Source organism: Sturnira hondurensis, unplaced genomic scaffold, assembly GCF_014824575.4.
Source record: "Sturnira hondurensis isolate 20B ecotype Veracruz unplaced genomic scaffold, ASM1482457v3 Scaffold0021555, whole genome shotgun sequence".
Taxonomy (NCBI): Eukaryota; Metazoa; Chordata; class Mammalia; order Chiroptera; family Phyllostomidae; genus Sturnira; species Sturnira hondurensis.
In genome coordinates, this window is record NW_028094186.1 from 5,341,090 (window position 1) to 5,410,960 (window position 69,871).

At 54.5% G+C, this 69,871-nt stretch overlaps 1 protein-coding gene and 1 long non-coding RNA gene across 2 annotated transcripts; one reads left to right on the plus strand and one right to left on the minus strand.

Annotated features, from left to right (window-relative positions):
- Positions 1-305: 305 nt before the first annotated feature.
- LOC118977780 (uncharacterized) lies at positions 306-2,785 on the plus strand. The gene is made up of 2 exons (XR_005064604.1): positions 306-1,332; positions 2,182-2,785. It is a non-coding gene; the product is annotated as an uncharacterized LOC118977780 (long non-coding RNA).
- Positions 2,786-11,507: 8,722 nt separating this feature from the next.
- Positions 11,508-49,325, minus strand: VWA5B1 (von Willebrand factor A domain containing 5B1). Its single transcript, XM_037032912.1, has 21 exons — positions 49,177-49,325; positions 47,215-47,367; positions 45,679-45,949; positions 42,759-42,904; positions 41,906-42,037; positions 41,168-41,292; positions 37,393-37,569; positions 33,266-33,376; positions 31,369-31,571; positions 30,796-30,910; positions 29,246-29,431; positions 25,881-26,064; positions 25,018-25,208; positions 21,255-21,456; positions 20,469-20,783; positions 18,366-18,503; positions 16,779-16,910; positions 14,899-14,973; positions 14,195-14,264; positions 13,551-13,668; positions 11,508-12,103 (listed from the first exon to the last, which is right to left on the minus strand). Exons 1-21 carry the CDS (start codon positions 49,313-49,315, stop codon positions 11,597-11,599), a joined length of 3,690 nt encoding a protein of 1,229 aa, XP_036888807.1. The 5' UTR covers positions 49,316-49,325; the 3' UTR covers positions 11,508-11,596.
- Between the last annotated feature and the right edge of the window lie 20,546 nt (positions 49,326-69,871).

A 69,871-nucleotide genomic window follows, 5' to 3' on the forward strand; every position in this document is an offset into this window, starting at 1 on the left:
GATGCCGGTCCCAGTGGGGAGAGGAGCAGGGAAACACCCCCGGCTGACACCCCTGGAGAGAGGAGACAAAGGCAGGGGTGGGTGACGATTGGGAGAGAGGGGAAGAGGAAGAGGGACAGATAGCTGGGCAAAAACAGGGGGAGAGGGAGGCTGGAGGGACAGTCGGGGGAGGGGTCCTGCCAGGCCGGCTTCTGCCCACTGCCAGGGGGAGGCCCTCCTCGTCCTGGCGGCATCCACACAGCCCCATCGCCAGCAGCGGTCCTAGTTCCCAGAAGGGGACATTTATTCATATAATTTTATTATTGGCACTGTGGGTGCAGTGTCTGCCAACTCCCAGGCCTGGTTGCTATCACCCAGAAAGTTCTGTCTGGACTGGCAATCGCAGCTTAATAAAACCCAGGAACCACGTCCTGCCCCTCCCACCCCACGACAGAGACCGCCTGAAAGCTGGGCTTGCTGGGGCCTCTTGGGTCCTTCTTCTAAGCTTCCTGGGCCAAGTGCATCTCCAGCCATGGGCAGCGGCGGGGCGGCATAGCGATTTTCCAGTTGCACAGACCAGGGCTCCGAGAGGTGAAGTGACTCTCCCAGGTCGTGACAGGTAGACACGGGGTGGAGAGGCCAGCCCAGAAACTCACACCGTTTCCATCACCCGGGGCCAAACCTCTGATTGATGGTGGCTGTAATTTCATCAGGCCTCTGGCCCCAGGGGACGCTGATGTGGTGGCCTCAGAGCTTTCTGGAACGGAACCCTGTTGACCTGCCTGTTCTGGGGCTCCCAGAGCTCGTTTGCCCGCCCTGGCCCAGGCGCGGCCATGCTGGAATCTGCCATCTTGATGCTGGCCAAGGGGAAGTCCGCGTCTCCAGCAGATGCAGCGCAGCCTCCCGGGGGCTGAAGGTGGGGTGGGGGCAGTCCGCATCCATCCTGGAGTGTTCTGGAATCAGGATGTCGAACTCACCAGCCTCAGAGCTGGAGGGAGTCTTGGCAGTTATCTAGTCCATCCCCCCCATTTAACACACGGGGGAGCAGAGGCCCAGAGATGGGGAGGGGCTTGCCTGGGGCCACACAGGCTGCGCTACAGGAACTGACCTGGGCCACCACTGAGTGACTGACGAGATGGACACCTCTCCCCCCAGTCCCTCTTCTTATTTTAGCCTCAGGGAATCTCGGGTTTACTACAGCATGGGGAGGCAGCAAGATTTGTTTCCAGTTGTTCCAGCCTCCCTTCCGACTCTTGCTCCCCTCTCCCCCAGCGCTCTGCTGCCCTGGACCGGCTTCCCCAGCCCAAGCAGTCCTGCTCTGAAGTCCCCCATCTTCAGCTCTCACTCACCCACGTGCGAATTTTCACAGGGCCCTTTCTGAAGACATTACCTTACCGTAGCTCTAACGTGGCATCTTTAGACGCAATGGGGCAGGTTTTGGGGGACCTGAGTGACCCTGGTCCAGGCCCTGTGCCTCCCTGGGCCTCGGTGTCCCTGTGTGGAAGATGGGGGTGGGGTGGGCATTTGGAGGTTTCTAAACACCCTTTCCAGCCCTGGCATCTTGAGTCTGCCCACAGTAGGAGCAGCCGGGACTTGGGTGGCCAGGCCAGGGCCATCTGCTGCTTGCCCTTCTTGGGGAAGGAGTAGGAATGGGCTGTGGGAAAACACAGTGGAGAAAAGGCAACCCCCATGGGCCCCACCAATGAGTGGCGTGTGATGAGCAGGGACAGGCAGGAGGATTTGTCACGGCCCCTTCTCCCGTGTCTTCAGTACCCGGTTGTCTTCCCGGGGAGGGACAGGAAGAGCTGGGCTCTATTTACCTCCTGAGGATGGTGTGTGGTGAGGTGAGGAGGAGACATGGTGGGAATGGGAACAGTGAGCGGGCCGTCCCACAGCCAGGCAGGGAAGTGCTGTCCTTCCTCTAGTGGGGAAGAACATGGAGGGCTCAGGGACAGATGCTCCTCCCCTCCCCTCCCCTGCCCGGGTGGCCTGGCCTGGGTACCTGCACATGGCAGATGTCAAGTGAATTCACAGATAGAGCAAATGAGTGAGTGAGTGAGTGTCGACGTTAAGAGGCCTTGCTCAAGACTCAGGCAGACCCGGGTTGGGGTCCTGCCCCCACCAGTTTCTGGCTGGGTGGTCTCGAGCAGATTACACTCAGTCAATGTCTCTGAACTTCAGTTTCCTCAACTGTAACACTAGTGATACCGCACAGAGTTGTGAGGAGCAAAGGTGGTGAATCAGTGGAAAAACCTCAGCATCACGTCTGACATCTAGGACTCGCCCAGTTATGCCGATTACTCGCACTACAGGTGCAATGACGGGGTTGCCCGCTCACCTGGCACTTCAGCGCACATTTGCTCACGGAGCATCTGGGGTGTTCTGAGCACCGCTGAGGGCCTCGGGACGACTCAGGCCCAGTCTCTGCTCTTGCTTACAGTTTGACAGCCGCACAGCCTTGAACTACCACGGAAAGTGCATGACAGCCATCACCAAGAGCGCTAAGTACTGTGGGAGAGGTCCAGTCCGCCCTGGGCTGCAGGTCACAGGAGGCTTCTTGGAGGACGTGGGCCCCACACTAAGCTTTGAAGGAGTTTGCTCTTGGTAAACATCTATCGTGGGCACATGGCAAAGGCTTGTTGGGGGAACCCTTGGAATCCAGTCTCTGCTCCTCCATCACTTCGACGGGCGGGCTTCTCTAACTGCCCTGGGATAAATGGTATCCTTTCCACCCTGTTACTCCCTCTCCCCTAACATTGCTTTGTTCAGCTGCTCTATCACCTCCTGTCCTAATATATGGTTACTCAATTTTGCGTTCTTGTCTGCGTCTCTGTACTAGAGCAGCGGCCCCACGAGTGTGGTGTTACAGGTTTAACTGTAACATGCTGTGTAGTCTTAACCCCTAATGCCTCCGAATTCGGCCATTTTGGGAGACAGGATCTTTACAGAGGTAATCAAATTAAAATGAGTTGTTTTTTTTTTTTTTTTGCCCTGCCTGGTGTAGCTCAGTGGATTGAGTGCGGGCTGTGAATCAAAGGGTCACCAGTTTGATTCCCAATCAGGGCACATGCCTGGGTTTGCAGGTCAGGTCCTCAGTGGGGGCCACATGAGAGGCAACTACACGCTGATGTTTCTCTCCCTTTCTTTCTCTTCCCCTATCTCTAAAAATAAATTTAAAACATTTTTTAAAAAATGAGGTCTTTTAAAACCTGATCCTATATGACTGGTGTCCTTGTAAAGAGGGGAAACTGGAAGACAGACACAGACGCTGGGAGAAGCCCTTTGAAGACTACAGTTACGCTGCCGTAAGCCGAGGGACCACCAGATGCTAGGGGAGGGGCTGGCACAGAGCCTCCTTTGCAGCCCTCAGAAGGCACTGACCCTGCTGCCACCCTGGCCTTGGACTTCCAGCCTCTGCAACCACGAGACAATGAATCTGTGGTGATGAAGCTCTGGTCTGCGTGCTTTGCCAGGGCAGCCCTAGCAAGCTAAGATAGGCACAGACGGTTTTTTTTTCTTCTGTATTCCCAGGTAGGACATGACCCAGCATTTAGTAGCTAGCACTACTCACAGTTCTTGAATAAATGAATGAACCTCGATCGTGACATGCGGAAAGTGCAGGGAATGAGACCGAGAAGCAAAATGAGCAAGATGGCGAGGGGGCTTGAAGGTCAGGGTGAGAGTGTGGTCTTTCCCTCCACAGACGATGGGCAGCCATGGAAGGTGTTTTCAGAAGTTTTCTCCGGCTTCATTGCACATGCTGGACCCAAAGGGGCCAAGCTGGAGGCAGGGGGAACAGGGTAGGATTGAACTATGGACCGGGCGAGCAATGTAGGGATGAGGGCCACCTCTTGGGTGGCAGCGCAGGCGGAGTGGGGGCCCTGCGGGGGAGGGCAAGGGCGTGGTGCAGACGAGGGGGGCTGGTGTCTTCAGTTTTCTACCGTCTCACCTGCTGCCACTTTTTCTCCTTTTTGGGGGGTGAACATCTTTAATTATATATTTTCCTGTATTTGTTCTGCTTTCCCAAAGATTATTTTGCCCAATCCTTCGATCTTTTGCCCGATCAAACCCCATCTTTCTCTTGCCCAATATGCAAAGCTCGTGGGACTTCAGGGCATCTCCCCAAAGGGGGAGTTGGGAGGGGGCTGTCTCCAAGCTGGTCCCTGTCTGTGGACAGGGTCCTAAAATGGGCGCTAATGGAGCAACCCGAGGGTCGGAGGGAGGAGACAGAGCCCTGCTTGGGCAAACCCCTGGTCCGGTGGAGGAGACAAGACCTGTGCCCTGGGAGACGCAAGGGGGCTCCTGTAAGAAGGTGCTGCTGAGAGGAGGCCTGGGAGCCTCCCTGAAGGAAATGGGTCTGCACGAAGTTCGGAGAAGGAGGGGTACTAATATGATGGCGAGGAGGAGGAGTGGGCAGCAGCAAAGGAAAAGTAGTCACCCTGTTCTTCCTAGTCCCAGGTGAGCTAGCCTGGTGGCTGGACACACAGGTGAATACACAGCCAGCACCGCCTTTCAGTGGGCTAACTAGTCATCATGAATCACCCCCTACTAGCGGAGGAAAAAAGACTGTGGATAAGGAACAGAAATAGCTTCTGCAGCCTCCCTTCATTCCTGCGACCCCTCTTTCCCCAAATGTCTCAACAGGCCTTGGGCCTGGAAGGCAATGCATGCCCACAACGCCCTCTGCTGGACGATATCAGAACAACACCGCAGGCTCCACATGCCCAGGCATTTGTGTCAGGAGCCCTTGGTGTCTTGCTCTGGGGAAGCCCCAGACCCCGGGGCCAGGAATGAAGGATAGACAGGAACTGGGTCCATGCCTGGCAGGCTCCACATCTGCAGCCTGGGACTTACGGCTGGTACAGGGCATAGCTAGTTCTACTTGAGGTGATTGAGGGGGCCATCACACACAGCTCCTAGGCCACAGGTATTTTCGAGGCTCAGGAGCTGCAGTGACACCATCCTGAGTACCCGAGACCCCTGCCCCAGGCTAGGAGAGGATGCCTCCCAGCAGATTACCTAGGTCTCATTAGATCACGGAGGAGTCCCTCCCTGGTACCCCTATCTTCTGCCAACCCCGGCTCTGGGGTAACTGGACTTCGGGCGGGGGGTCTGGACGCTTCCAGGAAGGATTCGCGGCTGGGAGATTCTAGGCACTGCTCAGGCAGGGGTGGGGGCTCCTGCTGCTGGGTGGGCTGGCCGAGCGGGAGAGCAGAGAGCTGGGCTGGGACTCGGCTTCACGTTTCCCTCCCACCTCAGACCAGGGCAAGGGCCGATGGAGCTGACTGAGGGAGCCCCGGTTCCCCAGGGGGCCAGCCGGGCCTTGGAGGGGACTGACAACCACAGGACAGAGGGCCCCGGAGACCTGGAGACCCAGAGACCCAGAGCCCTGGGCTCACTGCATTCTCTCCTTCTAGAGAGTTCCCGTTCCGAGTCCCTGTTTCTCGGGGCACCTTTCTCATACGTACTGTGAGGGACTGGGAGACTCTCACTGCCGTCCCAGCAGGACACACACACACACACACACACACACACACACACACACACGGCTTTTACAGGCTGCCCAACGGCAGCAGAGAACAAAGAAGCCAGTTCCTCACAAAGGGGGAGGGAGTGCCCGGCTCACTGAAGTCAGCGAGGCACCTAGAGCCACATTGGGGGGTGGCGTGGAGAAAGGGCTCGTCTGCCCCAGGAAGACCTACTGCCCAGCGGAGGTCACCCACGAGGCCCTGCCTGTGAACACTCCTTCGCCCTGACTGTTTTAGTCTCAGCCCGTTGGCTCTCCGAATGACTCCTCTCAGGGGTGGTAACACATGGCGGCAACGTTTTCGGCCAGTGGGGAATTCCTGTTTGCATCGACTGTTCTCCCAGAAGGCCGCAGAACCAAGATTGATTTGGACGAAACAAGGTAAACTGCTCAAGGGTTTCCAAATGAGCCTCGTGTTTGATTCCGGCACCAGTGTGTGTGCTGATTTTCACATAAAGATATTTCCTGATACTTGATTGAGGAAAATCGGAAATGTGGAAAGCAGCTTGCAGACATTGTAATGGCTGCCTGAGCCTCGCGGGGTCCCCTCAGCCTCTTCTTCCTCTGTGCACACAGGCTGGGCACCCGCCAGCACCTGGCTTCCTCTCACTGCAGAAGTCAGCACAGCTGGTATGCCTGGGGCACCGCAGAAGTGCCCTGGAATTAGTGGCCCCGGGGTAACCTCACTCAGTGACTGAGTGGAGCTGGTGCCCCTCCCCCTACTCCTTCCCTGTGAGTCCACTCTGCTTCCCAGAGTTCCCAGCGGCATGAAGGTCCAGACCCACGGCATCGACCTGCCCAGTGACACTCCCTTTGTCGGTGTGGATCCCGTCACTGTCCCACTGCCTCACTTGCCCAAGAATGTCTCCTGGGATCACACAACAACACCATGTGCGCCGACTCCTTATCTCAGGCTCTGCTTCCGGGGGAACTACTGTGGCCAGCTTGTCCCAGTGTCCCCAGATTGCTCCAGTTTTAAGACTGGAAAGTCCCACATCCTGGGATCTCCCTACCTGGATCTCAGACAAACTGGGGCAGTTGGTCACTCTGGGGAAACCCAAACCAAGTGGGAGGTGACCACACTGAAGCAAGCAGATCACTGGCCCCCCCGTTTGAAAGTCAAGTATCAGCTTTGAGAACAAAAGGGCAGACACACGTATCATTTTGTGGTATCATCAGGTTCAACAGTTTTTATAAGCTAAAAGCCTGGAAGAGAACAGTAGCCACCACGTGCAAAGAAGCTGCTCTTTTGAGAACGCACACACACAGCCCCAGGGTGTGGTTTGCTACTGGGTGGTGGACCCTCGACGGCTGGTGTCTGGGACTTCCACCCTGTCTACCTCATTGGCTACTGGGCAAAAAGGCAATGTGAATTCCAAGCACAAGAAGTGTCCCAGGCACCACGGGGACATGACGGGCGAGCAGGCGAGGGGACGGGCCAGCACACTGTAGGCACTTGAGGCTCCGAGAGGGACAAGCACCGGCCATGCCACTTGAGCCACAGCCACCTGGGCAAATAGTGAAACTACACTGCGTGTGTCACCACAGTCGGCCACATGGAGACGAGGCGCTTTGCCTCGGGAAGCGGCTACAAGCTCAAGGCCGCAGGCTCTGAGCCCAGGAGGGCTGCAGCGGGGACGGGAGCAACCCCACTTTGTCAGGGAGCTCGGGAGACAGTGCTGCTGCCCAGTGGCCAGGTCGCTGGGCCCTGGGCCAGGGGAGCAGGGGTGGGGGGACGGTCAGGGAGCCCCGTACTAGGCACGGGGGCCTGACCAGGAGATGCTGCCACGCTCCTGACCTCAGGACAGATCTCTGCCCGTCAGGTTATCCAGCTGCAAACCACTGCACGTGCCCCCGCCCGGGCTGGCCATACACTGGCTCTGCGGGGCGTGCCGCAGCCCAGGAACATGCCCACGCTCTGCTCATTGGTTTCTCTAGTCTCTGCTAGATTAGTGGGGGATAAAAAATGTCTGCCCCATGCCACTGCAGTGAACACACCACCCACCCCCGGGGCAGCAACGCCCTTCTCTTCCCTGGCCAGGACGCTGAGGATGTGGAATTTATTTGTGCCTGGGGGCCACTTGGAGATGTTCCGATGTGTCAGAAGTGAGAGGCAGCACTGGGGCCTGGCAATGGCGGGAGCTGGAGTGTCCCACGGGCTCCAGCCAGGCGGGCAGGGGCGCAGACTGGGGAGACCCCTTCTCCCACTTCCTCTCAATGGGAGTCCCTGCTGAGGAAGAGAAGGGGAACAGCAGCCAAGGAGAAAGAAAGAGCCTTCAAGTAAGTGTAGGGACCAACGGGTGGCAAGTTAGGATAGAGGAGAAACTCCCAGAAGGCTTTTCGGCTCCAGGTGAGTAAAGAGGATCCCTCGCTTTCTCAACCACTGGAGGAACAGGTGAGGACCCACCAGCAGCTGGAATGGAATCCCTCCTCCATCGTTGGTCACAGCAGTGGGGGACAGTAGATGTCATTTGTCTTGTCCTAGGGCAGGGGACACCTGAGCACACACAAGTGCCACTGGAAGCCGATGCCACTCTCCCAGGGTCTGGAGTTGGTCTCCTCAGGTGAGGGTCTCAGCGGAAGGACCCTGCCCCTGGGAAGAGGCAGGAGGTCGGACCCTCGAGGCACTTCGTTGCAGGGGGTCCCCGCTCCCCCTGGATGAGCAGCTTCCAGCAGGAGCTGCGGTCGGCAAAGCAGCCCCGTCACTGAGTGTCAGAGTGCTCGGGGGCTGGCCTTCAGGGTGCACGGTGCCTCCACAGTGTGGGCTGAGGCCACACCCGCGGGTGGCAAGACCACAGTTTGGGGACAAGGCCAGTCCAGTCGAGGCACACCGGGGAGCGGGGCGGTGGTCCACCGGGCAGACATTCTTCAAATGCTTCTCACCGAGTTCCAAAAGGGCCCAAAACGCACCCGAGGCTACCCCAGCGTGCCTGGCATACAGTAGGCACTCAGCCAAAGCTTTCTGAGTGTCAGTGCCAGAAGGACCCTCAGGGAGACCTAGACCGGCATTTTCTGGACTGAGTAACCTGGGGAGAGGGACCTTCTAAGTCACATATTAGAGACTGACAAAACCCACTTCTTGGGACCAGGTCATCTGACCTAAAGAGGTGGTTTTCCTAGTGTTTCCCCGACGTGTTTGCTCGAGGGACCATTTCTTATGGATGGCTAATGCACACACCATAGAACAGCATCGGAAATGCCGATCTAGTGTAACCGCATCGTTCTACAAAAGATGAGACGGGGCCCGGAGAGAGGAAGCGGCTTGCCGGAAGTCACACCGCACACTGGTGGTGGCGTCTAGACCAGCACCTGAACCCCCAGCTCACGGACCACTGTTCCTCCCACTGGAGGCCCGCTCTGTCCGACAGCGCCCCTCAGCATTTGTACTCTCCTGACTCTTCACAGCTGGCAGGGCATAAAGGCCCTTTGGCATGACCCAGAAAGCAAGGCCTAGTTTGACAGAGAGTCCACATTAATCCAGGTTAATCCTGATTCTAGGGGCAATGGTTCCCCTACTTGAGAACCATTGGAACCACCGTAGCTTCGGGGGGCGCGCTCATTCCCTAAGGTTCTTATCTTTTCCTGGAAGCCGGTCCCTCTGTCCTCTGCTTGGCCATCCCGAGGGCACATTTCTGAGACTGTTTGCCATGGCAATGTCACCGAAGTTCTCTTCAAACATGTCTCTCATCCAGATGTCCCTCAAAGCCCTTGGGTTATTTGCAATCAAGGAGACTTTGTTCCTCTGCACCTTCAGGTGCCAGGCAGGGGGGGGCGGGGGGTACGAAGGTGGGTGGTTCACCCATCAGAGTTGTCCAGAGCTCTAGCCACTGCTGCTGGGGTGGTGTCTGAGGGTGTACTCCGCAGAAGCGGGGTGGTGGTGGGCCCACAGCCTTGCTGGGCTTCTCAGTGACTCCTTCCAGGTGTCGTGTTCCACACTGGGCAGGTGCCAGGCCACCTTGATCTCCCCACCCCCCGTCGCTGTGACCGGTTCAAGGTCACCCAGACAATTAAAGCAAGCCCATGGTCACTAAGAGGAGAACAGCTCGGAGGCAGAGAATCTGGGAAAGTCAAGGTGGGGGAAGCCCCCGGCTCCTGGGCACCTAGAGAGGGGATGCCACCCACCCAAACTAGTGCTGGGTGTTCTGGCTGTCAGCTGGCCGATCTTTCCACTCATGGTGGGCCAAGAAGGCAATGCCACGCCCCTCCCTCCTTACTCTGGAGCTGGGGCTGCTGGCTGCATAGCTACGGAAGTGTTATTTGGGGGGCGCCGGGGAGCAGGTGTGTAGGGAGATGACAAGGTTGTCCTCACGCCTGGTCAAGGCCTTCAGCAAGGCAGCCTAAAGCTCTTGTCTGTCTTGGTGGTACCGACTTTGAGCCAACACCCCCCAGGCATCTTGTCTGGCCTGGGTGGTGGTAGCTTCAGTTCCTGGTGGGTTCCTGCCCAGAGGCAGCCAAGCTGCTGACAGGATTTTACACTAAGTCTCTCGCCCCTTCCCCTCCCTTGGGGATGGACCTCCAGCTTTTGGTGAGAGCCTCTGAGGGGCTGGTGCAGCTCAGCAGGAGACCAGCCAGGCATCTGCATGGAGGGCGTGCCATGTGGGGCAGGGCACCACATCCTGTGGGGGCTGCCTTTCCTCCAGGCCCGGGGAGTGTTCTGCTGGGCCCCTGCTCTCCCTCCGCTCCCGCTGAAGCCTTTTGTCTCCATGAGGCTGAGACTTGTGCTCGAATCCACAGGTCCTCCCCACAGGGCAGATCTGCGGGGATCTCCCAGGAGGGAGGAGCTTGTGCCAGGGCCGTGGGGCCTGACGGGACCACTTGATGGGGCGAGTTCAAGGCCTTGGAGAGGGGTGTGTGTGAGGGTGTGTGGATTCATCCTGGGGGTCCAAGCGGGTGGGCTTCCTTGCTGAGGTCCAGACCTGCCTCCAGGGGAGTCTGAGGGGCAAAGGTCACTGGGCAGCAGCCAGGAGGGAGTCTGAGGCTGCAACACAGACGTCACCACATGGCGTCTCGAAGTAGGCCCGCGAGGGGGAGGTCCCAGGGCCTCTCAGTCTTGAAGCTTCTTCAAAAAGTCTTTCATTTCGTGGAATAAATCACATCTCCTGGCCGAAGCTGCTGCCCCAGACATACTGCAGCCAAGCACGGTTCCCTGTTGCAAAGAAGACCCCTGTCCTGCACAGTGTGACCTGGCTAGACAGCGCCCCACTGTCCCAGAATGCAGGTGACGCAGGGTGCCTCCCTAGCCCCTCAGCACGTGTGGACAGGGTCTGCATTACGCAGCTCCTGGAGGCGCAAATTATCGAAGGTGCCATCTGTTTTTCCACTGACTTCTGTGACTCCATCTATGCTTTGGGGACTATTTTTGCACAGGCAGCCACTCACTTCTAACACCTCAGCTCGCAGGAGGTCTCCCCATTGTCCTGCTCCCCACCTCCTTAGCTAGGAGGTCGCAAATAATCTGTCAACCAGCCCTAAGACAGACGGAGGGCTTCCAAGCCAAAAGATAAGGCCCTGATTGGCTCCTCTGTAAAGTGTTGGGAAGGATGGTTTTCCAGTTGGTCTGCAGCGGGGTTTAGGGGTCATGGAGACACGAGCCTATCCCACAATGCAGCAGGCAGAGGTGGTCTCCTGCGCCTAGCCGCAAGTTCGTTGGTCTGGTTCCTTGCAGTTTTGAGGCTTGCTCCTCCAGCCTTTCATGTGAGGGGGGCGTTGCCCACATGACCCTCCTGCAGCAGGAGCTCAGGTTTAAGTTGTACTCCCTCTCTGCCCCCCGGGGAGCAGGAAACCCCACAGCAGTGCCCCCTGTCCAGGCAGGAAGGGACCTTTGAACCTTCTAGAGATCTAGCCCAACTCTCCCACCTCACCCACTGATTTTACAGGTGGGGAAACTGAGGCCCAGACAGGGGGCACTGTCCGTTCTCAAGTTGCACAGCTAGTTGGTAGCAAAGTTGGGGCTGAATTCAGGCCTCCCGCCGGCAAGTCCAGGGCTCTTTCTAGCAAACAATGTATTGGCTACAGCTCCCAAGGTTGCCGCCACCAGGCCCCGGTGGTGCCCTGCCCCTCCTCCCCGGCCCCAGCCTCCCCCTGCCCCGACTACACGTAATTCGGGTTGTAGCACAGCATGTTGAACTCCAGGCTCTCGTCCCAGTGCCGCAGCAGCACGAACAGCTGGAGGGCGGCCGCCTTGAGTGTGCCCCGCGTGCGGCCCTCGGGCACCTCCTGCTGCTCCAGCCACGCGCTGGCCTTGGCGGCCACCAGCTCCCACTCCACGAAGTAGGCTGCTGAGCAGTGCTCCAGCCAGGCCAGTGCCACCACCGTGGCCCACAGCTGCCCTGTGTGTTCAACCCTATCCCTGAGCTCCCCGCCTGCCTTGTCCTCTGCCACCGGCTCCACGGAGAAGGTCTCACAAGAGGGGTGCCGAGGCGAGGGGCCGGTGCACAGCTGGGGACTGGGGGTCTTTGTCTCAGGTGGGCGGGCGGTGAGGGACACTCGGTGGCAGGTGAAGGGCGAGGTCCACTTGAGCTTGTCCATAGGGATGTGGATGGCCTCACAGAAGGCCTGGTTGAGCAGGAAGGCTCCGGAAGCCAGCTGCAGGGACACCTGTGGGTGGGAGAGCCCCACAGTGGGCCTCAAATTTTTGAGACTATGGAGCCCAGGCAATGAAGAAGTCTGGGTCCCCATAGCCCACTACTGAGCTCCCCACCTCCCTGGGGGACCTGCAGGGTACCCAGGCTGATGGAGCATCTCCATCCTTTGTCCCACAGGCACTTCAGACTGCCCCCTCGCTCAGCCCAGCTCAGCATCTTCGCTCTAAACCTGCCTCTTGTTCCCGGCGGGTGGGCCCATCTGGGACCGTCCTCTGCCATCAGGTGGGTTCTGGGCAGCTCACCTCCCTCCTGGGCCCTCCACGCCCATCCGTGTCCAAGTCCCAACAGGTCTGCTTTCTGACCACCTCTGAAGTCTACCACCTGCCTCCTCGTGTTGCCCCTGCCTCTGCTTTCCTCCCCTGTCCACACCCTCCCATCTCTCCTGCAGCCTCAGGGGTCTTTGTAAGGCACAGGTCCTGCCACTCTTTGGAGGCCATCGGTTCAGTGGCTTCAATTTTCTCTTGGGATGAGCCCGGACTATGATTCCCAAAGCACTGGTTCATCCTCGATTTTCCTCTCCAAACCCCACTCTCCAGCCGCCACGTGCTCTGTCCCCCCTGGACCATCAGCTAGTACCCATCCAGGAAGCCAAGCATCCTTCCTCCTTGACCACGAGCCTGAGCACCCCCACCGCCTGCAGCGGTCCGTCCCTCCACACCGGAGCTCTCCTATCACTGCACCCAGGAGCAGAATTGCCTGGTTCCCCCGTCCGTGTCCCCACTAGATAATTAGTGCCATGAGCTCAGAGACAATGTTCATCTAGTTCAAGGTCGTCTAGCACTGCGCCAGGCTCAACAAACCCTTGTTGAGTGCACACATGCACAGTGCCCTGTTGCCGGCATTTTGTGAAAGGCCCGGTGTGCTTGGGGGTGCTGGGACAGGCGCCATGCCCCCTCCTGCCGCGGCCCTCCTTCCAGCGCCCTCTGCTCCCCATGCCCTGCTGGCCCAGATGTGGCAGGGCCACACTCCTGCCCCCCCCTGAGTCAGAGACCGTCACTCCAGACCTGGGCTTCTCGCTCTCCCATAGCATGCTGGGGCGTCTGCAAAGCCACTCGCTAAACAGAGTGCGCGCGTGTCCCTGGGGTGTTAATTTTACTCACCTGAGAGTCATTTCAAGGCATATTTTTATGCAGTGAAAAATAGATGCACATAGATGATGGAGTAAAATGTAAAATCCCCATGAATTTTAAAAAGGTAGCAGATTGCAAAAAATTTTCATGATGCCGGTGCTGGCTTCTAGCCACACTTCTGGGCTCTGGGGAAGGGACTCCCACAAACCTCTGGCCTGCTGACCATGTGGGTGGGAAGGTCTAGGTCTTCTTCCCCTTGCCCAGGGGGCGGGGTGGGAGGAGGCTCACAGGATGGCCCCTCTGCGGACCAGCTGGGGTCTGGGCACTCACCAGTGGGGTGTAGTTGAAGCTCTGGCTCCCGGGCAACGACTCTGGAGCCTTGGTCTGTGGCTTGCTCAGGAAGCCCTTGGCTGCTCGCATCAGCAGCCTGGACTTTCTGAGAGTCAACCTGTGTGGGTGGAGCCAGAAAAGCATGGCTACAGCCACCCCAGCGGTGTCCTTGGTCATCCCGCCCGCCCAGTGCTCACACAGCAGCCTCTGGGAATGGGGCCAGAAGGGGTCTGGCAGGGGGCTTCCTCCAATCTCATGTGACAGCTGGGGAAACAGAGGCCCAGCTCAGCAAATTGGTGGTGGCCCGGATGAGTACCAGGCTGGTGTTCATTTTGTGGCCCTCTGTCGAGAGCCTGTGTTCGTTCGGCCTGTGGTCAGAGTGCCTCGTGCTGGCCTCCCCGGGAGTGGCATTTGCAAAGAGACCACACCGGGGGAGATGAGCCGCAAAGGGGGTGGGGGGGGTCTTCTGCAGTGGGATCCTGGAAGACAGAGATATCTCTGGATGGGGGGCCTTCTAGGCTCGATTTGGGTTATTCACTTGTGTCTAAATGTCAGGCTGGGCCTGCCCTTGGCCTTCAAAGCCAGGGAGAGCCCCTGGAGAACGGGTGGGGGTGTAGTGCAACCCCAGTGGAAATCCCGCATACCTGGATCCAAACAGAGTCTCGGGGGTCTTCAAGGAAGAGAGGGTGTTGGTGGCCAGACTGAGCAGGGGACCTGGAGAGCCACGAAATGAGAGTTGTTGCCAGACAGAGAACCCTGGCCACCTGCTCACTGCCCAGCTGGGGAAACAGCGGCGCGGAGAGGGCAGGGCTGGCCTGCACCCCGGGGCCTGAGGCGGACATTGGGCTGCAGGGCTGTTTCTGACCCGCTTGGCACAGGAGGGGTGAGATATACAGGTCCATGTGTGAGAACAACAGGCCTCCAAGTTTCCTTGGCTGGTGGCCTCAGGCATCTTCTGGAAGGTTCCCTGTGGCTGCGGTGGCGGCTTCGTATCACCCCGGCTCGGGCCTGAGTGGGGACGCCGAGTTTCCTTCTGTGCTACATTGCTAAAGGGTTCTAGGCAGAGTGAGGTGGTTGAGTGGTCCTTCAGCTAGAAATTGGGAGGCCTGATTCTAGGCCTGGCTCTGTCACAGACTAGCTGTGTGACCTTGGGCAAGTCACTTCACCTCTCTGAGTCTCAGTTCCCTCGTCTTTAAAGTGGTGATGTCCCTACTGATCTCACACGGAGTTGCTTTGAGGAATCAATGAGCCACCTAGGACCTTGCTGGGCTAAGACACTCTCCCGACCCAGGGGTCAAGCACCACCACCGTCTTCCTCGAGGAGAAGGCTGGCTGACGGTCCACGTACCTTCAGAAGCCACGGACCTCTCACGGCCGGGGGATGCGGTCTCGCTGGAGGGCGCGATGGGGCTTTCCTCTGCTCCTGCAACCGGAACGCGGGTGAGGCCTGGGCTCCCCTGGCTCTCCCTTCCCCACCTCCCATCCCCCCCCCCCCCAGGGGACTGATGGCTGAATTTGCAGAACTGGGGGGCGGGGGTGGGCTGGGAGAGCAAGGTCAGGGGTTCCTTTTGAACTTGGATGGGTCTTTGCCTTCCAAAGATACCACCGGTGCTTCGCCATAAGAGTCAGAACGCCTGGGTTCCACTCCCAGCTCCCCACTGACTAGCTGTGTGACCCTGGTGAACTTACTAACTTCGTTATGTTTTGATTGTGGATGAAGGATAATAGTATCTGTCTTACAATGTTGTTGTAAGGCTTCAATGAGTTGATACAGAGATACCGCTTAGGGCTTGGCTCGTAGTATGTGTTCAATGAAACCCTGAGCTACAGTCCCATAAGGGAAGGAGAAGCAGGTCAGGGGCTGAGAGTAGGAGTTGGGGGTTGGGGAAGAGGTGGGCATGAGGCACCAGGGCTATGCCTCCCTGAGGAGGGGCTTGCGCCAGCTCCCTAGGAGGCGCCAGAACATGGCTCTGACTCTATGCCTCAGTTTTCCCATCTGTAAAATGGGAGTAATAATTGCACATAGTTCAAAATGAGTAATCAGGGTGATTATACTTAGGATTGTTCTTTCAGGAGATGGAGAGTGATAGAGAATATGCTATAAAAGAATAGACCAAATCATGAAAAAAATCTTCGTGCACAAACATGTTTGTCGAAGCCCCTGGGACCCTGTGAGGCTGTCAGCAGCTCCGTGAAGGCCAAGAAGCTCCGTTTGTCATTGGGTGCTCAGGGTAGGGTGGGGCAGCATGGGAGTGAACTAGTGACTGTGTGTTTGAGGCAACCAGGTGGGGCAAATAGCACGGTGGTTAACCTTCTGGGCTCTGGAGCCAGACACCACCTGGGTTCAAATCTTGGCTCTATGATGTACCAGCTGTGTGACCTTGAGTAAGTCACTTCCCCTCTCTGAGCCTCAGTTTTCTCATCTCTTAATGGGGACAATAAAAGAAACCATTTCAGATGATTGTGAGGAGCCATGGATAATTGGGACAGTGGCCAGCACACAGGAAACTCTCAGCAGTGTCAGCCATTGTCACCTTTGGGGAGGGAAAGGACTCAGGACAGATTAACAGCCTAGCAGTCACAGACACTTGGGTCTGAGTCAGAGGGTAATTGAAAGAAAAGAAGGAATTTGTAATTTTGGTGGAATCTGTGGCCATCGAGAACGGAGCTACAGAGAAACAAGTGAGTTCCTCTAGACTGGAGGCGTGGCATGGCACAGGGGTAGGGCAGGGTTCCCAGGTGTGGGGGCTCCGAAGGAGCCAGAGTTGGCAGAACTCGTTGATTCTGAAGAGCTCCTTCACCCCGCCCCCCACACTGCTCTTTCTTCGCCCGTCGACGTCTGTGAGAACTTTGTAGTCCATCAGGTAAAACACATGTTAGGGCCTGGCATTTGGTGTCTGGGGGACTCAGTGCAGGGAATAGGCACTGGGGTTGGCGGCCCATCCGAGGGCAGAGGTGAAGGGATGGTGTGGGCACGTGGGCAGCATGGGGCGGGGGCGTGCTGCTCTCCGGCTCCCGGAGGCTCTCCCAGCAAAGCTGTGTTGAGGGGCGCATGCTCGGGTGTGCTGTGCTCTCTGCTCATCTCAGACCCCAGGAAGCCTGGGGGGTCTGGCCTCGCCCTGGCCCTGCAAGGGCCCAGAGTGTGGACTCAGAGTGAGGCCTTAGACACGAGGAAGCCGGGACGACTCAGGAGCTCAGCCTTCGGAACACGGCCCAGGTGGCCCTTACTTAGGTTCTGAAATCTGCCAAGTCCCGCCACCAGGTCCTCCCTGAGCGTGGTCGGCGACCGTCCGAAGGCCCCAGAGCTGCCCCGTGGCTGCTGGGTCAGGACTCGAGAGCTGACCATCCGTGATGCAGCGCCTTCAGGAGGATAGGAGATGGGGTCAGCTAGGTACAACTGGGCCCACCCTCTGCCTCCTCCTCCAGGCTGGCAGGAATGATTCTGGCTCCGGTCTGTTGTTATTCCAAAGAGAGGAAGGCATTGTACAGGTACGGCCGTGAGCTCTGCAGCCAGAATGACCTGGGTTTGAACCCCAGCCCCACCTTTTAGTAGCTGGGTAGGGTGCTAACCACTCTGAGACTTGGTTTTCCTATCTGGAAAATGGGGATAATAATACCCACTCTGACAGGTCAATAGCACGGCTGAGGTAACACATAGACAACAGCGATGTTTTCTAGGTAGTTCAAAGGCGGCTTTTCCCTTCTGTCCCAGTCCGCTGTCTCAGAGCCCCAGCTCCCACTCTTCCCTGCCACAGCAGGCCCCTGAAATCCCAGGGTGGCCCCAACGGGGCGGGGAGGCGTCAACGGAATGGAGAGAAAGCCACAGCACCCAAGTGTGTTTTGGGAAACCGCATCTTAAGAGAACACTAGTCTGGGCTATGTTTTAAAACATGAAGGGCTCATTTGGGAACCACACTTTGAAGAAGCCTCGTGCCCCCTGATGTGCATAACATCCGGAAGACCCGAGAGGTTCTGCTGTGAGGACGGTTCTGAGCTTTACTTATTTAGTTCAGTGGTTAACTGTGTTTAAAAAAAAGAGTTGTTTTTTTAAAAAAAATTTTAGAGAGGGGCGTGCTTGAGTGTGGTTGGTAAGGTAATAATATGCGTGTGATAATTTATAGTTTTAATTGGAAAGTTTCACCTAAAATGTCCTATGGTGTACTTGAGTGTGATGTTGTTATGTTACAGATTTACATGCTTTAATAGATTTGGTTATGAGCAGGGGCGTTATTTGTGCCAGACCATCTCCAGACACACGCACTGTCTGACTGACTGGCGATGTGGCAGTCTCTGCAGCGGTCGGAGGGAGTGAGGGTGCAGATGCGCCACGGACGCGAGACCCTCTCTGCACCCCTATTTCACGGGGTGCAGCACACGCTGGCACGCTGCGATTCGTGCAAAATCGTGTGTTTTGATTTCTCTACAGGTAGATCGTCATAGAGAGCAGCCTGGAAGGACGGTCACACCAGGAGGGTAGTGAGTACTCATGTCTGGGTCACTGTCACTTCCAGTCACTTTTATCTATGCTGTGTCTTTCTATATTTGGGGATTTTCCACGGTGAGCACCTATCAGCGCCTAGTTGGAAACATTCGGTGAAGTCCTATTTATTTGGTGGGGAGCAGGGAGTGGGACGGTTCCCCAGCCTTCTGCAGGGCAGTGGGAGAGGCTCGTGAGCCCGTGGGGGCTAACCCGTCCACGAGGGGCTTTTTGCTTCCAGGCCGCTCCTTGCACTCCTCCCTGCAGCTCTGTGCTCCGAGATATCCCAGCTGCCTCCCCCAGCCCGCAGGAGCGCCCTGGCCACCCACCCGCCTTACTGGAGCTGGGGTAGGCCACCACGGTGGGCAGGTACCGCCTCTTGCTCATGTCCACGGGCACGAAGGCGGTGTACTTGCTGATGATGTTGCAGGCCTTGCTGGTGTGCATGGCGCTCACCTGGTAGCGGCGGCTGGAGCCTGCAGAGGGAGAAGCTGGAGTCACCGTGTGGACTCAAAGTTCTCTTTGACACAGAAGCTCTGGAAGCTGAAAGGAAGGCTAGACCAGTGGCTCCCCTCTTTAGGTTGAAATAAGTCCTTCAAATCAGGAGGTTGCCAACTTGCCAATTAAGGACATAAAAAAATGCCCAAGATTGTTATTCTCTACTATCGTTTCATAAAGTAAGAACGTTTTAATGCAGAAGAGGTAAGACATCTAAGAATAAAAAAGCATTACCTCCCTTAAGTAACTAGTGTTATTTAAAAACCAAACAAACAAACAAAAAACCCTCTGTGTTGTCTGTGTTTTCTATTTTCTGATGAGACTCTTGCTGCAGGCCCCTTGGCTGAGTGGGTGCCAGTGGTCGGGCCCACTTGCAGAGAAGATCGAAAACCAGAGAGGGACTGTGGCAAGCACAGGGCCACACAGTGAGGGAGAGATGGACCTGAGATCAGGACTTAAGACGGTCTGTCCCCAAGGCCCAAGCTCTTTCCACTCAACAGGGTGGCAGTCGTCATGGCTGGCCACCTCCTGGAGGGCTGTGTCAGGGGCCCAGGACCCAAAGAACAGACACGGTTTGTAATTTATAAGGTGAAGTTCTGCCCCCCCCCCGGGGGAAAAATAACACAGTATACAATGTTAAAATGCAAACCACACCGAGATCAGCCTTGAACATTCCCGGAGGAGACAAAACCAGTTCAGTTATACAAACAAAATTTCATTTAGTTGATTCTGCAAGACTAACTTGACCTGGACCATTTCTGGCTTCTGCCTCTGGAACCTGAATGGTTTCCCAAGGTTAATATAAGGTAACCACGGAAAATGCCAATATTATCGCCGATCACCGCGAAGAATGAATTGTCACTGCCTCCTCACTGTATAAGCTTCTTTCCAGGGAGATTCCCTGAGCCTCATTCTGTGTTTTGGTTTGGAGACTCTCAGTTTGCCAGCTGTCTTTTTGACGTGTACACAATAAACTTCCGCCGACTACTACTTCAGTGATTCATTGGTTTTACTTCTGTTATTTTTGAAATATTTGCAACAAAAGCACAAATAAGGTAGAATGTAAGCCATATTACAGACATAAAGCATAAACTGTAACAAGTAATAGAGATGTCCTCGATTTATACCTGTATCTATCTATTCTTCAAGTGAGCTCCACCAGAGTCCCAGGGGTCACTTTTTAAGAAAAGTTTGCCCCGATTCCTGAACTAAATTAGCTCCCCCACCACCCTTGGTACACAATCTCTTGTATGCTTGTGTTTCTTCTTAATAGCATTTAGGACACACGCAGTCAGTTAATGCGTGTATACTTATTTGATTCCTGTCGGCTTCCCAGCTAGTCTGTGTCAAGCTCTGGATAAGGGCAGGGATGCGGTGGTCCCCAGCTAGTCCCCACTCAATAAGTGGTGTTGATGAGTGAGGAGTGGACCACCTAGGTGGGGCTCAGTGGGAAGGCAGGTGTGGTCCCAGAGGAGAAGGGCAGGTGGAATAGGGCTGTCCCCATCGTTCTGTCTCAGAGGGACAAGAACGATTGTCCCTTGTGCTATAGGGACAAGCCTTGGGAAGTGAGGGGGGTGGGGACCGGTAGCACAGGGGTGGGGAGGGGAAGAGGAGAGGACGAATCACTAGATGGGGGTGGGAGAGCTGGAGGAGCCCGGGGCTGGTTGCCGGAGACTGGCTCCTGGAGGAATGGAGATGGGCGCAGATCTAGGAGAGGGTGGAGCTTCGGGGTTGCGTTGGAGGAAGTTGGAGGAAGGTGCTAGGCGGGAGGGGAAGCACCTGGAGGCAGCGAGGCAGTGGGGAGGCGGAGCCTGGGCTGTGGCTCCACTTGGGGGGAAGGGCGGGGCGGGACGGGGTGGTGGTGGGGAAGGCCAATTCCTGGGGTGGGATTAGTGCGGAGGGGCCTTGGTCGGGCTTGGAGGCCGTAGGTCCCTAGCGCTCACCTTGTTCTATCTCGCTCTCGCGCTCTGCCAGCTGCTCGAAGTCGCGGATGATGGCGCGGGCTGCCAGGTGGTGGAAGGTCTCGCTCCAAAGGTCAGCGTCACCTCCGACATTCCGCTCAGGGCCGGGAGGCCCCAGCTCGAAGCTCACTTCCCATTGCAAGAGTTGGGTGCCGCGCAGGCCCTTGACCACGGCCTTGCCCAGCACGGGGTCTGGAGTGGCTGGCCTGCCAGTACTGGCCTGCTCCTCGAACTCGGCCGGGGGCTCCCAGTCTGAGGATGTCTCTGTCTCCAAGGCGGAGGGGTGATGGGACGGCTCTGTGGGTGAAGGGACAAGTGGGCAGTGCTCTGAGCTGGGGGACAGAGGGCCAACTCCCGGGAACATCATCCCTTCTCAAGGGTAAGACCCCGGTAAGCAAGTGCAGTATAATACCCCCTCCCCACTCCCAGGGAACACGAAACTCCTCCCCTAAAACAGGGGGGGTGGCATGGGCTTGTTCCCCAGAGTGGGCAGATCCACCTGCCAGGGAGAGAGTCAGAATTGGGGGCACTGCTCAGGGAAATGAGCCCCATGGAGGGCATCCGGAAGGACACAGGCAGCCCCAGGGCCAGGCTGATTGGGGAAGAGTGGGGTTGCGAGGTCCTCATTGGGGGAAGGGGCCACAGCGGACTCCTTCCAGCCCCCAAAGGGCACAGGCATCTGTCCTCCAGGCCTGTCATCTGAAGTCAGGCCACAGCCAATGAGTCCTCCCTGACCCCAATCAGATCCCAAACCCTGAGGACACTTACCCAGGTCCCCAGGGCTGTGGCTGTCCGAGGCAGGCTTCATGCTGGACCCGAGATCCAGCTCTCTCAGGGGGCTCCAGGGCTGGGTCTCCGGGCCAGAGGGCAGGAGGGGCTGGCAGGCTTGGGGCAGCAGAGAGGGCCTGCGGGCCCCTGGCCCCCGGAGTCTGGGGCCCTGGCACGGGTCCAGGCCACTGTTCAGGAAGGACTAGGAGGGCAAGAGGAAGAGGAGGCTGGCCCCCTTACCGCCACCCCAGCCACAGCTCTTCCCCTGGGCATCCCAGTTCCTCCTGCGGGACTGTCCTTGTAGTGCCCAAGTCCTTGGGTAGGACAATGGACCTACTCTCCACCAGCCACAAGAAACATCGGCATGAATAATCCCAACCCTGGACTGAGCCCAAACCCCGGAAAACCATGGAGAATCACATACCATGGACAATATTCTAAACTCACTTATTTTTGCCATAAAGTTTAAAACTTTTGGGGGGTGTTTTTAAAATTAACTTTTTCCTTATCTTTTCATATGTCACGCTTAAAAGCTCTTTGGCATTATAAAAATTCCTATATAATGTTTGTGATTTTTTTTTTTGGTTGTTTAAGTCTTTGATTCACATGAAGTGTATTTTCGTGTAAGGAACCAGAAACCAGCCTTTCCCTTGAGTTTTTGAATAATGCAAATCCCAGCACCACTGAGTGAGTGCGATGCCTTCGTGGGCGCTCTGGGTTTGCCGGTTCCCACCTCTGTGCCGACAGAGCCCTCAGACACAGTCAGTTTCATTTCCGGTCTTTCTGTCCTGTTTTGTGGATTTAATCTGTCTATTCTTGTCTGGTACAGAAGACATCCAAAGGCAAGGGATAAACTGGAAAATATATTTGCCACATGCACGACAAAGATCATTTTCAAGAAAATGCTCTCATAAATCACTGGCGGGGGTGGAGATAATAAACCCAATAAAATAATGGGTTGAGGGCATTTACAGGCAGTTTACAGAAAAAGTATCCAATAAACCCATGAAAACACTCTCAGTTTCTCGAATGTTGATCTAAATGCTGGCGATTTCCCCCGCCTGACGTATTATGACAAACACGTAAGCGTTTGATGGCGCCCCGTGTGGTCGGTGGGGAGATGGGGTCTCGGCTGCACTGCGGCAGGCGGAGTGCGCTCCGACGCAGACCAGGGGCAGAACAATGTAGCCCTGTGCCGCCCGCCAGCGTTAAAAAGGCACAAGCTCTTTGACCCGGTGATTCCACATCTCGAATTGAATCCTGAGGAAATACACAGGGATGCAAATACATGCACCCTATATTTCTATTTATTGCAGCATTGTTCATTAAAAAGGGTTTTGTGAATGCATGGAAACTGTTGACATGTCCTTCAGTGAGGACTGGTGAATAAGTTATGGTCTGTCCATGTGCTGGTACACCACTGCAGTGAAAGAGATGGTTGGGGTTTATTTTTGAAACTAATATGGGAAGATATGGCATATTTAAAAAATTACAACTGTTCTGAATTTTTTTACTGTTCTATATTTTTATTGTGACATAGTTATATGACTATTTACTTGTCAAAGCTCATAGAGCTATTCACCATAATGAGTAATTTTACTGCATTTAAAAATGAATTAAGATGTCATTAGAAAAATGATTTGGAGAGAAGTTTGTGTGTGTGGTTATTGAAAGCGTCTCCGTGTGTGTGCGGGTGCGTGTGCACGTGTGTGTGTAGCATGTGCAGTGTTTCTGGAAGGAAACAATCACAACCAAGTGGGTCTGGCCCTGGAAAGAGGTACTTTTCTTTTTATTTCATACTCAGCTGAACTGTTCGAGGGCTTTTATTGCAAACTCTGAGTAAGTATTACTTTTGTGGTTAAAAAGTATTAAATGAATTAAAGATGAATTTTGTGTCTCTGGCAACATGTGCTTTGCCTGGTGGGAGATGGGGGTGCAGAGCCTCTGACTCTGCACAGAGAAAAGTGTTTCTCAGGTTTTTAGGCCAACAGTTAACCGTGGGGTTTTTTCATCTTTATTAGGTATTTATTGGGAAGGGGACTATACCTCCCCATGAGATGGAGGCTCCTTGGGGCGGGGCGGAGGTGCTCATCCTGTCTCTGCTGGGTCTGAGGTCCGGGGATGGTACAAGGGTGTGGAAGGAGAGAGGGACTGGTCACTCACAGGATGGCCTCAGTGGGACCTGCTACGCAGCCATGTTGGCTGGGTCTGGGGTGACAGCCAACCCCCCTCATCAGAGACTGGGATTCCCCCCACCTCTGCCCCACCATCACCAGCCCACTGAGAAACAGAAGCTGCTACTGTTTCCATGGTGACAGATTAGTTTCAGGTTTGGGCCTTCCTGCAGCCGAGGCCTCGGGGAGCGTGTGCCCATTTGCATGCAAGTCCATGTGCATTCGTACAAGTATGTTGGGGAGAATCAGATCAGGGAAGGAGCCAAGTAGGGGATGGGGCAGCGACGAGCAAAGATGAGCCAGAAGGAGGGTAGAGAAAACCCAAGCTGCCCAAAGCTTGCGCCAAGTAGAGCTGCGGGTAAAAGAATGACTACTGTGCGCCAGACGCGGCACCAGGTACCTGACCTCTTGTCACCCCAAGCCTGCAAGAGTCCCCCACTCACAGTGGGCTCCCATTAAATACCTGCTGATGGCTATTAGCTCAAACATCTGCACGAGCTAATCTCCCCGTTTCATTGATAAAGAAACTGGGGCTCAAAGAGGTCAAGTAACAGGGTTGAGGAGCAGAGTCTGCCTGACTCCAAGGTCAGCATCTCCCAACTGCATCCCTTGTTAAGGACAGAGAAGGGCCTTAGGGACCAAGGGGCAGTGTCTGTCTCTGAGGAGCATAAAGGCTTATGTGTCTGTGGAGGTGGGGAGGGACGGAGGTGGTGGGTGGGGGTGGGGGCGGGGTCACAGGCTGCTGCTAGGGAACCACAGACGGACCATGACACAGCTACCTCCAGCCCGTTCTTCAGGAAACGGGCTGAGCTGTGCAGAGAAGTCCAGACACCATTTGGTTTAAGACGGTGTTTCTCAACCTGGTGATTTTGCTCCTGTCCCCGGGCACCGAAGGCAATGTCTGCGGACATATTTAGTTGTCACGACTGGGGGTGGTGGTGTTACTGGGACTCGTTTGACAGAGGCCAGGGATGCTGTCAAAATTTCTATGATGCACAGGATGGCCCCACAGCGAAGAATCATCGCGTCCGCTGTCCTGAGGCTGACACTCTGGTCTAGCTGGACAGGGGTGGACTGCTCCTGCTGTGGCCCTGACCCTGGGATGACCTCTGTCCGAGGCGAAGGCATAACCCTTGGGATTTGTAGAACGTGCCATGTGATGGAGAGGGAAGCAAGGGCTCTGCGGGCAGAGGGTCCTGGGTTGCAGCCTCCTGGCTAGCTGTGTGACCCTGGATGAGTCACTTTACCTCTCTGGCCCTTAATTTCCACATCTGTACAGAGTCAGACTGGCCAGCCCTACACTCCTGCCTTTCCCAGGGGTGCTATAAAAGCAAATTGGAGAGTGGATGGGAATGCTCCTCGCCAGCTGGGAAGTGTTGTGTACAGAGAATAGGCGATATCATTGACCAATGGGTGTCACTACTAGGAAGGTGTCACTGGGGGTCAGGCAGATAAAGGTCCAGAGAAAGAAAGATGACTCACTTCTCAGTGTCAGTTGCGGACAGACTCCATCCTTCTGGCTGAAGCAAGAGACACAGCTCACCCCCACCCAGGACCACCCCCAACTCCAACCTGCCCTGCCTGGGTACCTGCATATCGATCTGCCTCTGCCGGGCATTTGGGCTGGGCGGGTTGGTGAGGTCCTGCAGCTTAGCTTTCCGCAGGGGGTATCTCCTGCCAGCCGTCGTGGGGTCGCTGGCCGTGGCGGCCCTGGGGGAGGGCTTAGGGTTGGTGATCTGGTTGGTGCTGTATGCCCGCCGTCGCTGGGAGAGGTCCAGACCTGGACAGGGCCGGTGACAGGGGAGACACCAGAGTGGGGAAAGAGAGGGGCTTGACTACTTTTCTGTGCCTGGAAACCTCTTGAGTTTCCCATGGCTCTCCTACTGAAATATGGGCCAGCGCCTCCCCTCACCTGGCCTTCGAAACCCTGCCTGACTTGGCCCCCATCCGTCGCCCAGAGGCGCTCCTCTCTGCTCCCTTTTCAAGGTTCCATGTGCTCCAAACACCAAAGAGGATGACCAGTCGTGTGTGCATTTTCTGGTGTCACACCTCCACACCTGTGCTCAGGCAGTTGCTATGGCCTAGAACCTTCTGTGGCCCCATGTCCCTCTGCTTTCTATCAGAACTCAGGCCACCCGTATCTCTCTCACTACACGAGAGCCTTCGCAGAACAGGTGCCATGTTCGAGTCCCCTTTGCTCCCACACTGTGCTCAGGACTTAGCCTGGGTAAGTGATCAGTAAATACCCTCTGGATGGAACCTGACACCATGAAGTGGCTCTGGAAGCAGACAGGCCTGCCCTTGTTACCTGTGCTCCGCCTCTTTCAAGTTCTACCAGCTGAGCCAACGAGATTGTTGGCATCAAGTGTTTAGCATGTGGTCCGTGCTCAGTAAAGGGTAGCCATCACGGTTTCTGGAGAAGGGGGCGGAGCGCAGGGAGCGGCAGACTCACCAGGACAGGCGGCGGAGTCTCCGCTGGGAGGCCGGGCATCCGTGGCCTGCCTCTGGATGAAGGGCGCCCCGAAGCTCCTGGCACAGTCTCCACTCTCCGAGCCGGGCCCCTCGTCCTGCGACTGGTAGAAGACAGAGCTCCCGGACTCCTGAGAGTGCAGCATGCTGTATCGAGTCCTCTCGTCCTGGAGGAAGGGAGAGAAGAGAGGGCTGGGACTGAGGCTAGATGTGAGGACGGCCATCCATAGTGCAACAGGGAGGAGGTGGCGGAGAGTCCACCTTGGGATCTTGCTTGCTTGGGGGATCTCGGCAGACTTCTCTGTTTAAGAGATGGCGAGGGGACGGCGCATCATAATCACATTAGCCAAGATTAAAATGAAGGAGAGAATTCTAGAAGCAGCAAGAGATAAGGAGATAGTCACCTACGAAGGAGTTCCCATCAGACTGTCAGAGGATTTCTCAAAAGAGACCTTACAGGCAAGAAGGGGCTGGAAAGAAGTATTCCAAGTCATGAAATCCAAAGACCTGCAGCCAAGATTGCTTTATCCAGCAAAGCTTTCATTTAGAATGGAAGGGCAGATAAAGTGCTTCTCAGATAAGGTCAAGTTCAAGGAGTTCATCATCACCAAGCCCTTATTATATGAAATGCTAAAGGGACTTATCTAAGAAAAAGAAGATGAAAAATATGAGTAATGAAAGGACAGCAAACTCACAGTTATTAACAACCACACCTAAAACAAAAGCAAACTAAGAGGACAGCTAGATCAGGAGTGGAACCATAGAAATGGAGATCACATGGAGGGTTAGCAACAGGGGAGTGGGAGGAGGAGAAGGGGGGAGAAGGTACAGAGAATAAGTAGCATAGATGGGAGGTAGAAAATAGACAGGGGGCAGGGCAGGAATACTGTGGGAAATACAGATTCTAAAGAACTTGTGACACATGGACATAAACTAAAGGGGGGGAATGGTGGAGAGGGTGTGCAGGATGGAGGGGAATGAAGGGGGGAAATGGGACAACTGTAATGGCATAATCAATAAAATATATTAAAAAGAAAAAAGATGGCGAGTGGAAATGACTTCATTATCACTTATGTTGTTTGTGTTTTTAATTATCTTCTTTATTAAAATTTTAGAAAAAGTAATTCTAAATGCCACTGCTGTCTCCAAACAGGTAACCAAAATGAGCAGAATGAACCACCTATTCCTTCCATTCCAGTTTCCATAATATAAACACACATAAAAAACATAAAAAGGCTCCTAGGGGTCATTTTTATTCTGCAAAAGCTGGACCACATCACTTACATTTAGCAGCATCTTGAATCGTGCACTTAAAACATTTTGGGAGTCCTGCATGTCAACTATTCTTTTTGAAACGTTTGACTGCACAATATTTTACCACCACAATGCTTATTGTTCAGCATTCCCTTTGTGGCCACATATCTATTTCCATTTAATGTTTTATTAGTCAAGAAGTCCATGTGTTGCCCATTGATAAGTAAGAGTTGATAACAGAGGGTACAAAACACGCAGAGAAAATTCTGTCAACTTTCATCCTTCAATAGAAAGTCGGGCCTGATCGGATAACCAAAGTAGGAACCGCCTGATTCGGGAAAGAGGACAACGTGGACCAGGAAAAGAGGAGGAGAAAATTACTTACAAAAGTCAGTCTGGTTGAAATAAATATGTGAGACCATAGTGTCCCAGGACACGCACTTTTGTTGATTTGCTAAATAATAGTTTTGGGGGTCCCTGGGGAGGTGATGAGTTCCTTTGGGCGAGAACAAGAGGTACGTGAAGTGCCAGAGTTTACAGAAGAACTCCAGAAAACTAACTGACCAGCTCAGATGTACAGACTGTCGCCACCCCCACCCCAACAACTAAGTTTGATGAGAAGTTCCAATTCTTGTCACTTGCGATCATGCCTTTCACAGTGTTTTCCTGCTTCAGGGAAGATCAAACATCATTTTGAGAGAGACAGGGCATCGGTATGCAGCCATATATATTTTTTGCCATCATGGAAAATGCTACAATAAATCCTTGGACGTAGCTCCATTGTATCACTCTTATTTTTATGTGGTAGGTCCTTAGAAGGGATTTCTGGGTTGAAAAGTTATCTCTTTCTAATTGCATGAGTTATTTCTAGATTGCTTTCCAGGAGGGCAAGGCACGTTCATACCTACAAGGTATGAGGGTGGCCCTTACCCAAGAGCCCCACTAGTCACGCGAGAAAACAGTGCAGGTCCTGGGGGTGAGGAAATGAGACCGACAGTTCCTTCTGCTGGTAGGGTCCGTGGGTGCCCTTACTGCCTCCCAGAACTCCAAGAAGGGTCTGGACTGTGCAAAGACTTGACCAGCACATTGTTCAACACTTTCTCCCCGTGCCTGAACATGCCACTCCCCACAACACATTTACCGTGACTGACTGTGGCTTTTAAGAGATTTCATAACATTCTAGAATCTGGAAATTTCACAAAGAATTCTAACTGCTCTCAAAAGCTTGGGAACACATTCAACACAGGTCCCACAGTCCTGCACAGCAACGTTTCTTAGAGCTGAGTAAGGGCTGCCTGATTTCGATGGCATGAGCTGTCCCGTTTGCTATACTCCTCACCACTCCTTATTGCCTCTCTATGAACTCAGTGATAACTGCTATCCCTCATGGCATCTACCCCTTCTTTTTTTACAAGCACATGCCACTCATTTCCTATCCGCCCAGTCTCTCTAGGCATTGACTTTGTGACTTGTGCTTAAATACAAAGCAAGTGGATGCACTCTTCCCGGGGCACTGGAGAGACTCGCTAAAAAGGGAAGGTGAATGAAGAGAGAGCTTCTCAGGCACCCTCACACGTTTCAGCATAAATCTCACCCCCTTCTCAGAAGTTCCCCACTTTATTCCACTTCCGCCACCACACAGAAAAAGTCATCTGTGTAAGTAAATAGCGCACCAACTCATCGCGGAAGCTAGACCCTGACTAGTGTCCCCAGAAGGAAGCCTGAGTGTAGTGGTTCTGAACTAAGTTGTTCACCAAAATCACTTCGGGGAGATTATGTGAAATGAAGGTTCCCAGGCCTTATCCTCAGAGATTTTAGATCAGGGGACCTAGGTTGGAGCTAGGACACTGCAATGGAAACGTGTTCCCCACATTCTTCTGCTGCAGAGCATCTGGAGAACCCCACACTGAGATGGTAGCACCTACTCAAGCCGTGTCACCCTGACTGAACGCCCACGGCCTGGCAGCTGTACCACACAGCTGTAACCTGGATCCAGCTCGTTCCTACCTGCCCTGACCAATCTTTTCAGCTAGGACGGTCTTGGGTGCAGGTCTCTGGACCCCCATGGACCCCTGGCATTCCTAAGATACTTACAGATCTGGAGTCGGAGGCGAATAAGGAGGCGTCACACACGATGCCATATCCCACCAGCCGCTCTCCAGGGAAGAGGGTACTGGTGCTGACGGGTGAGATCAGCACTTCAGTGGTCTCTGGGAAGACCCACTCCACAGTCACGTCGCTCAGGACGGGGGCCATGGCCTTCTTCAGGGACTTGACCATCTGTTGTGCAGGGTCAGAACACAGGTTGGAGACATGCCTGAGTAGGGGTCTGTCCAGGTGAGAAGCACAAAGACCAGGCAGGTATGACCATGCAGGGAAGTGAGCAGGGAAGTGACAAGAGGCCTTCGGGTGGCTTACCTACCAGGGAACATGTCACTTCTGAGGCTCCTAGAATGTGAGAGTTGGGACACATTTTTATTGCTCACCTTCTCTAAGCTTAGCATTTTGTAAATGAGGAAATCTGAGACTCAAAGTAGGGTTGTGACGAGTCCAGGGCCACAAACTTGGTGTCAAAACATGGACAAGACAGTGATTTCGAACCAGTCAATTTGCTTTCCTCAGCCTCGTTTTCCCCATTTGTTAAACTGAGTTAGGAATTCTCAACTCTCCATATCGTCTGAGATACTGGATCTGAAGAATCTGTTACGGGATAGGTAGTCAATAAACGACAGCTATAGTTTGGAACCCGAGGCTGATTTCCTCAGATGTACTGCGAGGTTGGAGAAACATGATTTGGGGATTGTCGGAGCCAAAAGAGCTGTGCTCTCAAGTCTCCCTCCAAGAGAGACTGTGAGCTAGGTGACAGTCCCCAGATGCCAAGCCCCAGCTTTGGAGCCAAGACCAAGCCTCTCCCTAGAAGCCTCTGGCAACCACTGAGCGTGGCAGGGATCCTAGTGCCTGGCACTGCAGCCCAACGCAGACTCCGTGATGGGCGGTCTTCGCTCCCCAGTGGGTCGGTGGAGGCCCAGTCAGACCTCTCCCTGCCCGAGGCTGCTTCCTTCCTTCCCTTCCTCTCACAGGTGCTGCCTCTGGGCCACAAACTGTGAATGTTCCTTCCCGCTTCCCCTTCTTTTCTCGTTCACAGATGTTACCCTCTGATAAACTTCGTGCACTTCTTAACTCCAGCTGTCTCTGGTTCCTGAACTGACACAGGGATTTTCTAGGAGTTGGTTTATTTGGGCCAGTTGTGCAGAAAAATGGAGAGGAGATTCAAATCCCCTTGATTTCTGGGCCCTTTAGACACTTCTGAGCCCCCATTTGTCCCCATTAGGAACATGGCCAGAAATGATCCCAAACGCAACCCCACAAAATGCAGTGACTCTCCAGGGGCCCCAGTCCTGCCCAGCTCATGGATGGAGCATGTGGACCAGTGGCTGGAGGCCTGGGGATCTAGAGCCCTGTACCAGCTTCTTGAGCTGCCTGCTCTGTGGCTTCCACCCCTCTGATTCTCAGTGGGGTGCAGTGTGGCCTCGTGGAAAGCTCAGATTTGGGGCAAAATCCCAGCTCCACACCACTGAGTGGTTTACGACCAGCCTGGGCCTCTGAGGTTCCAACACGAGAGCAGTCGGGGTCCTTGCACCTACCTTGGGTTGCAGCCGCTCCCCCTCCCCCAGGAACTCAGCACTGCCCTTGGACACTGTTGCCAGCCCCTTCACCAGCCTATGGCAGACGTTGGGTCCAATTCCAAAGCTATAGCACCTATGGAAAGGGGAGGAGAGAGGCTGCTACTTCCCATCTTCTCTGCCATCTTCGTCCCCTGATGGGGACAGGAATAGAGCATGATCCAGAAGAGCTTTGTCACAGCTGGCCCTAGCTTCAGGCGGAGGGTGGGGGCAGAGGGCCTTCAGAGGGCATTTACGTTCACACATACAGCCCATGACTTTGGTCCCAGCCCAGAGTCAAAGCAGCAGGAAGGGCTTTTTCTGCTTAAGCTGCTCCTAGGAGCTGCATGGGGGTGGGGGGAGGTGTGGGCACCTCATCCCACCTGCACTTTCCAAGGGAAAACCTAACTTTGCAGTCAGCCACCCCCCCTGAAAGCAAAGCACTATGGGGTGCTTTCCTCTCCTTCTGGCATTTTCCAAGTTGCTTGGGGTTCTGGAAACTCCAGCCCAGGGCAGCCCAGGAGAACCAAGCCCCAGGCTTCGGCCTGCTCCAACCTGGTGGAGAAGGCGTGGTTCCGCACCAGCTCCAGCACCTTCCCTGTGTTGCTGACCGCCCCATCTGTGATCACAAAGAGAAGCCGCGGGTGGCCTTGGTGTGCCGGCTGCCGGATGACCCACTTGAGTGGGGAGAGGAGGTTGGTGCCACCCATGTCAGCCCGCATTCTCTGAATGTTATCACAGGCCATGGCCAAGGTCTCCTGCAGGAAGGGCACATGGACAGGGCAGAGAATTCCCAGGGTCACCTTGTGACGCAGAGACCCTAGGTGTCGTGGAGAATGAGTCCTTTAGTTTCCCTAGATCAGCGATTTTCAACCGTTTTCACCCCATGGCACATATAAAGTAATTGCTAAAGTTCTGTGGCACACCACAAATTATATATTCTGCCAATGCGACAAAAAATTAGGTATGATTTTGATCCATTCACATAGGACGGCTATTGTTGTGTTGGCCATTGTTGTGTTTTTACTCGACCATCTAAGGGGAAGAGGTCAGTGACCCTGACTACGTAGCCACGTGTGCACGTTTTAAAAATCTTGAAGCATGCTGGTTGAAAACCGCTGCCCTAGAGGATAATAGTTCAGCCTCACTAGAGTCAAGTCCTGTTCTCAGTTTCATCTCGGCCCCATGTGCAGGCAACACAGTTGATTGCTTATTTGTCATGGTTCTGCCCAACGTCTGACATGCTGCCATTCGTGGGGTATTAATGAATCTCCTTTCTGGCCAAGGACTGTTGGCATCGGATGGACAGATTCCCACTGGACATCACATGTCCTCCTGCGCCTGCCTTAGAAAGACGCTCGTCCAACATCCGTGCTCGGAAATGTCAAAAGTCTTAAAATGTGTGGGACCTTTAAATCAGCAAGACTAGAAATTTATCCCAAGGGAATCAGGAAGGATGTATGTGAAGGCTTTCATACAAAGATGATGAGACACAACAACAAAAAATGGAAACAACTTCAGTTCCCAACCATAGAGGCTCAGTTAAACAAGTCCCACAATCCACCGGTGCAACAGCGGGCAGCCACTAAAGCTGTGTTGCAGGTTTATACTCAATGGCATGAAAATACGCTCACGACAGGCTGCTGCTGTCGTGTTAGAAGAGTAGTTTCTGGAAGACCTAATCCTGTCTTTACCGAAAGTGTGTGTCAGTGCATAAAGCCCGGTCTGGAGGGATTTATTCTGAGCTCTTAACCTTGTTTTTCCTTTTTTTCTTCTTGACAGATGTGATCATGCCAGATTTATGGTTTTCATTATCTAGCTTTAAAGATTGTGAGATGATCAACATGTATTATTTTTGTATTTAAAAAACCCATAAGCTATTTTAAATGAAAAAGTGGCCCCTAAGCCCTCCCTCCCTCTCCCTCCCTCCCTCCCTCCCTCCCTCCCTCCCTTCCTTCCTATTTTTAGACCTGGGTAAGATGCTGCAATTTTGAACATGCTGTTGGGGCCACAGTCTTATTGTTGAAAATTGTAGCCTGAGCCTTGTGAACCCATTCTTAGCCTACTTACCCACCCGCTCACTCCGCTACCCCTCACTGGTCACTTATTTAGTTCAGCCTTGCATGGATCTATCGTCCCCATGAGAAAGAGGCTCCAGGGAGTGGCAGGCCTGGGATACGTATCCTCTTTCCCCCTCCCCCTGTACCCCTCTCTGTGCCCCATACTCTGCCCAACACCTCTTTCTTCTTAAAGAAAGAGGAGGGTGTCAGAAGGCTGAGATGTCAGAAAACTGCCCAAACAGAGCTAGCCCGGCTTTCATTCTTTGCACCCGAGTATCATCCAGGTCCCATAAGGGTGGGCAGCTTATGAGCAGGACCCTCTTTCTTTTCCCTGACTTTCCTCTGCTCCTCACTACCCACCCCCTCCTGGTCCCAGCCTCGTCCTTCCTTACCTCATTGTAGGTCTGACTGGAAGGGAAGAGGGTCTTAAATGTGGATCCAAACCCGATGACATTGAAGAGGCAGGCCGGCATGAGGCTCTTCAGAGCCACCAGCATGGCATCCTGGCCGGTGAGAAAGGGATGTTCAGGATTTGGGAAGGAATTATAACCTTTACCACCCCACATCCTGGCACAGCATCAGTCTCTAAACAGGCCCTCTGCCCCCTTCCCCTCCCCACCTGCAGCCAACATAGCTTTTCCCCCCAGATCAGGAAATCTGCTGACGCTGAGCTGAGGCCGGACCAAAGCCATCATCATAAAATTTCTCACCCGCGTAGTGAGTCTGACTTTTCAGAGCCATTCTGCGGTGGCTTGCTAGTTCTATCTCACCTTCTGCCGACCCTGAGAGGTCGGAAGAGCAAGGAGCGCTCCGTCCTTTCTGCCCCCAAAGAATCGACGTCTAAGGGAGGCAGGTGACCTCATCCTGGTCACAGTGGTGATGGGATAGGCTTCTGGCTTTCCTCCGGGGCCTTTTGCAGAAGAATCACCCCAATTGCCATTAATAGGGACAAATCCCTTTGGGACAGTCTCCTTAGGCCATATTTGTTGAACACTTAGGATGTGCTTTACCTGCACATGATCTTCACCGTAACCCTTGAAGCAGCACAATATTATCCCTGTTTCATACAAGAGAACGTGGGTCGCAGGGAGGCGAGTGACTTGTTGGGGAGCAGAGAGTACACAGTGGACCCAGGACCCAGACACGTGCCACTTTGCCCCCACAGTCTGTGCATATTAGAGTCTTAACCTATTTAACGAGGCAACACCAGGGGATCTTGATAAAAGTATTTCGGAAAAAATAATGACAAAGAAGAAAAGTGGAGATGACAGGAGGGAAAATGATGCTATTGATGCTGATACAATGCAGTGATAAATACCAAGCAATCACTATATGTTAAGCACTGTGATAAACACTTTATATTAATTATATTATTTAATCTCTCTAACAGCCATTAGGAAGATTCACTTTGATGTTAAACATATCTGGGTTTGAATCTCACCTTTACCATGACTAACTTGACCTTGGGCTAGTTACATCGCTTCTCTGAGCCTCAGCCTGGCACGTAGGAAACACTCAGGAAATGCTTATTGTTACCCACCCAATGATGTGCATATTAATATGAATACCCTCATTTTATAGATAAGGAAACTGAGGCTCAGAGGGTTGGGGCCACAAAACCTTAGAGTAGGGCTGAGGCTTTCAAAAGAGCTCCGAGTCTTTATTCATATTGGCTCTGCCTTGGCACAGAATTCAGGGATGGGGGTGCTCTGCCTTATCCCCGTAGAGTTTACTGATGGCAGCCGAGAGATCTCAGCATGGCTTCAGCAAAACAAACTATTATCTTCCAGACACTAGAAGTAAACAGCTGTGAGCAGATCCCGGCAACTCCTGCACCATAAGGACCTGCAGCCCTTCCCCCACTCCCCTCTGTGAACAGTAACGTAACGTTCTCTTCATCTCTCTTTGTTGCTTGTGCCAATACATTTTGTCTCTCTATGAAGTAAGTCCATATCCACTTATTTGTTCATTAGCCACTAATGTAGATTCCTGCTGGTGGGAGACACTGCTGATCCATACAGATTGTCTCTGCTCACACCTATTAGAATTTTCAAAGCTGTGGTTTTGGCAGCAAGTGGCAGCTGAAGAATGAGACCAGCTGCAGGAAATTAAATTGGTTGAACTTTCCCCTTGGCATAGCTCTTTGGATTTCTATTCTCTCCTACCTCCTTAAGCCCAGTTTTTCCTACAACTTCAACCTAATGGGCCACAGTTAATGATGAAAGCAACCCCCCCAGTGGCCTCATTGTCGGTGGGGAATGGGGTGTGTGCAGCCTGAATAATTTCTGTGCCTTTTTCTAAAATGGGCACGTGCAGCAGAATGGATTGTGCCAATGCAAGGCCGTTTGTGAGAGGGTAACCTTGAGGTCAGCGAGCTGAACTGGAAAAGAAAGCTAGAGAGACTTCGAAGGGGAAGGGACTGTGTGAGGAGCCCTGGAGGAAGTTCTCACCAGAAAATTCTGGAATGTCAGGGTTGGAAAGGTATTTAGCTCAGGAAATAAATTTCCACTCATAAACCAACTCCATTCAACTGGACCTGGATTTCTACTCTGTAGTAATGACCTGGACCACTGAGATGAGAAAATTGTAGAGAATGAGTCTAGACTCACCATGAAAAAAAGTCATGGTCAATTATTGATGTCTGCCTGGACTTGGGAGAGGGGGACAGAGGGGCATATGACATACGTTTGCCCTTCCTATATTAATTTTTCCTTCTCACTTTACAAAAAGTATAGATGAAGCTGAGAGTTGAGAATCAGCTTATTCAAATCCACATAGCAAGTCAGTGGCAGAACTGATCCCGGAACTCAGGCATTTCTCTCGTGCTGAGCCACACCACAGAAGACAGTCAGAAAAGAGACCTTTTCATAGGGGAAAAGTAGGTACAAATCCCTATTATTAACGCAAGGAAAATGAGCACTGAACCAGGGTATGGAAGGCTTAGTTAGGCTCCCTCACTAGTACTGTGACCTTGGGAAAAACAGCCTCTTGGAGACTCAATTTCCTTACCAGGAAAATGTATTGAATGTCTCTTAGGGGTGTTTAATGATTCCATGATGCTTAGAGTAACTGTGGAAACATCTAACAAATTGGTACAGCTGTGGAATGGAATGGAATACACACGGCACAGGACTGTGATTCAGCACCTCAGGGCCGTGGACAGCTCCTCATCCCAACATTTGCTTTTATGGTGGGGAGGGGTGGAGAAGGGTACCAACCACTCCTACATCCCAGGGTTAAGAAGCCTCAGACAGGAACTTAGGCCCCATACACGATTGCTTTCTCATACTTCAAGACAAAACCCAGTCATAGCAAGACAGAGGTGTTAGCCGGCATTACAGATCCCACCTCAGCTTTCCCGTCTTGGCAGATCCTGTTACCCTGGAAACAAGAGTTTGCCCCAGGCACAAACTGGGGAAGGAGCAAGGTTGCAGGTGACAACAGAGCCCTCTCCCTTTTTGTTCCCTTGTCCCTTGTTCTCTTGAACTGTAATTCTTTACCCGGCTCCATAAAACACAAATGAGGGCTTTTTATGCCTGAACACAGAGGTAGGCCCCATGGGAAGCGATAAATAAAAAACTTTCCGTCTTTTCTGTTAATGAGTGTATAATTCCAGAGGAGGGGGCAGACATCTGCACAACTGAAAATGCAAGGCAGTGTCGGGTGATGCCAAAATTGAGGCGAATAATCGCCCAAGGGAGAGGAAATGCCTTTGGGTGTCTGGGCGCAGGTTTCCTACTCTGCCTTCTACACCCAGCAGAACTCTCCACGGCAGTGGGACCGTGGTCCAGGTGTGGCTGGTTAGCAGGGCTGTGCCCCTTGCTTGACTGTGAGCTCCTTGAGAGCAGGAACTGAGTTTGCAACCTGCTGTCTTTCCAGATGGCCAAGCCCAGAATTGTGCACCTATTAGACACGAAAAAAAGATGAACCAAATCTTTTCTACTGGAGTCATTACATTCCTTGATGGCAGGGGCCATGTCCAGCGAATCTCTGACGTCAGGTCAGAGGGACAGACGGGCATGGGGTTAGTTTTAGACTACACTAGATGTGTGACCTTGGGCAGGTTACGGAAACTCTCAGGATGGGTTTTCCCCTTTGGAAAGTGGTGACAACAGGACCAACCTCATAGGATTGTCATCTGAATTCAATACCGAGCTGTACCCCCTCCACAGAACCCACTGAGGTGTTTGAGCCCGGGGCGGCACTCCACGAAGGTCATAGAACACCCAGGAAAGATGTTGATGATGTCAACCCTCGTAAATGGACAATCGTTCTGCCTCTGCTCACATCATGTCAGGGGCTCCTTTTGAGAGCACACTGAGTTTGGGCGTCTCTGTTCAAACAGATTTTAAAAAGTGGTTGCTCCTTTTGGTCACGGAGAGCTATTTAGGAAAGTGGTTCAGGTGTGGAAGGTGAAATTCTTGGAACGGAAAGTACAGGTGAAGCTGGTCTGGGGGGGAGCACAGCTGATCTACCCTGCAGCACTAGACCCTGGGGCGAGGGGCCCTCTGACAGGCACCTTGACCCGGTGGATGCTGGTTCCACTCATGCTGCCGCTCCTGTCGAGGAGGAAGATGAACTCGCCGTGGGTCTTTCTCAGGTTCGGCTGGACGGACTGGAGGTCGGGACAGAAGTTGAGCATGATGACAGAATGGTGGGGAATGTCCTTGTGCAGGCGTTTCCGGATGATTTCTGTCTGGGGGAGAAAGAAAAGCTCTCACCTGGGTATTCATGGGGCGCACGGCTACTCATGTGGTCGCCCATCACTCACCAAGTGTTGCCAAGATACCACTCATACGCTGCATGGGAGACATCCAGGTTGACTGTACCTGGCTCCTCTGTTTGCTAGATTCCCACAGGTTGCGACAGCAAGCATGGACTTTGGAGGCAGAGGACCTGAGTTCGAATCCCAACTCTGTCACCATCCAGCGGTGATCTGGAACAAGTCCCTCCTGTGGGTCTCTTTCTTCATTTGTAAGATGAGGTAGCTACTTTTTCCTTCTCAGCATGGTGGTGAGGATGAACTGGGTGGGCACACAGGTGGGCAGCCCCGGCACATGTACAGGACCTCGGGTTCTTTCTCTCTCATACTCAGTGCAGGATCTCCTCTGGCTGTGACCTTGGTTTCCCTGGTTTACTGACTCTCTCCCACAGATAACTTCCTACTCATTCTTCATACTCATTACCTCTTTGGGAAACCTGCCCCAATCTCCCAGGTGGACTCAATTACTCAGTGTCCTCATCTGTGAAACCAGGACAAGAGTGCATGCCTCCCCAAATTGGATGGAACAACTGCAATGCTTGTGAAACCTGCTGCCTGACAGAGTCCTTGTCTCTGAACAGTAGCCGTCATCGCTGTTGCCGTTTGTCACGGGGCCCAGGCATTTCCCACACTGTGATTTTTTTGCTCTCATCTCCACCTCCCCTCTAGCTTGTGTGTTACTTCAAGGTAGGTCACACCTGGGTCTCTTTTGCATCTCTAGGGCTTGACATAGAGGCTGGTGCAGAGACCGGCTCAAGGAACAAAGGAAGAACGGTGCCATAGTTCTTTACCCTTTAGTGTGTTCTCTGGGCTGACGTGACACTGGACCCTCCTCGACTCTCCACTCACTTCCCACCAACTGTCACTTCCTCCCTCTCTCTCCATCCCGAGTTGCTCTCTCTCTCTCAGTCTCTTTATATGACCGTCTCTGGGTGGACATGTCTTTCTGTGCCTGTTTTTTGGTTTCTATCTGAGTCCCTTCTCCAACTCAACAGATGACACAATCACTCACCCAGAGGTTCAAACCAAAGACCGAGGAGTTGTCTTTGCTTCCTGGCTTTTTTGCATCCTCTACAATTACTCCTTCGGCAGAGGATTGTCGGTTCTGCAGCTAAAATACATCCTTAATGTGTCCTCTTTTCTGTCTCCACTGCCACCACCCAAGTTCAGAACACTATCATCTCCTGCAATAGCCCCTTATGGCCTCTTTCCTCCATTGTCCCTCCCCACGGCCCAGTCTGTGTAGAGCAGGCAGTGTGATCATTCTTGTCATTCTCCTCCTCAAGCAATAGCTTCCCCTCACACCTTGCACCATGGCTTATGAAGGCCCCAGGCCCCTAGGACCCGACCCCTACCTGCCTGTCCACCTCATCTTTGCCCACTCTGCTCCCTGCATTTCAACCACACTGGCTGCTTTTCTGTTTTCCATGCACGTCATCGTTATTCTACCTCCAGTTCTTCACTATCCACCAAGTCTCATTCTCAGATGGCCTTTTTCTAGACACTTGGCTGATCAGTACCCAGTGTTTGTCACTCACTACCACATCACCCTGTTTTATTTCTGTCATGCTCGTCAGCCCTCTCCAAACTGACCTTGCTCACTTGCTTCCTTCTTGTCTGTCTTCCTGGGCTAGAATGTAAGCTCCATGAGAACAAGGATGGGTCATTTTCAGCGTGGCCTCTCGTGGGCCTAGAGCAGAGCCTGGCATCTACTGGGCAGTGTTGGTTGAATGAATAAACGAGAAAATGAATCTGTGTGTGTCTGTCTGCCACTGACCTGCGTGTGCACGTTTTCAAACAATTTTTTTTGGTTTGTCTCTGCTTCTTGCTGCATCTTCATCTCTTCTACATGGTGTCTTTCCCTGCGTCATTTGCTCCCTCTTTGCTAAACCACAGTTTTTGACAGCTTGTCCACCCCACTCTTCCTGATTGATGTATGCCCTTTGGATGTCCACCTTCCTGCCTGGCGACGGATCACACCCTCCCTCCTGCATGGAGCTCCTTTGCACAAAGCCAATGCCCAGCCCGGCTCTTTTGATGACAGAGCCCAAGGCAGAAACAGCCACATCTGCCAGTCAGAAGAGCCACCTCCGGGATGGGGGCCCCAGGCTCCTCAAGCTGCCATTATCTAATTCCAAGAAACTCATCACTCCTTAGCAGCTTCGGGTTGATCGTTGTCACCCCTGAGCTCATGAGAATACAGAATATTTGCATAACCAACCCAAGGTGGCAAATGAGTTCTCATTTGCTTCAGTGGTCTCAGAGCTAACTGACTTAAGTCTTGCTAGGCGGGGGACCTGGCCCCAGGCCTGGGAGGCCCATTGCTGGTCCCACCCCTGGCATTGTCCATGCACTGTTGTCCTCAGAGTTCGGTGGTACACCTGGCGTTGCTGCCCCCACTCTGAGAACCTGGCTCAGCCTCTTCTCCCAACAGACCCCCCTGGGGGAGGGGGCACCTCTTAGAGAACAGCTTTTCCAGTGGGGTCTCTACCACGGTGACGATGTGATGGGCACTGAGCCACCTGCACCTCCCCTTCTCACACTTCCCACTCCCACCAAGCAGGTGCCTTCAGGGGGGTCTCTGACACTCGGGGTAAGCACTGAGCAGTCTACGTGTTACTGTGTGCTGCTCAGCTGCCACCAGCCCCTGTCAGTCAGGCCAGCAGGAGTGGGAGGGGCTCTTCAATCCAGCGTAGCTGTCCCGTATATCTAGTCTAAGTCCTCAGCTTCATTGCCGCCAAAGCCAACTCCCAAGAGGACAGTCTTCCCCTTTCCCTGGCTCACCAGTTATTTGGGGGGCGCTAAACCTCAGTTTTCTCATCTGAAAAGGGGAGACAATGAAAAAGCAGTGGGACACCATTCTTAAATCTATCTCGGAACGCAGGGCCTGGCTTGGCGTGCAAGGTCACGAGTGGGAGAGAGACTGCTGGTACAATCTGTGGCCATTGGCTCAGCCTCCTATCGTTGCCTTCCCCACCTCCACTCTGGCCCCTCTGCTGAGGGCCTCTCTTCCTTCAGCTTCACGGGGGAGAGGGCCAGCAGAGAGAAGGCATCTCTGTCCAGCCTTCCTTGCTCTGCCTTTACTGCTTATGTAAGAGCCAGTAAGGACCAGAGGAAGGAAGAGCAAGAGGCACATCCCACAGGTGGGAAAACAGAGGCCCCGGGAGGGATGCAGGAGCTGGAGTTCAGCCAACTGCATGTTCCTGGCTGCCCCTTGAGGGCCCCGTAGCCTTGTTTCTGCCACTGGCCTAGAGTCTCGCCTGGCTCAGGTACTAGGAGGTGACCTGGCAGGAAGGATGAGGGCAGCACCAGGGCGGCCGCCACATCTGGAAGCCATTTACTTCTGCCCCGCGGTGCCCCAGCCCACCAAAGGAAACACGGACGAGAACCTGCCGCCCGCCTGCTGCGTGACCTCAGGCAGGTCCCCCTACCCCAGCCCAGGCTCAGTCTCCTCATTGGTGGCCAGAGAAGACCAAGTCCCTAATGCCACCCCAGTTCGGCCTCCCCGACTCTCTCCTTCGGTCACCCTCACCTTTCGCTCCGCACTGCTGTCCTTCCTCGTCCCTTTGATGAAGTCTGTTCTTCCCTTCAAGTGCTGCTCAAATTCTCCCACGGTCATGTCCCCTTTCTCCATCAGGACATGTGGCATATGGGGTTCTGCGGAGATGAGGTAGATTCTTGGCACCAGTCCGAGTTTTAGGGGGGATGGCGCCAGGGGCCTTGGTTTAGGGGACAGGGGCTCTTAGTAGGAAGTGGGGTTCAGAAGCCCTGGCTGCCCAAAGCAGTGTGGGGCCGTGGACAGACCCTTTGGCTGGGAGGCAGGAGTGCCTCTGGCCATGGCTGGCCCCCTGCCCTCTCTGGGCCTCAGCGTATCCATCTGTAAAATGGGAGTGGGCCTGGGTGCTCCGATCTTTTCATGTCCTGACATTCTATGAATTCTTAAGGAGACAAAGAGTGGCACACTGAGTGTTCAGAGCTGCCAGAATCCTGCTGAGCTCGGGTATCAGAGATGCTGTGCTCAGCTGGCCTGGGGGCAAAGGGTCCCAGTGGGTGGATGAGACCCCGGGGCCTCAGGAGCTAGAACCGGGGCAGGAGGCGTTTCCACCAGCTTGAGCCAAGTTTCCTGGAAGGCCGGTCTCCTCTCCTTTGCCACGTACCCCGACCTTTCCTCTGGCTGACCCCTGGATAAGGGGCCACCTGTCTGTGCCCCACGGAGTCAGCACCGCCCCCTCCCACGGGCATGCCAGGGGTCCCTGCTGGTGCACAGTACCACTGGGGTGGATGAGGATCTCCACGGGCCGGTCGAAGGTGTGCCTGTTGGCCAAGGTGATGATGATGCTCTTGGCTGAGTGTGCGGACGGGGCAGCGTCGGCTCGGATCTCGTGGGTGGGACTCTCCACCCCTGAGTGGCACAGAGAGGTGGGACAGGCTCAGGGGCCCCGGGAGAGTAGGAGCTTGGTGGGAGACACCAAGATGCAGGCCAGAGATGACACGCCAGCCCCATCGGGGGCTCCTGACCTGCTTGCCACATAACCATGGACAGAGAGGTCTCCTCAATTTCCCCATCTGCAAAATGGGACTCCAGTGGGGGATGGTCAAAGGAATTGCTTCCCAATGGAGGCACGGAAACATAGAAAGAGCTCAGCGCCCGATTGGTGGGGACTCCATAAACACGTCTTAGGTTGCAAATGCCCACCACCAAGGTGTATCCCAGACCCCAGAGGCTCTGGGGTGGGAGCTAAGCCGCAGGATTCTGGAAGATCCCCTGGTGGTTCTGCTGAGAAAGGCGAGAACCAGGAAGCAACTCTGTGGTCGCAGCCTCTAGGAGGGGACCAAGAACCGCCAGGCTCCCATGCCCATTTCCCTAGGGAAGCCAGTGAAGTGGGCGTGGGGACAGCCTGGAAACCCATCTGTGGGAGGGGCTCCTCTTTGGGCCGTATGTTGGGGAACAGGAAATGAGGATCCATGAGGCTCCATGTACTCAGGACGTCCTCCATCTGGGCCTGTCACCCTCCCCCCTCCCCCTCCTCTTTGTCACTGGCAGCTTTGGGCCTGAAGCCCTCTTCTCTGTTAGACCTCGGGTCTCCCTGGTGTCAGTCTGGGTCTGGGCAGTTTCCTCTCACCTGCAAGCAGACACGGCCCCCGGATCTCCAGCTGGAAGCTGAACTCGTATTCCATGGGGTTGGACACGGTGGTGTCCTGGAGTGTCGCCAGGCACAACTTGTGGCAGGAGTCCTGGGCCTGGGGGCTAGAGCAACGACCATCTTTGCTGGGAAGGGGTGGAGAGGAGCAGGAGGCGGCAGCGGCGAGCCGCCAGCGTGGTGATGTGGGGGAAGTGTGAGAGGACAGTGAGTCCCTGGCAGTCGTGGCACCCCTGTAGCCCAGCCTGAAAGGGGGCTCATGGGCTTCCTCCCACCCCAGACCCTTACTCTCTCTCCCATTCAATCTGCCCCCAGGAAGGGCCTGGATTCCGACACAGGCATACTACCTACGAGGGCTGAGCCAGGGGCCAGGCTCGGGGCTCCACTGTGTCACCACACGTTGTTCTCACCAGGACCCCCAGAAGGAGGCAACAGGGTCCCCCCACCTCACCCTGTCTCCTTCATGTCCCACACGGGGAAACCGAGGCTCAGCAAGATGAGGCAACCAGCCTAAGTTCCCACAAGCAGGACCTGGGCGAGCGTGCGTGCTGCAACCACGTCTGCTTGCAGGCGAGCGTGCGTGCTCGCCCAGCCTGCCCGCTCCTGTTTGGCTACATCACACCACTTCTCGAATCCCTGCTCTGTCTCTGGGAGCTGGGAGGCCCCGCTCAAGCCTTGGTTTCCTCATCCATTAAAAGGGGATAATAATGACACAGTCGTTTTGACCGAGTGCTTAGGAAAGTGTCTGTCCCCTGCAGATCACTCAAGTCATTGGCTCCCTTTCTGTGTCACTGCCCACCTTGTCTGGGATCCTGATCCCTCCCTACTCCCGAGGTCTTTGAGGTGGGGTCTCCATGTACATACACCCGGGCATTTGGTTGGGAACGCATTTTAAACCGAAGAGATCACATTCTGTTATGAGTCTCATTCACTACTCTCATCACTACTCTCCCCCACCCCCTTTTCGCTCTGTCCAAGTGGCTGCGTGTAAACCAGCTGCTGCTGCTGACGTGGCACCCGCTGTAGATACCGGGTCGCCTGTTGTTTCCTGTAAGGGTGTTATACTGTCCCCATTTGTTCCTGCCTCCACCCCGGGTCCACGGGTACCGCCACCGTGAAGATCCTCATCCGTGTCCCCCTTTTGAACTTATAAAAGAATTCTGCTGGGGTCCCTGGGTCAAAGGGCACACATAAAGTGTCGCCAGATTGCTTCCCAGGGTGGCTGTCCCAGATTCCACTGTCACAGCGCTGAACAAGTTTCCTTCTCTCCTCACCCTCACGAGCCTATCTCGTGTCACTCTCTCTGAGCATCTGTGAGGTTCACCGGGGTTCGATGCCAGCCTCTCCCTCGAGCACCTCTGCTAACGCTACCTGCTGAGACAATAAGATGATGGGGGCCATGCCGGGGCATCAGGGCCCCCGGGGCCTCTTGTTCCTTCATCTGTCAAATCTTGAATGTTCCCAGTTCCAGGGGGCCCATCTCTCAAATGTGCAGGGCTTGGTGCCTATGGCAGCACTTACGAAGGTAACACAAGCTAGTGCCCCCTGGTCTGAGACTGTCTTGTGCCTCCTGCTTCTCTGCTGTAGCAACAAGTGTCCTCACTCTCCCAGCTGCTGGAGCCATGCCAGCCTGCCTGCTGCTCCTCACTTACACCGAGCCAGTGGCCCCAGGGCCTTTGCATCTGCTCTTTTCACTGCAGGAATGCTCCTTTCTGTGCCTGCTCCACCCTCATTGCTCAGCTCTCAGCTGAAACATCACTCCTCAGAGAAGCCTGCCTGGGCCAAAGAACCCCGGGTTGGATCCCTCTCTTCTACTTTTAGCCCGTGAATGTCTCCTTCATCGTGCTGTTCACATAATTTATTATGCATGCGAGTACACAGGCAGTTCCACACGATTACCTGGATAATTATCTCTCCCGCCAAAGTTCTAAAAAGGAAGGAACCGTGATGATTTTTGAGCCCTAACACTCAGTATCTTCAGCACATGAAAGAATAAAGACTAAGTTCTCATCCCAAGCTGTCCAAACCCCAGAACTTCTGGCCAGCACCACTCCAAGGCACTGCAGGGAGATTCTGATGCTCTTGGAGTGAGCAGGGGGGAGCAATTATTCGGGTGGTGGCACCTGTCGTGCTGAGCCTCACCTTCAACTCTCCATCTCCACCACCCTGCACACCCGTGACCTCCCATGAGACTCCGACCCTTGTCCCCTGGTCCAGGCAGGTGCTCCTTACCCTTGCTCCTGTTGGTTGGAGGGGCCAGCGCTCTCTGTGCAGAACTGGGGCACAGTTGGGGCGCAGATGGCAGGCAGCAGGACCCGCACGGCGCCGCTGGGCAGCGTCGGGAGCTCGGAGGAGGTGCTGATGAAGACTGTGACGTTCTCCATAGGGGCGATGGGCCCCAGGTTGACCACAAACAGGATCCGCTCCAAGTCCTCATCCAAAGCCACCTTTTCCAGTGTGCGGGCATGAGGGGTGCTGGAAACGCCCTCTTGCAGAACGTTTCCTAGGTGCCAGGCCTGGAGTCAGCAGCCGTGCACAGATTAACTGCCTCTAGTCCCCTCTAAGCTTGCTGTGCAAAAGGTCTGAGTAGCCCATTTTGCTGGCGGGTGAACAGACTCCACGTAGGGGTATGACTCAGCCAACTTCCTGGGCAAATAACTAACTCGTTGCACCAGGATCTGAATCTGCATGGGTCTGAGGCTGGGCCTGTGTACTTGTACCTGCTGGGATCGGGAGACTTGGACCCATGAAACCCTAACAGAGAGCCACATCTCCAACCGCAGCCTACACTGCCACAACAATCGTGCCCAAGCACCTGCCACCTTTGGGATCCATGCTTGTGCTTCGCTGTTTTGTCCGAAAGGCCCNCCCTTGTCCCCTGGTCCAGGCAGGTGCTCCTTACCCTTGCTCCTGTTGGTTGGAGGGGCCAGCGCTCTCTGTGCAGAACTGGGGCACAGTTGGGGCGCAGATGGCAGGCAGCAGGACCCGCACGGCGCCGCTGGGCAGCGTCGGGAGCTCGGAGGAGGTGCTGATGAAGACTGTGACGTTCTCCATAGGGGCGATGGGCCCCAGGTTGACCACAAACAGGATCCGCTCCAAGTCCTCATCCAAAGCCACCTTTTCCAGTGTGCGGGCATGAGGGGCGCTGGAAACGCCCTCTTGCAGAACGTTTCCTAGGTGCCAGGCCTGGAGTCAGCAGCCGTGCACAGATTAACTGCCTCTAGTCCCCTCTAAGCTTGCTGTGCAGAAGGTCTGAGTAGCCCATTTTGCTGGCGGGTGAACAGACTCGGCGTAGGGGTATGACTCAGCCAACTTCCTGGGCAAATAACTAACTCGTTGCACCAGGATCTGAATCTGCATGGGTCTGAGGCCGGGCCTGTGTACTTGTACCTGCTGGGATCGGGAGACTTGGACCCATGAAACCCTAACAGAGAGCCACATCGCCAACCGCAGCCTACACTGCCACAACAATCGTGCCCAAGCACCTGCCACCTTTGGGATCCATGCTTGTGCTTCGCTGTTTTGTCCGAAAGGCCCACTGCTCCAATCCTGCTTAGCCAGTCTCATCCATCCATCCAACCCCTCCATGAATGCCTCCCCGGCCCCCAGTGTGCACCCCCTCTCCCTCCTCTCCAGGCTTCTTTGGGCTCAGCTACTTTCCACCTGCTCTCATGATTACTTCCCAGCACATCCTAGCTATTCCTCCAGGCTGTGAGTGGTCAAAACGACTTCAGGGCAACTGCATCTTACGTATGGTGAGTGCTCATTAAAACACTCCTGAATATCTTAGTGATCAGATGAATCCATGTCACTTGGATCATAGATCCAATGGTAAGAATCTCTTACATCGTATGATACTTGGTCTGGATTCAAGCCCTGGCTCTGTCACTAACGTGCTGTGTGACCTTGGGCCAGTCACTCGCCCTCTCTGAGCCTCAGCATCCTCAATAGCAGTCATCAGTAGCCATACTTCAAGTACTTAAGTCTGTACCAGGGACTGTGATGAGAGCTCTGCACACATGCTCCATTGAGCTTTGGGTGTGTATAATTATTAGCTTCATTTTGTGGATAATTTTAATTTCTTATCTGAGCTCACACCACTTGCAAGCAGCAGAATGGGGAGTCCAACCCTTGTATGACTCATTCCACAACCTCTGAGCTTAAATGACACGCCGTTCTGTTTTGTAGAGACATCCCAAAACCCTTTTGTTGCCTCCTTCCATCCTCCCCACGCTTTTGAGATGAGAACAGGAAAGATCGCCTCTATTTTATGGACAGTAAGGTGAGGTTCAGAGAGGTTGATCATTGGCCTGAAGGCACACAGAATTCCTGACTCCTAGTTCAGTGCTCTCTCTACCCTACCCCACGGCTGCCCTTTCAATCTTCCTGAGACTTCATCCAGACGCAGGCCCTCCCGCAGCCCCTCTGGCTTCCTTACCCGTGATCGTTGTGGCTCGACTGCGCATGGCATTGAAGTGGCCGCTCTCCATCTTGGCTTTGTCCTTGATCTGTACCGTGACGACCCGGTCAGCAATGACCGCCTCAAAGCCGATCACCGTGGTGTGCTCATCCAGTGGGTACACAAAGAGACCTGCCGGAGCAGGGCCCAGCATCATGGGGTGCCCCAGCCCCACCCTGCACGCTCCTTCCCTGGGAAGGGGCCCAAGCCTCTGGGCTGCCAGATGGAAGGATGTCCTTGCTGCCACTTAGAGGATGTCACAGAGGACTCGGACTGGGGCCTCACGGCTCCGAGGCCAGGCACTCTGTGCACAGTGGGCTACTGGAAGAGGGACAGCTGCCCCTGTCCCAGACAACTCTCACTCAGCAGGCATGCAAGTCCACTGTGGCCAGGGCTGCTGACTTTTTGAGAGAGAATAGAAGTCTGGAATTTATGTGCCCTGTCATGTGGGCCGAATAAAACACAGCCGTGTGGCGAGTGTGCTATCTTTGGCTCCTGGGAGCTGGGGCGTTGGAGGACGCAAACTAGGGTTCGAATCTGGGCCCTGCCGCCTTTTCTAGCCTGCTGACCTGGGTATGATATTTAGCTTCTCTAAGCCTGTAAAATGGGGATAATAGAGCCCGACTCATAGGGTCATCATGAAAATTGAAACCATTTATTAAGTTATGTGCTCCCATTTGTCTACCATTTATTAAGTTATGTGCTCCCATTTGTCTACCTCAGCACTTCTGAAGCTTTAAGAGCACACGAATCACCTGGGTGAGGGGCGGGGGTTGTCTTGTTAAAATGCAGATTCCTGTTCAGCAGTTCTGGGGCGGGGCCTAGACCTGCATTTCTAACCAGCTCTGTCCCGAGTGGTGTTGATGGCTCGGGGACCTCGCTCAGGGGATCAAGGTTGTATCTCATTTAAACTGCCAACCAACGCTGGGATGACACAGTACTGGGCCCCGAGTGAGCCCTCCACAAACCCCTGCTTCCTGTCCCCCAACCCTCAGTTTACTCATCCATAAAATGGGGGGGGGAGCGCAGCAGGACTGGTCCCTTCTACATGTAGAAAGCCAAGGGACTGGCCCAAAGGTGTTCAGTAGTATAGTCTCCTGGGTCCCCAGTGGGTCCCATTGTTAAGCCGCCCTCTCTAGGTTTACTTAAACAGAGGAGCAGGGTCTTTGCTCTGCCTGGGAGATTTTGAAGGGGAAGGAAGTTTTCCTGCAGCTTCCTTTTGGAAACTGGAACGGCTTCAGGACCGTGGGTCAGGCTGGATGGGGGTGCCCAGGGCAGGGGTTAGGAGGCTCCTGTCAGCTGGGGATGAGAGGGAATCCCGACCTCAGCCAGCCTTTACTCGTCACCCTCCCGGCCAGCCTCCCTGTGAAAGTGGAGAGTGAGGAGTCTCCGGCGCCCTCAGGCAAACGTCCGTCCAGCGACAGGTCCTGACTGCTCCACCCAGTGATTCATCTTCCCACATGGTTTTATTCCACATGTTTTTCCCCACACGTGACCTCATCTGCTCCCTCTGCAAACCCTGGTGTCTAGACAGGCTAAGGAACATCCTGATTTTGAGAAGGACAGTGGCTTCCCCAAAGTCACACACTTGGGCCTGGAGGCTCCTGGCTTCCCCTGAGCCTTGAGGTCTCTCCCACTGTGAGGCTCCCAGGAGAAAGTGGAGGCCTGACTATTTGAGACAGGTGGGTGTGCCCTATGGAACCTGAAAAGTGCTGGGACAGTTGGCAGGGTTGGGCCCAACCCCGGGCTCAAATCCTGACCTGACTTGCTACCAGCTTTGAGACCTGCTGGGCAGAAACGGCATCCCCATTTTACAGGTGAGGAAACTGAGGCTCAAAGAGGTTACAGGACCAGCCTGATGTCAATCAGCCAGTCCCGTTGGGGTGGGGGTTCAATATGAAGGATGGGCAATGCTGGGGAAGTCCTAACAGGGCTCCTTACCCTGGAAAGGCTGGGCTTCCAGGTTGCCATAGGTGAGGGAGGCAGTGAGACCCAGCGCATACCCGCTGACGAAGGAGGTGACGTCAGAAGCTGTGAGGGGCAGGGTAGCCCCTGTGGTCTGATTCAGCAGACCAGGCATCCCACTGGCTACTCAGCCTTCAGGGTCTGCAAGAAACAGGGCGGGCAGGAAGTGAGGAGTTGCTCCCCATCCCTCCCCAGAGCTGCTCTCTCACTTTAGACCCCACAGGCAGCCTGAGCATCCTCCTCTTCCTCTCCCCCAAGCACTTCCGGTTAGCGACCCACAATGACGCTGAACTGGAAAAGGAGAAGTGCTAATATCACGTCTTTCCATTTCCCAGCAGAGAAACTGAGGCCGGAAGGCAGGCCACCCACCTGCATTCACTCAGTGGGTGGGTGCATGGTCAGGGCTGGAGCCCTAGCAGACTCACTCGTGTCCAGCCTGGAACCCTCCCCAGCGGACAACGTTCTCCTGGCCTGACCCTTTCCTCTGTCAGCCCCACAGCCTCTGAGCTGTCGGGTGCTTCCTTTGCCAAAGGAAGGATTAGAATAGCTCATCAGGTCCCTCCTTCTCTGGTTTCAGTGGCTCTACCCACTAGAGTCAACACTTGGGGTACCAGGGGAATGAGGAGTACCCCCCAAAGTTGCCACAGTGAAGGGGGCCACGATCCCACCAAGTGAGCAGGCTGAAAGCCTGGGAGTCTCCCCTGGAACTTCTTTTTCCTTTCTGCCCCCACCCCCAACCTGCCCCCAAGGGCTGTGATTTATCTCCGGAAAAGCCCTGGCATCCGTCCACATCTTTCCTTTTCTGTCACTAGCGTCCTTGTCCAAGCCACCGCCACCTTCCTGGACTGCAGCTCCTAATTGGCCTCTTGAACCTACTGCTGCCCCCTCCCCCACCGGAATAATCCATTCCTTACTCAGTGGCCAGAACTGACGTAGCAACATGCAAACTGCACAGGTCTCTATCACTTCCGTGCACCCCCCACCTGTGGTCTCTTATTGCTTCTAGAATAGAACCCCAAATCCCTAAGGTGGTCTGGGGCCCTGTATGGTCTGGTCCTGCTGTCTCCTCCAGTTTACCAGTCACCAGGCTCCCAAACACATTCTGTGGGTCTCCCCAGCTCCCACTGCACCCTCAAATGTGTCCTCCTCTCCCTTCTTTGTATGTGTCCTTTGTTGCCTGGAAGACTCACCCCCAACCACCTTTAACTAGCTCATCCTTTAATGCCAACTCAGGTCCCCCCAGCCCCCGCAGGGTAGCCAGACCACCGGTGTGCCCAGGGTCCTTCCTCTGCCCTCAGAGCCAAGTTTCTCTCCCTCAGGGCGTTGGCATCAGTGTGCTGGGGTACACTCGTTTCCGGGAGATTGTTCGTTACTGTCTGTGGTCCCCTTTAGAATGTGTGCTCCCGCACGGCGGTGCCATGTCCTCAGTGCTGGTCGAGTGAGTGAAAGGATGGATGGCCGCCATCATGCCAACGTGAAAGACTTCAGAGCACTTCTTAGGGCAACGTGTGGGCTCTCTGCTGGACTCCCGAGATCCTGGCAGGTGACCACTGCCTCTGAGGCATGGGCTGGGAGTGGGGAGTGCAGTGGGACAATGGGTGGGACAACACAGGTTTGAGGTCCGCTTCTCTCTGGGATTTCTCCTCTGCGCCGGGCTAAGCTGCCACGGGCTCCCAGCCTGTTGCCATCTATTTGCAAGGCTGTTCAGTGGGTGCTGGTTCCTCTGCCTCTTCTCAAAGGAGGGAACTCTTCCTTCCAAGACGCTCCCCCCCCACACCCCCATGTCCTGGCTGGGACCCTCCATGCTCCCGCCCTCCCCGCCAGGCCAGCAGTATCATTTCGTTACATTCTCCTTTGTGACTCCAGCCCAGACTGCTCTCCGCCCTGCCTTATCTGCGCAGGGTGTCTGGCAGAAGGAGGGAGATAAGGAGCTGGGGGCTGGGTTGCTGCCGTATCCCCAGCTGCCTTCTCTTCACTGTTCTCTGGCTTGGGGGCCCCAGCAAAGCCTGGCCATTCGCAGGGGTCAGAACAAGATGGTGGAGTTCATTTCCTGAGCCGCCTCTCATCTCCCGCCACCCACACCCCTCCCTCCTCCTCGCATCCTGGTTCACTCCTGGGCAGAATGCTGATGGGACTGCAGCTTCAGGCAATGAGCACCCTGAACGTGGGGATGTGGGGTGAACTTGGCCTTAAGGTTCAGTCCATCTTGGGGTGGAGTGTTGCCAAGGGCATTTTATCCAATCCAGTCTTCTCCCCCTGCCCCTGATGCCCACCCCCAGGCTTCCTGGGGACGCCCCTCACCTGGGAAGTGGCGCTTGGAGGAACGATATGGATAACCCAGGGCAAACTCAGAAAGAACGCTTGAATGATATCAGCCCTCTTGGGAAGAGTCAATTTGAAATTCTTTGGGGCCTAATTAGTGCATATTTCCATCCATTCATCCAGCATCGGTAGGCCCTGCCTGTATCCCAGGCTCCAAAGTTGCCACTGGGGATGCAAAGAGAAGACACAGCTTGGTCCATAAGGGGCTTACGGTCTATCCACAGACGAGACTGGGGAGCAGGCGAAGAGCTGCAAGAGTAGCTGAACTTGAGTGAACATTAAAAATGTGCCAGGTGTGTATACTATCTCATTTAATGCCCACAGTAATCTTACCAGGCACATTATTTTGCAGATGAGCATACTGAGGCCTCCAGAGAGAGGTGCTTGGTTTGCACACGAGTTTGGGGTATCTGAAGGACATAGGGGTACAATAGGCGCTTGGGTAGGGCTTTCTCCTGGGAGGAACCCAGGGCCGTCCCTGTGACGATGGGGACCAGAGCAAAGAACGCTGAGCATCCATCCTCCAACCATTCCAACCTGGGCTTTGAGTGGACACCAGACCACAGGAAACAACCAGGAGACACCTGACAGGGAAGAAGCCACTGACATTGGGTCCAGGATGTGTGAGAGGCGAGGACGGGGCCTCAGGACCGGTGCAAGCGTGTCCGAAGTGGTGATGTGGGCGGAATTTAGTACGTCAGGGCCAATGTGCTGCCTGCCCTACCTCTGTCCCTAATCTGCCAGACACCTGTCCTCGCCCAGGTCCTTGGCTTCCGCAATTCTGATTCTGGAGTGAGAGAGAACAGGAAGGGCACTGAATGGGCTGAGAGGAAGGACGGGTGGGGGCGTGGAGATGGAGGGGCTGCTAGACGCCTTACAGCAGCCACAGGGGAATTGGGGAGAAAAGAGGATACTTGAGAAGGGGTGCCCTGAATTACAAATTGGGACCCATTTAATATTTTTTAAGGGTCACAAAGAGCTTTGAATGATGTGTTTCTCAGAATAAAATGTACTGAACCTGAGCCCTGAGTGCTACCCAGGCTCTGGGAGTTTCCCTGTCAGATACCCCGGCTGCTTCTTAATGGCCTAGAACCTGTAAATCCCAAATGACTGCTCTCCCTCTGAGAGGCCTCTTTGGAGCCAGACAAACTGAGATTTGAATCCTGGTGGATAATTTACTGCTTCACTCGCCCTGATGAGTCATTTAATCCCCAAATGCTAGTTCCCTCGACTATGAAACTTGGCAAGTGCAGGGGGGCCACTGGCTTCCTAGATTGAATAAAATGTATAAAGTACCCAGGACAGGGCCTGGCACATAGCAGGTGCTCAATAAACATTTAAACTTGAACTAAATGATAGAATGAATGTCAGCAACCTCCCTGAACAGATCAGGTTCTTTCCCAACCTTGAGCCTTTTTCTACGATGATGGTAGCCTTACTCTCTACTGTACAAAGTCCTGTTCACCATTCAAGATCCAGTTCCATGGTCACCTCCTCCACGAAGCCCCCCTTGACATCCCAGTCCATTGCACATGCCCTCCTTGGGCTTCCACAGCCTATGAGCACTTCGTCTGACACATCCCACGTCACAACACACTGTACCTGCCCATCTCCGAGGGCTCATCTCCCCTCTCCCCCAGGGCTGTGAGCTCTGTACGAACAGCAGGTACATCTCCTCCTTCTTGGCCTGTGTCCCTGACCAGGGCTCAGCTCAGGGGAGGGACTCCTAATAGGGGCATCTACCGGATTCTAATGTTTCACGATCTTTGCCAATGCTCATGCCCACTTTCACTTTATAGGTGGGGAAGCTGAGATGCTGAGGATTCCGGAACCCAGCATTACACAGCTGGTGAGTAGTCAGGTTAGAAGCCGCCTTCCTCCAGAGCTTGTCCTTTCCCTTCCCAGATGCTTCCCAGCCCATGCCACGCACAGGAGAGAGTGATAGAGGTGGGGAGGGGGGAGAAGAGGGAAGAAGAGGTGGTGCGACAACCAGGAGCCTGGCGAACTGGGGCTGTGGGTCTTGGGGACACAGGGCTTCCCCTGGCTCTGAGGCCTCTCAAGCTGCTGGTGGGGTCCTGCTTGCACTCCGAGCTCAGCCTGCCCCTGCCCATTCCCCAGCTCCAGAAGACCCCACTGGGAAGGCCTGTGGTCTGGGGCCCAGTGTGGGCCCTGCGACAGCCTGGATACACTGTGCTTGGCTGAGAACAGAGACTGGACCAGCAGGTACTTGCAGCAGGTACAGTGCGACTTGATTTAGATGCAATAAAGGACATTCAAGGAGGGAGCAGGTGAGAGCGCGGGGGCCCTGCTTGTCTTCAGTCATCATGATGGGCGTGGGGAATGGCTGCATCAGGGCTCCTGGGGTCAAGGAGAGGGGCCTTCCCCACCCCCGCCTTGCCAGGAAATAGTGGAAAGGGGCAGAGATTGGAAAGAGGTAAACTTGTTCATGAGGTAGTGGCTTGGTTCCTGTATCTGGAGGACTGCCTGGGGTTAGAGTCCCTGGACGGCCACTTCCCGAGGGCCTTGGGTCAGTTACTGGGCTGGGCTCTGCCACTTGCATATTGTAAGGCCCTGAGCAAGTTTCTTGACCTCTTTGTGCTGTGGCTTCTGCCTCTGTAAAATGGTACCACAATGGTGCCCACCTCCCAGGAAACTGAGAGAATAAAGGGGAGAGTCCCTGTCAGGTGAGTGGGCAGGAATCGGACGGATCCTGACGGGGCTGGGGCTTCTCTCCTCTGCCCTCTTCCCTGGGCCCTCCTGCAAGGCCCACTCCTGGGCTGAGTGGCCCCCGTGCAGGGCTGGGACGACTCCTCTGATTCTGCCCTTGGAGACGGAATCAGCCTCATCTGCTCTCATCTCCAGCTCAATGTTGTTCCAGAGACAGAAGGGCAGACCTCCTTCCTCTACCTGGAAAGCCATTCTGGAGGCCTCTCACCGCACCCAGTCTGATCCCCGCCGCCACAGTGCGTCCACAGAGTTGGGGAGCTGAGTGGGCTCAGCCGGGCCTGGGCCAGATGCAGACTGAGCCTACCAAGCAATTCCAGCTCCCTTACTCTGCTACTCTGCCCACCTACCTTGCGCTGGGGGTCCTCATCCTGTTCCCTGTCCCCGACCCTGCGAGGGGTCGGAGCTGTCATGTCCTCACCGGGAGCCTATTCTCCAAGGAGCGTTCGCTCACAGACCTGCACCAGCAGCCTTGTCAAAGTCGGGGCAGGATCTCTGGATCCGGTCTGCTGGTCTGATTGTTCTAAGCTTCTAGAATTCTGGAGTTCTCACATTCTGGTCTCCTTCCTCTAAACCCCTTCTCCTTGGGCCCATACCCAGCTGATGTAGGTAACAAAGCCATGCGCCTGACACCTCCCCCCCCATCCCAGGCGCCAGCCAGTCAAGACCATTTGCTCTTTCTCCAGGCTTTTCCCGCTTCTTGTCTCTTTTGATGCTGCCGGCTCCCCCAGACCTCTGCTCTTATTCATCATTTAAGGCCCAGCTCAAATGCCACCAACTCCATGAAGACTTCTCAGAGTTCTGAGCTAGATATGATTGCCCTCGACTAGCATGGTCTCACGTCAGTGACCTCATTATCTATGTGTGGTATGTCCATTCAACAGATGTATGTGGAGCACCTACTATGTGCCACACTCCATGCTAGGCCTGGGCCACAGAGAGTTCTGGGCACAAGGACCCTGTCCTGAGGCTGTGTCTTGGTCCTACTCTCCACCCACCCAGCTAGGAGGCTGTCGGCTCCCAGAACTCCAGACCACAGCTCTGTTTCTCCCCAGTGTCTGGTTCACAGCTGGGCTCAACGGTGAATCGAATGGGTGGATGGCATGTGCTCATTTGTTAAATGAATGAATGAATGAATGAATGAGTGGGTGAATGAAGGAGTGAGTAAGATGGAATGTGTCAGGGGTAGGAGTAGGGCTTGGCTATGAGTTCGGATAAAGAATCTAGTTGTTAAGAAAGTCCCTCTATTCTAGCCCGAAGCCTGCAGGATTCCACCCCAGAGATAACTGTGTCTCCTGCTGGGCGGAGAGTTTGTGGAGGGCGGGGATGGTCAGGATAGAAATCACCCGAGGCCTCACAGTGCTTAGCATGCCCACGTGGCCCGAGAGAGCTGGAGGCCGGCCGTGGGGACATCCAGGACTGGCAGCCCGGCTGTGTCTGGATCAGCTGAGGAGGGAGAGGGAGGCACGCCGGGATCTGAAAACCCCAGATAAATAAGGGCTGTCTGTAGGGTTTCTGACAGTCTTTGTTGCAGAAAATTAAGGAGAAGGTGGTTTAAATACATGTAAGCGGTGCTGCTGACAGGTGGACAAATGTGTGTTCCCTGGGGAGCAATGAGGTGCCCGTGCTGGAGTCTCTGCCCCCTGAGGGTCCCTCAGAAAACAAGCCCCCCATTGCTGGGAAAGTTGGACTCCATTTACACAAACTCAGTTCCCAACCACCTTCCCAGGGGCACAGGGGCGAGGTGAGCTCCCGGCTGAGCCGCCGGCACCCCCTCGCCCCACCGAAAGGCACTCCTGAATGCATGCTCTGCATGTGGCTGGGCCTCGTCCCCGTCTCCAGCCCCTCACTCCCTGCCTGCGGAGGAGCTCACGGGGGACGGCTCAAAGGGAGGGCTGTTTGGGAATCCAGCCTGGAGCCGTGTCCCTTCCAGGCCTGCTTTCTTGTGCTTCTGAGTGGCAAAATGACAGACGAGGGAGCTAATTGCTGCTCCTGGACCCTGCCTTGTCTCCTCCGTAACAAGAACTTTCTCACTGGAAAGCTTCTCTGAGATTCAGTCACCCTCTGCACAATGGGCACGTGAAGTAGTGGTTTATTTCCCAGATCCCCGTGAGCGTTACAGGTGATGTATTGTGTCCGAAGGGCTTCCCCCACGCCTCCTCCTCAACCAATGTTGGCGATCGCTTTCATTTCCCTCTCTTTCTGGGACTCCTTTCTGGTCTGACCCTCCACCAACTTAGACTGCATCTGGCCTCCCAACTTTGGCATTTCCCCATGGCCACCCACAGTCCCCAGACCTGCCCTCTGGCCACCCTAGAGACCGCCTTTCCCAGGGTGTCCAGCCCGGGTATGGACCGAAGGATGGATTCCTTGCCTTCGTTTCCCCCTGAGGTCCCAGGTGGGCTGTGCCAAGCTGCGAGGCTGCTGCCCACACGTGCTGTCCCCTCAGGTGGCATGGAGAGGCTGTGTGTGCCGGGCACTAGACATGAGGTCAAAGCTCCCAGGTCCGAGCGCCAGCTCCGCCACGGGCCCCACGGGGGCCCCGGACTTGAATTCTGCTGTCACCCGCTCCCAGAGCCCACCTCTCAGGCCTGGCACACAGGGGTCCCGGGGGCCATGAAGACTGGTGGGCTGCGGGCTTTGCGTCTGTCCTGGCCAACACCCCTGAGGGTGTAAACCTGGGAGTAGGGACCAGCGCTGTCCTGTTCCTTGTTGTAGTCCCCAGCACGTGGGGCGGGGGCTGAAACAGCTCTTTAAGATAATAGGCAGCTAACACATATCGAGCAGTTAACATCTACCAGGCATTACTCTAACTACCTTCCAGGGACTGGCTCAGGTGACCCTCAGGACGGCCCTGGGAAGCAGGCCTGATTATTTTGCAGGTGAGGAAACCGGGGCCCGGAGTGGTTACATCTCCTGCCCAAGTGGATACACTTGCAGGTGGTGCAGCTGGACTCTGGCTTCTGAGGCAGCTCTCTAACCGCAGGGCCTCCTTCCCGCTCGGAGTTTGCAAAATCAGAGAGCCCATGATCCGGAGAGGGTCACCTCCTCAGTGCCCCCGCCCCGCCCCCAGTCNTATCTACCAGGCATTACTCTAACTACCTTCCACGGACTGGCTCAGGTGACCCTCAGGACGGCCCTGGGAAGCAGGCCTGATTATTTTGCAGGTGAGGAAACCGGGGCCCGGAGTGGTTACATCTCCTGCCCAAGTGGATACACTTGCAGGTGGTGCAGCTGGACTCTGGCTTCTGAGGCAGCTCTCTAACCGCAGGGCCTCCTTCCCGCTCGGAGTTTGCAAAATCAGAGAGCCCATGATCCGGAGAGGGTCACCTCCTCAGTGCCCCCGCCCCGCCCCCAGTCATGGCGTCAGCGTCTGCATCTAACAACATGACGAGGTGGGCCTGGAGAATTAACCCTGTTCCCTTTTCTTAAGGGACAGTACAGGGTGCCTCTTTAAGGAGTCGGCCTGTCTGACTTGCCGGCTCTACTCTCAGAGGCGGCACCGCGTGGTTCCGGAATGCCCCAGGCACGATCTCCTTTGACCCCCGTAAGACCCCTGTGAAGCTGATCATCTTCACTTTTCCACTGAGGACACCGAGGCCCAGAGAGGTTCAGTAAATCTCAAGGTCACACAGCGAGTCCAGGGTAGAGTCAGAATTTCAACCCAAGCAGCCTGGCGGCAGAACCCCCGTTGCTAACTGCATCCTTTTAGATCCTGCTAGCAGGTTCAGGTGCCGAGGCCCCTCAGCACACCCTCTTGCTCTTATTCAGATGCTGTGATTCCTCCTCTGCACAGGCGGGGACGAAAGCCCAGGTTTTACTCCCCATTGGTGCCTGAACGCCAGGCCAGTCCTACAGAATCAGCACGCTGGGACCACAGTGGACACGTGGAGAGGCCTCCAGATGGATCCTCTGGGGCGACTTCCTGCCGAGGAACCACGGAAGGAGTTGGCCGTGTCCCTTGTCTTAGCAGGACTCCAGCTGACGAAGTGCCAGCTGAGCGTTCATAGGGAGAGGGAGCTGGTGGAAGAAGCGTGTCTAGGATACAGGGTTCCCCGCCTGCACCCAGGTCTAAGGAGATAGGATTTAGAAGTTCCTGACACTTAGAATAAACTGTCACTGAGTCAGGCACTGTGCTAAGCAGTTTGTGTGCATTATTGTCACACCGGTGCCTCAGGACTTTGTAAGAGCTTTTTGTTTTTTTAGATGGTCTGGGTGAACATACTCCAGGGTCAGAAACTTGCTTGAAGTCCCAGAGAGTGTAAGAGAACGTAAGGGACGGGTCTAGGACTCGCACCATGGCAGTGTTTTTCCCACGTCTCTGCATTTATCACGCTACCCTATAGCGAAATCCACAGAAGCAGAATCAGAGCCTTCTCTCGGAGAGTCCAAGGGACAAAGAGGGCTTGTCAGCAACAGAGACTAAACCAACTGGGGGCAGGTAAGCAGGAGCCCCTTTGATCATCAGCCTGAGGAGCAGGAGATGAGTCCCAACAGTTAGGTCTGAAGCATGTACCTCTGAGTGACATGGGGAACTGGCTTCACCTGGCTGAGTCTCAGTTTCCTGATCTGTAAGGTGGGTGTAGTGGCTGACCTGCCTCGTAGCTTCGTCATGAAGACACCAAGCGATGCGTGTAATGAGCTAAGCGCAGTGTAACGAGCTGGCACTGGGCAAGGGCTTCTTAGCTCTGAACAGGTGTGTGTGACCCAGGCGAGGAGGTCACAGGCCAAGCTAAGGCGGTGAGAACAAAACAGGGCTGACTTTCAAAGGTGAGTCGGCAGCTTTGGCCTGTGCGCGGAAGGTGGGTTGAGGGGTGAAGCTGGTCAAGGCCAGATGTCTCAACAGGCTTGTGAAAGATCCCTTAGAAAGGGGATATCTTAGAAAAGCCTTCGCTCTCTTCTAAGGGTCAAAGAATTGAAAGTGATGGAATGGCAAATAGTGGGGCAAGGGTCTTGGCCCTGATCAACTTTCCCTCTCCAGTTCACCGAGTCGCAAAGTGATAGTAATAAGCTCTCATGCTTCACGTGAAGCGGTTTATAGTCAAAGTCCTTTCACACGGGCGAATTAACTGGAGCTTTATGAATAGGAGCAAAAGAAACATTATAATTTGAAGGACCAGAGGACGGAGGCTCAGAGGGGAAGTAACACGAGAGAGTTGGAGCTCGCATGGCAGAGCTTCCTCCACGCTGTGGGCTGAATGAATGTCTGTGGTCTCCCAGGTCCCATGTGGAGGCCTTAGTTCCCAACGCAATGGTACAGGGAGGGGGCGGGGCTTTTAGGAGGCGATCAGGTTTAGCTGAGGTCACGAGGCTGGAGCCCTCGCAATGGAATTATCTAAGAAGAGGAAGAACCGAAGCTCCCTTTCTCTGCCTGTGAGGACAAAACAAGAAGGCGCCCAGCTGTCTATGGATCAGGGAGAGGTCCTCGCCCAGCCACGCTGGCAATCTTGATCCAGTTCCAGCCTCCAGAACTGGGAGAAGTAAATTGCTGTTTAAGCCACCCAGTCTACAGTATTTTTGTTAGCACAGTGCTCACTGACTAAGACGGACTTGCTGCTTTGCTAAGCCGGGGCTTGAGTGGCAGGAGCTGACTTCACTGGCCACGAGGCATTCGGGTTTGCTGCTCAGGGTCGAGTGTTCGTGGCCAGGGTTGGGGAACAAGATGCTCCTTTTCCTCTTTTTCCATCTCCTGTTTGCATTTTCATAAAGACTATGACACCCTTTTCTTGAAGAAGCCAGTCCCCGATTGCCATGCTGTTAGGCTGATCTTTCTGTTCCTCCTACTCTGGGCACATGGCTGGCTGCACCTCCCTGCCCCCAGAGGGCGTGGCTATGTGTCTTGCTTCAGCCAATGAACAAACTGGAGGTGAAGAAGTCCGTGTGTCATTGGCTATGTCATATTCCCAGCTACGGTGAGTGTGGAGATATGTGCCCATGAGGAGCTTCTGTTTACCTGGATCGAGGAGTGCCTGTGTTAATGTGACAACATGTGTGGCCTGCTTTGGATGTGTGACTTGAGCGGGGATGAAAACATCACCGCTTCTTACTGTAACATAACCTAATCTAAGTTGGCTAGTAAAATTGGGAATGTTTGGGTCTTTGAGCAAAGATGATGCTTCTGGGACAGAAGCCACAATATTGGGAAGGGAGTAAGAGATGGAGGGAGGGGAGATGGGCCAGTGAGGTCCACTGGAATATAAGCTTCATGAGGTGGATATTTTGGTGTGTTTTGTAGACAGTTGGATTCCCAGTGCCTATGGAGTGCCTGGCTATCAGCAGGTGCTCGTTAAATGTTAGAGGAATGAATGAAGCAAGAGACTTGAAGAGCAAACGTGCATGGTTTTGGAAGGAGCTGCATAGCCATTCACTCACTTATTTTTCCATAATCTCAACAGATATTAAACACTGACCACATGAGCTCTCCACATCCACCCCTCCTCCAATAGCAGGACCAGAAAAAGTCCATTTCAAGTGAATCCACTTAAGATAGGGGCCAGAAGTTCAAGGGAAATAGTGAGTGAGAAAGGTTTTCAACTGGGATTTTATTTTGACAAATGAAATGAAAATATGAAAAGAGAGTCTTACATGGGACCAAAATAAGATTAAAGTTATGACCACCTGTTAAAACTTTCAACAAACAAAGAACACATCAGTATTGATTGGGTTGGGGAGGGGGATAATTTTTTTGAATAAAACCACAGGTTGGCAGGATGTGACATTTTTTTGTTTCGTATTTCGTGCCGAAGCACAGTGAGTAAAGTTTCCCACCATGAACTCACTGTTGCTGATGTTCTCTTCTTCAGTTGTTAACCGGCCAACCTCGGCCAAGTTCTCATTTGTCTATAACTTTGTGGGGCATTGGGAGAATCCCTAGTGTCCTCTTTGATTGGCTTCACCATTCAATGCCATTAAATTGCCACAATTTTCACAAGATACCGGCTTCACCATTCAATCCTTTAGCACTTGCATGGACAGCTGCTGACCCCACCCGACAACCAAAGAGAACCTGCTGGACACAGATGTTAAGTGATGGGCAGGCATCAATGCTGGTATTGGGCAAAAAGAGATGTCCACACAAGGACTACATTTAAGTGGTCAGCTCATTAACATTCTTCTATTATGGTGACTTTTTTTAAACCTACAGCCCCACATCTGTGAGGTCTCAGGTAATGATTACTCAGACCCCTGCGTGGGGCCTGAACAAGGAATGGGGGGCCACAGCAAAGCAGGTAGACTCACCCCTGCCCTCCAGCCACCCTCCCCCATGGCTCCCTTCTGGGCTGTGCTGGGAGCATCCCCTCCAGCTGCCTGTCCTGACTCTGTGTCACCCATGGAAGGAACCACTTAGCAGTATCCCCAACGTGGTTATGGGAAGAGGAAAAGAGCTTTGTAGTGAGGCCACTGGAGACCCTTGTCTCAAGGGCATTCATAGCACCTCATCCAGCAGAGGGTTTTCAAACTGGGGACTGGGGTCCCTCCAGATCCTAGTGAGGACCCCAGAGGTGCAATTTCAACTGCGGTTCGTCCAGGGGTCTCCCTGAGGTCCCGATCTGGTCACAGGGCTTCTGTGCTCCAGGACTGCTGAAGCCTGAACTCCTTCATGCCAAATCCAGCCTCCCATGGTCCTCCAGCCCCACTGCAGCCTGATCCCACGTTGCTGCCCCACTCTCACCCTCTGTTCCCAACAAACCAGAATTGCTGTTCCTTCCCGGATCCCCTGTGAGCGCCAGCTCCGTGCCTTTGCTACGCTCTTCCCTCGACCCAGAGCACCGATGCCCCATCTCTGCGCTTCTAGACCTCCTTACCTGTCCTCTGGGTCCTCTGGAGTCCCACCTCCTCCCTGAAGGCTTTCCCAATTCTTTTTCCTGGTGGGACTGCTCCCTCCTCTGGACCCCTTGGCATACAGCCTCACTCTACCACATCTGGCTGTCACGATCCCCCTCCGTGGGACTGTCAAACATCTCTCATAAAGGGTGGTGGCCTCATTTTGGTCTCTCTCCAGGCACCCAGGAAGTGAGCATGTCCCCAGGTGTTTGACAAATTTGCCAGCATCCCCTACTTCATTTCTGGTGAAATGGCTCTGTCATTTGCTACGTGACCTTACACCTAGTCCTTTGAGCTCTTCAAGACTCAGTTTCATCAACTATAAAATGGAAATTAAATACAAGACTATGGGTAAGGCACCTGGTAAGGGGATGTCACAAGGCAGGGACGACAATGGCCTCCTCACTCTAGCTACCCCTTCTCTGTTTTCTTCTGTAGGCCTCCCTCTCAGGGCCAGGACTAAAGTGAGGCAAGTGACCGATCATTGTAGGCAGAGGTCCCCCCAAGGTCCAGTAGCAGGCCTTCCCCTCTTCCCCTGCCCTGTGGTTGAGCCTTGCTGTGCTCCGGTGGATGAGCAGACGGCTCACACGGGTCTGCCTCCAGACGGGGTGCCTCTCACGCATACATCCTTCCTGAGTATTCTCCTCTTGCTTGCTCGGTGAGGTCTCAAACCCAGAAGCTCTTCTCCTGGGTGCTGGTTTACATAACCTCGGCTAATGGATGGAGGCCAGCCTCCCCACTTGAGACTGCAAGCTCCCTGAGGACAGAGACCCAGTGCCCAGCCCCAGACCGGGCGTCAAGTAGGCACCCAGCAGCCAAACACTTTTTGTTCCTTTCCCTCTTTTTACCCTAGCTTGTCTGGTCATTCAAACTGACTTACTTGATACCGGCTGACCAAAACCTGCCGCGCCTCCCAACCCTGCCTGTATTCACTCCTCTGGCCACATAGAAAGCTTCCTGCTCCTCCTTATCCATCCACATGTCCACATCCTGACCTGGCCTCCTCCGAGTTCCCATTCTAACGTCACCTCCTCCAAAAAGCCTTCTTAGCCCCACACCGAACATTCCTGATCTCAACCCCTCTCTTCCGGAGGGTTGCACGGGTCAGTTGCATTGCTGGGTGAGGAACCTGGGGCGGGGTGGGGGAGCAGGGGCTAGGCAAAAGCTCCAAATGGGAGTGCCCAGTGGGCACATTCTCTTAAAGGAGGTTAATGGGATCAAAGGATTTGTGTCCCTGGTGACCGTACAGTGTCCACTGATCCCACTGGGCCATTCCCAAACCCCGCATGGAAGTCTTTGGACATCTTGGGTATGGTGACTCTCTGCTTAGTATGGCCCAAGCTCCCTTCCCAGTCTGGCTGCACTGAGGGTGCCCACGAGACCACAAGAAATCTAAGTTAGCTTGGCCGTTGGTTGCCCAGGTCATGTAGTTGGAGGGAATCAGTCAGGAGGTACTAAGAGAGGTCCATTTACCCAACAGACAGGACAACTTGAACCTGAGCAGGAGCCCAAAGCCAGGGCCCTAGAGGAGCCACGGACCTCGAGCCTCCGGGTGCCTCTTCCATTGTCCCAGTTCCCCCCAGGATTGTCCCTTTCCCTGTGGAACCGAAATCAGCATCACATGTGTGCTAAGCAGAGACCACAAGCCAGTGGGCACTCAGAGCTGAGCACAACGAGGCAAATCACGGGGTACAGAAACAACACTCTTCCCTCTGGGCCCAGGACAACGTCACAGGAAGCCGGTTCCACCAGGCAGCAAAGCAATGGCCAATGGCTGCAGTGCCCTCTGAGAGCTTCATCTGGCCAGGATTTGAGGCTGGCCCTCCTCAGACCCCAGGTTATCTTGGACTGGGAAGATGCTCAGAACCCCAGTCACCCCCAGCCCAGCAGCCTCAGCCTGTCTCACCAACAGAAAAGCAGTGGGGCCTGCAGACCTCTTGCCTTGGGCCCCGGATCATCACCTCGGCGGGTCTGGGCTAGAAACAGCCACAGCACTGTCCCCAGAGAGCAATGCTAACCAAGGCTGGGTGACAGGGAGACTCATGCCACTACCACTCCAGGCCTTGGGAATCCTGCCCAGCAGCCAGCCTCTGAGTCAAGTCTGAGCTACGATTGCCTGCATGTGCGCTCGTGTGTGCTTGCCTGGATGCACACACCCACACTCTTAAATCTCTGCGCACCAACAGACACATGCTGTCCCACATGGGTAACCCTAAATGTGTAAGTACATTTACACACGCCCCCCCATGTCATGTAGCTCACGCCATAGGCCACACTGCCCCCCACATACTTGCCCACACTCTTCTCAAGCACCCATCCCCATATTCAGACCGAGCGCTCCCCGGCCCCTGCCCCCCAGTCCGGCCAACCAATGAAGCCTCCGTGCCCTCTGCCTGCCTTCCTTGAAGCAGGGGGCTGGGGTTCCTGGTGCTCTTTGAGCCTCTGCCCCTCTGCCAAGACCCGGCTGGGTTCAGACCGTGGAAACCAGGGAGCAGGCTCCCGCGCAAGCAAAGGAGAGAAAGAGCGCTCTGCCTCCTAAGTCTTCTTCCAAAAAGGAAAGAAAGAGAAAGAAAGGCAGATAGGGACAGAGACAGAAGCACCTTCTGTTGCTGGGAGTGGGGGATGGAGAACAGGGAAGAGGTCTGTCCCGCTGTCCCCCAGCCTCTGTCTGCGGCGCTGCGGGGCGGGCACGGCGCGGGGCTGCGCGGCGCGGAGGGAGCCAGGAATGGAACTGTTGCAGCTGCTGCAGGACATGTTATGACGGGACTTCCAGCGGGCGCATGACGTCTTAGCAGACGCCACTGCTGCACGTCGAAGCTAAGTCCCCCTGCGCCCGCCCGAGGACCCCTTCTTCCTCCTGGAGCCCTGCTTACCTGGCAGAAACCGGGGGACCCGGGGCTCTGAGAAGGGCGCGCACTCGGCCGGCAGCTTTGGGGACGGTCACTGGAGGGCAGCGGGCGAGAGCCAGTCAGGCAGGGGTGAATAGCCTGCAGAGCTCCTGACCGCCCTGGAGCCCTGAAGGACAGACAAGAGAAGATGGGGGACTGGGGGACGGTGGAAACAGGTGGCAGGGATGGGGGAGGGGTGTTGAGAGAAGGGGAGGAGGGAGGCAGAGACAGAGAGGAGAGAGAGACAGGAGAAGGAGAAGCAGCCAAAGACACAAGGAGAAAGAGAAGCAGAGAGAATCACAAACAGTAAAAAAGACAGAGAGAGAAAGAGAGAGAGAGAGAAAGAGTATGAATTAGAGCAGCAACATGTGGTCGTGTTACAATCTTACTTCTAGTGCCGGAACATCCTGAACCTGTCTTCTGCTGACCCACCTCTCAGTGAGTGCAAGCACACAATGTACACACCCTCGCACACACACACTCACACACGCACAAGCCCACTGACACTCAGGGGCACACACATTTACCGTACAGGCACACATGCTCTCTCTTCCACACACAGACACAAACACACACTTGGGACAGCCCAGTGGCCGGACACCCCTCATCCTCACACAAGCTAGACCAGCTCTTACCTTGCCCCAGAAGCAACACGTGTCTGGGCAAATGCTCCCTCTGTGCCCAGTGCCAGCGTCTACCGTCCTTACCCGGAGCTGCTGGAGAGGGCACCTGGGGCCCTGCTCCAGTGCCCAAGCCCAGCGCCCGCTGCCCTGGCAGCCGGCTTGCTCAATGCCCACATTGCGATGGCTGTTGAGGTGGCCTGCAGGAAGCAGAGCCATTTGTTTTGTCAGAGCGTAACCATGACAATCACCCCATGCGCACACCGCTGGTGCTACTCCCCCTCCCCCCACCCCTCCCCCCTCCTCTGGAGCAAGGAGAAGGCAGGAGGCCACTTGGCAGCCTCTGCTAATTCCTGCTGGGGCTGATGGAAGGGGCCTGGCCCGGGGTACCAGGTCTGCGGGCAGCTCCTCCTAAGAATGGAGCTGCCTCCGGGTGAATCAGCGCAGGGCAGGGCCTGCCTGCGCCCCGGGCCCCTCTGCATGGGACCAGAGCCGAGCTGGCCTCTTCTGCATCTCCTTGTCCCCCCAGCAAATCCATTTCAGGGCCAAATGATACAAGCTATCCGTCCATTTCCCTCACACGGCCAAGACGCAGCCTAGCCAATGGCTCTGGCTACTGTGGTGGGCATGGGTAGGCCATCTGCTGAGACCTTTGGTCATGCCTGTCCAGCCTTAACACCCCTGAGCCATCACCTCCTGTCACAGTCATGCCAAAGCCACAGGGAAATGCCTAGGCTTTTGGGCGCAGCTCTGGGAAGTGTGAGAGGAGAGGTCTGGTCTCTGGGTACAAAGTTGGACAGCCCATGGAGCCAGAGGGTTGTCATGATCAAGGACGTGTAGATCTGGAAGCCAAGAGGTCTGCTGGGTGGGCCCGTGGAACCTCACTTTGGAGTCTAGAGTAGAAGGATAAGTGCCTCAGACGTAATGATCTTGGGCAGAGCTAATGACCAGACACCTACACATCTTATTTAGTCCTTATGAGGACCCCAAGAAGATGGGCTTTATCCTAGTTTTATAGAGAAGCTGTAGATTTGAAAAGTGGAGTAAATTGCCCAAGACCACACGGCAAGGAAGTGACAGAGCAGGGATTCGAACTCATGCCTGTCGGATCCCCGTGCCTGGAGAGGTTCCATTCCACCTCACTGGTCTTTTATATGGTCACTGTGTTCCAGGCACTGCATGCAAGGCCTGGAAAAGGTGGGTGCTCACTTGTTCTGCCCCAGATGCTGGGACATGGATTCTATGCTCCTCGTTTCAAAAAAATGAGCTCGGAGAGAGGAATTAACTTGTCCAAGGCCACACAGCATTTGAAAGAGCTAAAATTCGAGTCCGGGTCTGTCTGACTCTATCTTTCCACACTGCCGAGGTAACAGATGACATGTGATCTTAGCCAGAAGGCTGAGAGTCAATGATTCTACCATTAGAATCCCTGAGAGTTTTAAGTCCCACAAGACCTTCATTAAATGTTGACCTAAAACCCCAGTCCCATCACTGAAGGTGTCAGCCAGCCGAGAAGGGAGGCCTAGCAAGGGAATTTTTGAGAACAGTCTGGAGGGATGGGTCTGGGGGATCCTGCTGGGCAAGGAGAATGGGGGGGGGGCGGTGAGGAGAGGAAAGGGAGCTAGCCTGTAGACAAAGGCCCTTCTCTGGCTTGGCTGTTTTATCTGAATTGCCTTTGGGTGCCTGCTGGGCTGTGGGATCCTTCATAAGTAGAAAATGATGGTTTGGGAATGGAGTGCTCACTTTGTCATAATGAAGACTAACTGGGATATAAGGCAAAATCACTTTAGTTAAAGACTGGCGGTCGCCCACGAGCCAGGTGTTGGGTCCAGTGCTTAGAGATGGGGGTGATGATGAGCGAGACTCAGATGCCAGGGGGTTGGCCACGTGGGAAGAGGCACCAGGATTCCCAACCAACTTTGGTTCCAGTTGACAGTCCCCTAAAGCCTTTGCCCATTCACTGTCTTACTTACTCCCCACGATCACCCTGTGCAGTAGACCGAATTAGCCCTGCTCTAGGTGGGCGGGACCTGAGGCTGAGAGGTGATGTGAGTGGCACCTGGGATAGTTTGGAGCCGCTTTGCCAATCAGAGGGTCCCTGGTTTCCTGCAGGGCCGGGACAGGGGCTTAAGGGCATGGCCACTTCAAATTCCAAGCCTTCCCCCAGGCTCCCAAAGTCCCATTCTCAGTCCCGTGAAGTCCAAGACCTCTGTCCCCCAGTTAGCTCCCCATCCAGGTCATCCTTTCCACTCAGCCATCCCCAGCCTGGAACTAGCACTTCAGGACCAAAGTTGTCTGGGAATCGAGGTCAGCCTGGTTGGGTGCCTGCAAGGCTGCGAAGAAGAAATGGGAGGTAGCAGGAGACAGAGGACCTGAGATGTGAGTTGGTGGGCAGAGAAGGCTGCCAGCTTGGGGGCCTTTTCCAGGGCTGCCTGTCCCCCAGCCTTCGGGGTTTCCTTACCCATTGAATCAGTTTCCCGGGGCCACCGGAGCTCATGACCACAAACGGGGTGGCTTAAAGGAACGGACATTCATTCTCTCACCTTTCTGGAGGCTGGAAGTCTGGGGTCGAGGTGTCTGTTCACAGGGCTGTGATTCCTGTGAAGGACCTAAGGCACAGGTGGCAAAGGCAAGGCCCACGGGCTGAGTCCGGACCTCCACCTCCCTTTATCCGGCCCAGCACCTTGTTTCTACTCAGTGGCAGCGCTGAGCTCCCTGCCCCTAGTGAAGGAGTAGTTACATTTATACATTCGGCCCTTTGAAGGCAACTGCAAGGTTGATGTGGCCCTGGGTGAAAATGAGTTTGACACCCCTGCCAGGGGAAAATCCTGCCTCGCTGCTTCCAGCTGCTGGGGGCTGCCCGCACTCCCGGGTGTTCCCAGGCTTACAGCTGCATCGCTCCGACCTCTCCCTCTGTTTCCACACGGCCGTCTTCCGTGTGCATCTCTGTGTCTTGCTGTGTCTGTTCTCAAGTCTCTCTTTCCTTTCTTTTAGGAAAACACCACTCGTGATGGATTAAAACCTATCCTAATCCAGGAAGCCTCATTTTAACTTGATTACATCAGCAAAGACTCTATTTCAAAAGCCACATTCACATACCAGGGGTTAGGACTGGAACGTAACTTTCTTGGGAACACAGTTCAACCCTATTCAAAGAACACAAGGAAGGACACGGGACAGGCATGACTCCAAGAGGCGAGTCTTTGAATTTCTAGAAATTTGGAGAGGAGAAGAAAGCAAGTGGCAGCATGACACGGGGGTTCACCGTGGACTCTGGCGCTGGACTGCCTGTGTTCAGGCTCTGGCTCTACCATTCCCTGGCTGTGTGGCCTTGGGGAAGTTACTGAACCTCTCTGTGCCTCAGTCTCCAAGCTGTAAGCGAGGATGACTTGAAGTGCCGTATGATAATCGAATGAATTAAAGTTCACAAAGCACTTAAGATAGCATGACACCTCATAAGCATCATTTGAGTGTCTGTCAAAGATCTGACGATTCCTGGTCCATGCTTATAGGTGTGAATCCTGAGGTCAAGAAAGGGGAGGTGACACCGTGCCCCAGGTCACCCCACTGGGCCATCAGTTTACAGGCCATTTCTGCTTCTTTCCTCCAGGAAGACTCCCCTCTGGAGAGATTAAACCCCCTTCCTAATTGCTGTGGCAGTTGGAGAAGCCCGTCTGCAGGGGCAACAAGAGAGGAGGGGTGTGGGCAGAGGGGAGGGGGGATCCCCGTGAGGAGGGAAGCCGGAGATTCCTCCCGCCCCCAAACACACACCTCCTTTCCCACCCGCCCCTCTGTTTGCGGGATTAGAAGCGTTTGAGCAACTGTTTCTGCCTACATGGAGGAAAACAAGTCTCAGAAATGTGTGACCAGCACAGTCTGAATGAGGGGGGAAAGCCAGGCTTCCAGTGACGAAAGCTGGGGGGCCCAGGGCAGAGCTGGCAGAGAGACCGGGGGTGCCTGGGTGGGGCCCGGGGCTGGAGGAGGTTGGTTCTTCCCCCAGAACATCCTGAGCAGGGCGGGCAGGCTGCATGGACACTGCATCCAGGATGTCCCCGTCCCAGGTGTCATTCCTGATGGCACTGGACCCAGCCCACTATGCCCGTGAGGTACCAAGGGGAACGGGTCCAAGCTCTGGAGGCAGTTGGGCTGACATGTGCCACATTTCTCGGCACAAAAAGCTCATGACCTCTTCCCTCTCTTTACCTTTCCCTTCCAAGCCCTCATTCGGTGCCGGAAACTGCACGAATGGACCCAGTTCTTCACCCCTCTGTGCATCTGTGCCCTGTGACTAGG

Coding starts and splice junctions, on each gene's coding strand:
- VWA5B1 (XM_037032912.1), bottom strand. CDS start 49,315: ATGCCTGGTCTGCTGAATCAGACCACAGGGGCTACCCTGCCCCTCACA. Junction 29,432..30,795: donor GGGAGCGGCTGCAACCCAAG/GTAGGTGCAAGG, acceptor CCTGCACAACAG/ATGGTCAAGTCCCTGAAGAA. Junction 18,504..20,468: donor CGAGAGCGAGATAGAACAAG/GTGAGCGCTAGG, acceptor CTCCCTCTGCAG/GCTCCAGCCGCCGCTACCAG.